The sequence below is a fragment of the Schistosoma haematobium genome, chromosome 3 (genome assembly GCF_000699445.3).
Source record: "Schistosoma haematobium chromosome 3, whole genome shotgun sequence".
NCBI classification, from domain to species: Eukaryota; Metazoa; Platyhelminthes; class Trematoda; order Strigeidida; family Schistosomatidae; genus Schistosoma; species Schistosoma haematobium.
In genome coordinates this window covers 29,220,511-29,292,599 of record NC_067198.1, presented here as the reverse complement: position 1 = coordinate 29,292,599, position 72,089 = coordinate 29,220,511, and the positions used below count along the sequence as shown (strand labels likewise).

The 72,089-nt window shown below is 33.6% G+C and overlaps 2 protein-coding genes across 2 annotated transcripts; one reads left to right on the top strand and one right to left on the bottom strand.

The window, feature by feature from the left end:
• Window positions 1–19,209: 19,209 nt before the first annotated feature.
• FMNL3 (Formin-like protein 3) lies at window positions 19,210–63,153 on the top strand (the record flags this gene model as incomplete). The annotated part of the gene is made up of 19 exons (XM_051219020.1): window positions 19,210–19,258; window positions 22,421–22,500; window positions 22,544–22,624; window positions 22,669–22,701; window positions 24,342–24,615; window positions 25,363–25,439; window positions 26,735–26,918; window positions 30,813–30,923; window positions 32,914–33,165; window positions 35,603–35,975; window positions 37,808–38,099; window positions 42,267–42,570; window positions 44,748–44,897; window positions 47,874–48,003; window positions 50,660–50,934; window positions 51,518–51,655; window positions 54,905–54,928; window positions 60,315–60,411; window positions 63,083–63,153. Exons 3-19 carry the CDS (start codon window positions 22,614–22,616, stop codon window positions 63,151–63,153), a joined length of 2,796 nt encoding a protein of 931 aa, XP_051069522.1. The 5' UTR covers window positions 19,210–19,258; window positions 22,421–22,500; window positions 22,544–22,613.
• Window positions 63,154–69,289: 6,136 nt separating this feature from the next.
• Window positions 69,290–70,998, bottom strand: MS3_00005461 (uncharacterized protein; the record flags this gene model as incomplete). Its single annotated transcript, XM_012942089.3, has 1 exon — window positions 69,290–70,998. One exon carries the CDS (start codon window positions 70,996–70,998, stop codon window positions 69,616–69,618), a length of 1,383 nt encoding a protein of 460 aa, XP_012797543.2. The 3' UTR covers window positions 69,290–69,615.
• Between the last annotated feature and the right edge of the window lie 1,091 nt (window positions 70,999–72,089).

Sequence of the window (72,089 nt, the reverse complement as noted above, 5' to 3'; positions counted from 1 at the left end):
ATTACTCTCTGAAAACAATGTAAAATAGAGCACTCATACATTAATTTAGACATAGTTAGAAATCATTAGAAACACAATTGATAGCAGAATATCCCACTTACTAAATCCACTCCGGACTTATTTTTTTAAAAATTTATCAGTTTTCATATGAGTGACTGAAGTTAGATTTTATCCATTGGTGGTAAGTTGAAACTATAACAACATATGTAAGTATCTATCCATCAATTGAAAATGAAACAGTATACAACGGTCATTCTTTCATTAATTGTCTAGTTGTTATCAGTACAAAAAAAGTCTTTAATGCATAAAACAGAAACAAATTTTCTCAAAAAAGAAGAAAACCTTTTCTTATTTCTTACATTTTAATGAATGAATTTTCTCTGATAATTTTGATAATCACCGTCAATCATTTAGTCAAGTTTATCAGTTTAATACCAATCAGTTAATTTTTAACTATCATGTAGGTCCAATTTATTGTTCAGCCATCAAATAACGTATATTTAAATTAAACTATAGATTAGCATTCGGCTTTTGAGTATCTTTCATTTATTACCATCGTAACTAATTTATATCAGTCAGTGATAATTAATTAAAAATATCGAGCTGTTATTTTTCCCAAGGATTTTTTTATCCATATCAGGTTCAAAAGAATCTACCATTTTATAAACTTGAATTTAAGAAACTAAACTGTTAGACGTTAAAACATTATTACCCAATGTAAAAAGTAGATCAGTTGCATCATGAACAGAGATTAAGACAAATTTAAGAGGATGAAATACTGAAATAACAAGACAATTAATTGAAAAAAACAAACATATTCAACATAGTACGGATAGACTAATGACACTGGAATGGATTTTAGAGTATTGGTAAGGAACTTCGACTTTTGTTCACTTTATAGACCACATTTTCCTTTATTTGTAAAACTTTGTATGTAATCACATTTATATTCAGTATCTATTGTTTCTCTGTATCAGTGGTAAGGAAACGGATATAATTGTTTGGTTGTACACACACACTACCGTGATTATTAAAAAAATAAACGCTAACTCCAACGTCTGTTTTTCTGCTTTATTGGCCACGGCCAGTGATTGAAGATCATAATAGTGTTATAACATCCTTTAAGTCCATTCTGCACTACGTTGGAGTTTTTGCCTGGATTATTATTAAATAGTAGTATCAGTACGCCATTGGTGCCACCACGTGCAGAGGAAACCTTTGTTAATCAAGTGAACTCATTTGTGGTTGTTATCTCAGAAGCAGCTTACAAGTAACATTCATTTCATAAAAACTGTTTTCATTTTGTTATTTACCATACCATTTCTGTTGTAAATGTTATTTATTGACGTTTGCCTTTACCTATAGACAGACACTCTAGTTTGCAGTGTTAATTCCTTTCAGTATATCATTAATAACAGTGTGCATTGTTATATTTTGAATAAGCTATTTTGCTGGGATCCACCACAACTTCAGCTGCCATAAAACCATTAGTAAACCGAAAATTTCAACAACAAATCATATCACTAACACTGATTAATGCCATCATACTTGGTTTTCATTATTTTGAAACAAAACAATTGATATAAGCAAAGATGGATAGTGGCTAGCAGTGGAATCCAGGACGCGCGTTTCGTCCTGTTCGGGACTCGTCAGCTGGATGTACCTGCATCCCAGGGTTGATGTTCACTCTGGGACTCGAACTCAGTACCGTTCGCTTCAAACGCCATCGCGTTATCCATTTAGCTACTGAGTCCTGGTAGCCACTTGCTTGTGCAATGGGGTGATGTTTTACGACTAAAATTGATCAGTCTCTAAACATCAATGGGAAGATTCAAGTAAAACAATACCAAGTGAATTAAAACAATTGATACTTTTTAAATTGAGTCACCATCTCACTTATAACACACCTGAAATGACCATTTGTTTCTTTTATTGAGATGCATTCTGACAAGTTGCATATTTTTCATTCTAAATAGAGAATTCTTTGATTCCTGTTGGTGTATCTCGTTTGTATCTAGTCGCTGTATTTTTGATTCGTATGAAAATTCTTCCTAGGATTTTTTCGAGTTACTAATATGTATTTAGGTCTGTGCTAATTATGGTTAGCATCATTGCTGCTAACATTTACTGGCATTTCTTACATTCATTTACAAACTCAATTTATCGGGCGATTGTCAATACAAAACAAGCACCATCAAGTAATGTCGATGGTATATGAATAATGTAATGACCAATTCTTGACTTAACATAAACTCTATAACTCTTATATTCAGCTGTTTCGTAATATTTGCATATTTAGTAATAAGTGATTGTAACGCGTAATAAGACTCGGTAACACTGAATAACCACATACATGATTTCGATGATAACTCTGATAATTCTCGGTCCTAATTTTCGATGCAAACTGGTGCCTAATGTTATATAAAACATAAGTGGAAATAATTGTCGAGTATTTATTTGAAGTTTAACACTTAATAAATGTGACAAATAAGTGATTTAATTGATACAAACGTTGATTTTGTAGGGCTTCATACTATGTAAAGCCCATATAGGTTATCCTGGACAGACCGATATATTCATTCTTCTCAAGCCACATTTGGACGTTATCATTTATTGGCTTATTAACCCCGACTGTTTTTATATGATCGTATTTGTGTTAATTACTTACTCTTTTCATCATGCGTAAATTATTTTTATCTGACTATAAATATTGAGTCACTCTTGAGAAATACAAATTGGCTTGCATATGTGTGTATTATGGTTAAGCGAAGTTTTCTATGCTTACCAAGTTTTGTTGGTTTGGTATTTACTTTTGTACTTGTAGCACGATTTATAGTAGGAATGTTACAACATAGTTTTGCATAGACATAATAAAACCACATGTACTTTCGAGCTAATGCCTATACAAAACGTCATAGTAACTTAATGGTTCTTGTATAACAATAACTAGTCATTAGGCAACAACTCAACTCAGTTTTCCGTGATAGACGGTATGCTATATCCCTTTTGTTTAAAAATCCCCACTATGTCCTTTATTAGAAAGCCTCTTATTTCGCACTACACAAGCTACTACTGTATCTAGTCAGTACAACCATATATTTCTTATTTTTAACCCAAATCAGATGATTGTTTCCTTCGTTATAATGATTCTGATTCCTCTAACCCGTTCATGAAGCTGTAGGATGATTTCTTGTTTGGTTTGGACTTTCAACGTAATCATGTAAAATATTCAGAAATAGCATAGTCCATAGTTCTCAATCTGGTTCTTTATCTGATATTGACTACGCTTAGACTGCAGCTATCGAAATTCATTTGGAGGGCATTGTGTCATGTACTCCTCCTCAAACCCTGCCTCATTCAATTTTAAACTAAGCTTTCTAAAATTATATTTAAACACTCAAATAGAGTAAATGACCAACAACGTTTTTCTTTATTATAGATATCTGTGAAACTAGTTAAGTAAGGAACGGACTAAAGTACGGTAGTTTCCATAGAACAAGATAAAATAAAAGCAATATCGGTTCGTAAGAAGAAATATTAATTTAATTACTAATCTAGAGTCATTGTTCTTATAACAATCAGGAACCGAATTTATGTATTTGTACCGTGCAAAGTAATTTCGTTTACCTTACTGCAAGTGTCAGCGGGTTTGTAATGTTCGATATTGTTACACATGTTGAGTGCTGACCGTCACTGTAACACCCGAAACAGCACTATTTAGAGAGGAAGGAAGGTATAATTATAAGAACCTTTTTGAGAAATAGGTAAGTGTGGTGTTTGAATGAACTAATGATACCTTTGTGATTGTTGAATGCTTGATTTCGAATTCTAAATACAGTACATTCGTTTGTGGTTATCTAGTACTTCTTGATCCGATTACGTTATTTCTGAGATTCTTAGTTCATACTATAACTCAAATACCTCTAATTATCACAGTAAGATATCAAGAATCATGATGTAGTGCACCTACTGGATCATGTGGTGATTCCTTAAATTAACAACTACATGAATTTATTTTTATTTACTATGGCTTACTGCCTCGACTGTCCAACACCTCCACCTCCAAATCGTATAAAACGTGGATTTTTTACTGCATGTGATCGGAATCCTTTGGTGTTTTAGATTCTGAAAAAGCTATAGACAAGCTCTAGCTAGACACTAATTGGTTTATCGAAATTACAAAGAAACAGATTGCTTATAATTATCCCTTGTACACTTCGTATGCAATAATTTAAGTTGAGTAGGGCGGTACAACATATTCTTACTCATACAAGCTACTCCGGAGGGTTAATAAAAATTGATACGATAGTAAGTATATAGGAACTCGCAAGAGAAGTGTCTGAAAACATTGCAGTAACCTCGTGCTGTACGTTGTAATAAAGAATTAGGTATAATACATTTGCAGTGTTCGTATGCATCATAAATGATTGGTGACATTCTTGCTCATTTATTTCAATTTTTGGTTTGCTTGTGTGTCAAATTCAAACTTATAACCCGTATTTGTGTACTAGATCATATCTTCTAATCACACTCCAAGTTACTTTCGGGTCTTGAGAGTCTATACTCTTGGTGTGTCGCTATTTGATTGAGGAAATATTCGTGACTAAGGAATGTCGTACTAAACTCAAGATTAATTATGCACAGGGCTTCCAACATTATACTAGCTATATGCTAAATTAATACATTCAGTAAAGCTTTTGTTGTGATTGATGCAACTGTGACCTTGTCTGATGTACGTGTTTGGTTTGAAGTTTGAGATGAATGGAAACTAACAACACTATATTGATTATCATATCAATATGATGTTCAGCAAAAAAGATGGAAAGCTAGCAGGGAAGCAGACAACTTTTGATAAATGAAAAAATGAGCTAGTTATAATGGATTAAATTAAGTTACATTAGATCAACTGGTCAGGCTAACGTGAGGTTGGTTGCTGTTGATAAATTTATCACTATTCAAAATCGTATACGAAAAAGAGAATAGATACAAGTAGGGTGTAACAAAACACAAGTTTTGAATAAATGAATAGTAAATTGAAACATGTGAGCAGGATAAATAAGTGTAAAACTTGATAGTTTTATCAAGTCTAATATTAGGAACACTAAATATTTACCTATACCTCTTTGACTTCAAAGATGTTTACATCAGTTGTCAATACTATAATTTATACTAAAAGAGTATAATGTCTTGACAGGAAAGACAAACAAGACTAGGATTGTACATGCGAACGGAAAAAGTATCTTGTGTGTGAAGATTTGTGGTGAGTGACGTATCAGTGAACACCGATTAACTTCTTTATCAAGATGAACGCAACTCTACCTCAAAAGACTGCGTGTTGATCAAGGATGACTAACATAAATTAGCCAATCTAGGGCAGGGAACTGAGGTCTGAAGCAGTTGGCTACCTCTTGTGTGTGTAACACTTTTATTCTCTTTGCAACTAAATAAGCCATTTACATTCTGATGTCCTATCTATTCTCCAAATGTGCTGTAGAAGTAAACTTTCCTTGGAACCAGGTCAGAGTGAGGCAGTCTAGAATGTCACAGCCTAACTTTAATGTTTAAATTATTAAGTTGGCCTTCGATTTTGACTCTAACAGATAGCGAATAATAATAAAACGAAATAATTTAGTTTACTTATTAGCAAACATATTATAACATCTCCAAGGACAACATAGATATCACTAACTACTTGGCTCTGTCTAAACTATAATAGGGATTGTCAATGGAATCCCAGTATCGGAACGTTTGGTTTTGTTTAGATCAACGTTCTATTTCCTGGTGCATATACATCCAGTTTGGTTAAATCTATTCATGTCAAGTCCCGATGACGCGTATCATGGTTGGTCCAAAGATTGTCGATGAAAAAAATAAACAGAAGTGTTATTTCTATTTGTTATTGTCATTGATGATTATTGCTTGAAAGGGCTACTATGGCGTGCTAGAGACTCGGGCTTACAAGTAATATTAGTAAAGTTTTATTCTTTGTTAATTTTTTACTATTCGTCTAAATGTAAGGTTGAAATATTACATAAAATGTTATCTTAGTCTGGAATATTTGAAGTTAGCGTGCTAACTTCGACAAGAAAATTGAAACGCAAATGGTATACGAAAGTTATGGATGATTAATAAAAAGTTATCTCTCGTGTCGTCCTGTTTTCTGATCTGTGATCATGCCCTTGTTTCGAATTCATGTCTTGATGATCTAGATGAATATAATATAAAGCACTATTACCCGTATCAAAAATACGTTATTTTTATAGATGCTCTATTTCAAACAAATAATGTAGAGATCTCTTGGCCGTAGACAAGGCACTTACATAGCGCCTTCCTAAATTTTGAAGTGAACTAGTGAGACAGTTCGTGGGATACCAAACAGGAATTAGTGAGTCATAGTGAAAAGAGTTTCGGACGTAACCCTTATATACCACTAGGTATGGGCGTAGATGAATATGATATCGAAAAATACGATGAGGATCAATAAAAGTAAACTACTACAACAAAAACTGAAACTATTTAGTCGAATAATAAATGTTATATTTAAAACTATTATTTCCGACGTTTTCAATGAATCATGAATTGAGCTGTTAAAATTACTACAATCTTCACAAGCCTCATTCTGATCATAATCATGTGTTCAGTGGTGACCGGCTCCAAGATGATTTACTGGTGTTCTAGTGAAAAACTGTGACTAGTAGAGTTCGATCAGTGTCGGGTAGAGTCAGGTATCTATCGTCAAAAATGGATAAATGGTTGCGCAGCTATTCGTGGATCGATGGAAGTTAGACAATAACACCATCGGATACCTTTTCAGTGGTCTACAGATTAAGCGCTCGCGCGCGAGAACGAGGGACCTGGGTTCGAACCTCGCGAATGGGATCGCGGATGCTCACTTCTGTGGAGTCTCATACTAGGACGAAACGGCCGTCCAGTACTTCCAGGTTTTCACTGGCGGTCTGGCTCACTTCGACCCATGAGTTCAACCATTAAAATTACCAAACTTTCCACAAGCCCCATTAATTATTTTAAAAACCTTGCTCCGGGTAACTAGAAATTGTAGGTTTGTTGTAAAATGGTTGTGATTATTACTAGAACAATACACTTGAGTTGATTATTCGTAATCTAAGAGTAAACTTTATCACCTACGCTGGAATTTTCATTTAGTTATCTGGGTCGTAAGTCACAAGTGTATCAATCAACCGAGCTTCAATAATAACCTTGAGAAAAATTCGAACTTAACATGAAATAATGATAAGGTAATGGACATATACTAATAGGTTATGTGGTGATTTTCCCTGCTGAGATACGTAAGATCATCCTTGGTTAGGCGGCAGATAGTTCATGTTCAACGATGTGTTTAGTTAAATATCTTCTCGGCCAAACTAAAAACCGAAGGGGAAGATGCATCTCCCGAAGACAAAACGCCATATTCGGACACCAATACTGTCCAGACTTAGAACATTTGCCAGAGGAAGTGAAGAGGAGTAGAGAACCAGCCGTGAGAGTGAAATATATGCAACAGACATCCAGGTTTTGCTAACATCTTTGCACATAAAACCTCTAAAATTGAAAGATACCAACCCAGTCAAATCAGAAATCACTGATAAATTAGTTTGAAGAGGTACTTGGGAAGTTGCTGATGTGTTAGGAAGGGTTTGGTTCATGCTGGCTAGTAGTTGCAATGGATGTGTAGCACAACATACTCGTGATCTCATCCTAATGCGTAGTTCATCGCCCTCACCTATGTTGGTTTCAGTTAAATTAATGAGGTCAGCACAAGTATCGAAGACCTACATAATTGTTTGTTGTGAGGAATTACAGCTACAGCTCACTTTGGTCCAAGTTCAGTTATAGTGATCTTAAGACGTGGTCCGCCATGGCGGGCTTTCCCTTAGTAAACACAGTTTCGATAGCTTGCTATGTCCTGTAGGGGTTTATAAGCCCTCATATTTACGCTGAGTTCTATCTATCACTGAGAGAACGTAATTATAAAAATTTCATAAAGACCCTCTTTTAGATTGTCATTTTCAAGCCTGGAAGTGATCACGTGACAGTCTTTATTTATTATCTACATGCCAAAAATTTAACGTCAACCCTCAGGCTGAACTTTATCATCAGATATGCTTTTCAGGCGGTCTTTCAAGCCTGTCAGTCAGTCAGCAACAACGTAGAACTTCGTACGTGCGTACATCAGTTCGAGTCGCCACACCACATTAGCACAGAGATGCAGTTGTCGATTCACATTCCGTATCCTGTATCATCGACGTTCTGTGCTGCTCATTCTATATACATTCAGTAGTGACTTTAACTGAATCATGGTAAAGTTCTCAAATATTTAATGATATCTTATGTTTATTTTAATATACGAAAACGTTCTATGCATTTTATCGGCTACAAAGGTGTTGGTGAAAACGAAATGCGAACTAACTATGTATGTTGTTTGCGTGCAATGATAATAACGTTGTAACTAATAGCAAACTTTACCCATAATTGTGATATGACAAATTTACACATAGTCATTTCCAGACTTCAGACTTCATGATGCATGCAGTCACTGAATGCTTTACGTACTTCTTTGGACAGCATCACGATGACTATATTAGTGTTTAGTATTTTCGTATTCTTGACCAAAGTACAGCGGCATATATATTGAATGTATCTTTTTATATCCAACTTGAGTCCAGTGTGTTTCACTTGTTCAGAGCATCTTCCTTATTCCTGTAGCTAGTTGAGTGTTCCTCCCAGTCTCCCACATTGTCTGAACATTCCATGTATCTATATCAACGGTTGTTCGGGTTGTTAGAGGGGGCATCAGCATCGTAACTTCCGAATAATATCCGCTTTCATCGTGAGGCGTCATATATCTTCTGAAAGAAGATCTTTCGTGCCTTAAAGTAACCCTCGTGCTATCGATAGAAGAAATCAGACAAGTATTGAATAGGTTTTTATTTCGATCTTAGCGCGGTCACAGTGGAGCGTGGGATTATCTGTTCAGACAAACAAAGGCTCTCAACATTCAATATAAGATAATAGGGAATATAACGCTTATACAAAACAAGGAAGTGAATGAATACTTGAACAATACTGTTTTGGCATATGCTTGGTTGTTTGAGGTCAACTCTTAACCAACCAACCTAAGCTGTTACATTAGCTTCCCCCTAGAATCGACTTCCGTAGGAACGTCGGTTCGATTAACCTAACTATCGAAAACACCTTAGTTCTATTTCTCATCCCAAGGAAAAATTATCAACTCGCTCACTGTTTGACTTACAATCAGTGACGACTGACGCTGTCAACAATAGTCCATGGATGTCTCTTCTTTACTAGCTTGTCATCTTATTTTGTAGCATGTGATTTCTTCTACAACCATCGCCGACGGTTTGCTGCGTGCTTTCAAGAGAAAGTGTGAGAATGTGGAATAAGAATATCTGAGGAAGTGCCGCGTTTCTCAGGCCGAATGGCATGCGTACAAACTCGAATAAGCCAAAGGGTGTAGTAATAGCTGTCTTGGGAATATCTTCATCAGCCACCGGGATATTGTGATATGCCCTGACTAAGTCAATTTTAGTGAATATGTTCATACCCTGTAAACCGTTGGTGAAATCTTGGATATGAGGTATTGGGTACCTATCTGGTACGGTTTGACGGTTTAGGGCTCTGTAATCCCCGCACGGTCGCCAGTCACCTTCATTCTTCTTTGGGACCATATGCAAAGGGGATGCCCATTGACTATCAGAGGGACGGATAATACCCAATTGTAGCATATAATCAAACTCGGCCCTAGCGATTTTGAGCTTATCTGGTGCTAGTCTCCTGGGTTTTGCAAACACCGGTGCACCTTCGGTTTTGATAGTGTGACTCACTTTTAGTTTGTCTTTAGAAGGCTGTGGGTTTGGTTTAGTTAAGTTTGGAAATTCCGCGAGTATATCTTGGAATTTCGCTGTTGTTACTGGGGGAGTTTGAATCAAGTTAAGAGAGCTGATGTGACTTTCTTTGCCTTTTGTGTAATACGAAGTTTCTTTTAGTGTTAATCGCCGTTTTTTGGTGTCAACTAGAAATTCGTATCTCTCTAGAAAGTCCATCCCCAGTATTGCCAGATCTAAGTCGGCTACCGTGAAAACCCAAGGGAATTGCCTCCTGAACCCCAAATCTTACTTACTTGCTTACTTACGCCTGTTACTCCCAATGGAGCATAGGCCGCTGACCAGCATTCTCCAACCCACTCTGTCCTGGGCCTTCCCTTCTAGTTCCATCCAATTCTTGTTCATTTTTCTCATGTCTATCTCCATTTCTCGGCGTAATGTGTTCTTTGGTCTTCCTCTTTTCCTTTGACCTTCAGGATTCCATGTGAGGGCTTGTCTTGTGACGCAGTTGGGTGCTTTCCTCAATGTGTGTCCTATCCACTTCCAGCGCTTCTTCCCGATTTCTTCCTCCACTAGGATCTGGTTTGTTCTCTCCCACAGTACGTTGTTGCTAATAGTGTCCGGCCAATGGATCTGAAGTATTTTGCGTAGACAATTGTTAATAAACACCTGTATCGTCTGGATGATGGCTTTTGTAGTTTTCCAGGTTTCTGCCCCATACAGTAGAACTGTCTTGACATTTGTATTGAAAATCCTGACCTTGGTATTGGTTGACAGTTGCTTTGAGTTCCAGATGTTCCTCAGTTGTAAATATGCTGCTCTTGCTTTGCCGATCCGCGCGTTCACATCTGCATCAGATCCACCCTGTTCATCAATGATGCTGCCCAAATACGTAAAGGTTTTTACATCTTCCAAATCTTCTCCGTCAATTTTGATTGGATTGGTGCATTCTGTGTTGTATCGGAGAATCCTGCTTTTCCCTTTGTGTATATTGAGACCTACTGCTGCTGAGACTGCTGCCACACTGTTCGTCTTCTCCTGCATCTGTTGTTGCGTTTGGGATAGAAGGGCCAGATCGTCTGCGAAGTCTAGATCACCCAACTGCATCTTAGATGTCCATTGTATCCCGCGCTTTCCTTCGGACGTTGACGTTTTCATGATCCAGTCGATCACCAGGAGAAAGAGAAAGGGTGAGAGTAAGCAACCTTGCCTAACACCGGTCTTTCCTTCGAACGACTTTGTCAACTCTCCTCCATGCACGATTTTGCAATTTAATCCATCATATGAGTTCTGTATGATATTGACTATCTTCTGAGGCACGCCGTAGTGTCGAAGAAATTTCCATAGTGTTGTTCTGTCCACGCTGTCAAATGCTTTTTCGTAGTCAATGAAGTTGATGTAGAGTGATGAATTCCATTCAATTGATTGTTCCACAATGATCCGTAGAGTTGTGATTTGGTCTGTACACGATCTATCCTTACGGAATCCTGCCTGTTGGTCACGAAGTTGGGCGTCTACGCAGTCCTTCATCCTGTTTAACAATACCCTGTTGAAGACTTTCCCCGGTATTGAGAGAAGAGTGATGCCCCTGTAGTTATCACACTTGCTGAGATCGCCTTTCTTCGGTATTTTGATCAGAAGTCCTTCTTTCCAATCTTTTGGTACTTGTTCCTCATCCCAAATCTTATTGAAGAGAATGTGGAGTATCCTTGCAGTTGCCGCTACGTCTGCTTTTAGTGCCTCTTCTGGAATGTTGTCCGGTCCTGCTGCTTTGCCACTCTTGATTTGTCTGATGGCCATGCTGATTTCTTCAATTGTTGGTGGGCCAACATTGATTGGGAGGTCCGTGCGTGCTGCTTCGATGTTGGGTGGGTTCAGTGGAGCTGGTCGATTCAAGAGTTCTTTGAAGTGTTCTACCCACCTGTTTCGTTGCTCTTCAATGTTGGTGATTACCTTGCCTTCTTTGCTTTTCACTGGTCGTTCTGGTTTGTGGCGATTTCCAGAGAGTTTCTTTGTCGTGTCATACAATTGTCTCATATTTCCTTCTCTTGCAGCCTTTTCCGCCGTCGTTGCTAAATCTTCCACATATTTACGTTTGTCGGTTCTGATGCTCCTCTTCACTTGTTTGTTTATTTCCGTGTATTCAGCTTGTGTCTTGGCTTTCTCTGCTCTTGTTCGGCTGGTATTGATCGCTGCCTTCTTGTTCCTCCTTTCTTAAATCTTATCCAGTGTATCAACAGTGATCCATTCCTTGTGGTGGTGTTTCTTGTGACCCAGGACCTCATGACATGTTGAAATGATTGCCTCTTTGATCCCCTTCCAGTTGCTCTCCACTGTAGTTCCTTCTCCATTGAGTAGATCATGAAAGGCCTGGAACTTATTGCTGAGGACTATCTTGAATTTGTTGAGTTTATCAGTATCCCGACGAAAAGCCGTATTGAACTTTTGTGATACTGTCTGCCCCGTTGTCCAGTGCTTCTTGAGTTTCAATTTCATCTTGGCGACCAGTAAGTGATGATCTGATGCTATATCAGCTCCTCTCTTGGTTCTCACGTCCTCTATAGTCCTCCTGAACGTTTTGTTGATGCAAATATGGTCGATTTGGTTTTGTGTAGAGTGATCCGGTGAAGTCCATGTGGTTTTGTGTATGCGTTTATGTGGGAATATGGTGCCGCCTATGACCAGCTTATTGAAGGCACATAGGTTTGCAAATCTCTCACCATTTTCGTTTCTTTCTCCCAGTCCGTGTCGTCCCATGATGTCTTCATATCCAGTGTTGTCCGTTCCAACCTTGGCGTTGAAATCTCCCATCAGAATGGTCAGGTCCTTTGTTGGGCACTTCTCGACTATTGACTGCAGCCTATTGTAGAATTGATCTTTAGCGTCTTCATTGCAGTCGTTGGTAGGCGCATAGCATTAGATGATGTTCATTGAAATGCCCTCTTTCTTTGTTTTAAACGAGGCTTTGATTATCCTTGGTCCATGAGATTCCCATCCTATAAGTGCATTTTGCGCTTGTTTGGACAGCATCAATGCAACTCCTTGTGTATGTGGTGCATTTTCTTCTTCGTGGCCGGAGTATAACGGGAGCTCTCCTGTAGTTAGTCGTTGTTGTCCAACTTGTGTCCAATGTGTTTCACTGATCCCAAGTACCTCTAGGTTGTATCTTCTCATTTCTGTAGCAATTTGGAAGGCTCTTCCGGTGTCCCAAATTGTACGAACATTCCATGTACCTAAATAAATGGTCGCTCTGATTGTCAGAAGGGGCATCGGCCTCGTAACTTCCGAAGGGATTCGGCTTTCATCATGAGGCGTCGTAATTCTTCTAAATGAAGATCTTCTGACTCCCAGGGCAGAGTTTAAAAGGTTTGAACCCCAAATCTAGGGTTAAATTTTTCTGCCCAAATGTCGCGATTTTAGTTTTATTTGCAGCTTGAAGTGTAATTGATGATGTTTCTCGACTAATCTCAGTTTTATTTTGAGGGATGATGCTAAGAGCAGCGCCAGTATCCACCAAGAAATTCAAGCCAGAGTTTCTGTCTCTAACATAAAATAAGCGACTGTTTAGGCGCCCCTCCTTAGTCGTCGCGACCTGGGGAGGGGTTACTCGTTTCCCGCTGTCTTAGAATTATGCTTAGGCCAGGCGCATGGTTGCATGCATTTGGTTGAGTTGACACCAAACTTCCAGTGGTACCAACAAAACTGCCCAGATTGTCTGGACATTTGTGACCTGTTTTGTGACTTGGATCGTGGTCGTTGTGGTGACCTGCTCCTGTTTCTATGACCCATTTGCATTCTGGTGACAGCCTCAGTGAGACTCTTAACACTCGCAATGAGTCCTTCTATTACGGGGTCTTTTGCTGATTCTACTTTTTATGTGTGATTTATTGTGCCTGATCCAGTTGGAGGACCTCTTTCCATTATTCTGTCGGCTATACGCGCTAAATGAGATAATGAGGTTTCAGGATCCTGTGCATCCAAACAGTGTTGGACGTAGCATGGGAGAGCTTGTATCCATCCTTGTTTTAGGACTGCTTCACCCACTGTGTTATCACCCACTAAGACTTGGAGGTGACGTAAAAACTGTGACGGCGACCGATCACCTAGTGTTTCACCTTGAAAAAGTCTTTGGATTCTTTGACTATCTGATAATGATAAACGGTTCATTATCTCTCGTCTTAAGATGGTGTATGGTTGTGGTGATGGTTGACTTAAAATCAAGTCACGGACTTCTTTGGAGACTGAAGGAGGAAGGATAGAACACAAGTCTCTATAGCGAATCCCTTCAGATTTGATATTGTGTCTCGTGAAATAATGCTCTAGTTGAGCAAACCACAACTCAGGATCACTACGATCAAATTCTGGAAGTCGGGATTTCGTAGTCATAACAGTGTCTATCTCCACTGGTGACAAATCCTCCAGATTATGGGTTTCTATTGAGTCTGACATGAGGTATGTGACAAATATAGCAATAAAGTTAGCACGAAAAATGGTTACTATAACATGAATAACTTAAGATAATACGGAATAAACTAGTTATATACTCAAATTAGTTTACGGATAATCAGGTCTACTTTTACGAATAAGTAAAAAAAATGTTAATGACAGAAATGAGGTTAAATTTGTGTTCAAAAAGGGCTCACCACTTTCGTGCCTTAAAGTAACCCTCGTGCTATCGATAGAAGAAATCAGACAAGTATTGAATAGGTTTTTATTTCGATCTTAGCGCGGTCACAGTGGAGCGTGGGATTATCTGTTCAGACAAACAAAGGCTCTCAACATTCAATATAAGATAATAGGGAATATAACGCTTATACAAAACAAGGAAGTGAATGAATACTTGAACAATACTGTTTTGGCATATGCTTGGTTGTTTGAGGTCAACTCTTAACCAACCAACCTGAGCTGTTACAGATCCTTCAACTCGAAGGACAGAGTTTGAGTGGTTCGAATTGTTTGTTCTGGTTAGCCATTTTGTATCAAGGTTGTTTTCTGTGCGACGGGGTCGCGGACCCTTTTCCCAACAATCCTCGTTTATCCAGGTTCAGGGCCTGTATTAGCCCTAGACTGGGACTTGTACATAAGAACTCGAAACTGCATGTGATACCCACTTAGTTATTCTGTATATTTGTTCCACACAAATCAATAAATTTTTGCACATCAACAACTGTAGGGCTAAGGGTAGAATAAGAGAATCGTTGATTCATCGAACGATAAGTTTCGTGGATTTTTCGAACAAAAAAATTGGAAAATTTACCATTGTGTCATCAAACTATATGGCTACTCAAAAATGTGACACAAAGCTTTAAGTGGGTGACAAAATTTATTCTGTTTCACAAATACCATGTTCAACAAATGTTAGATATGCTTCATATGAATTTAAATCCAGGGTTCTGTTGAATATAGTCCAAGTGATGATCAAAATTATTTATTATGCTCTCCACAGTTCATCCGTAGATATCTTGGAGATAAGCATTCAGGAAGATAAGAGGACATGTAAATAAGCCTCATATATTTCTTCACTGAGCAATAAGAATAGAACTAGGGATGTACAGTAAAAATGGAACCGATCCCCTTGTAATACATTGTTCATATACCTCTTCAACTTCGTACATCATTCCAAAATTTTTGTAAGCAAACAGAGCCCTAAACAGATTGTTCTACATGCCTGCACACCTTATGGCAAATCACTTCCCAAAAAATAAGTAGCTTTGTAAGCAGCTGAAGTACTGCAACAGAGAAGTTTTGTCAGTTTTGGTAAGTAAAACGTAGCACGGTCGACTGAATTTTCCAAGAGAATTCTAAATACATACGTTTAGACGGATAGTACGCAACAGAAGTATTTGAGATAACCACTTTCAACCAACCGTATAAAATGGTCAATATTCATCTCAGATTTCTGAAGAATGTGTAGCGGTAAATAAATCCTCAAAATAAATAGCTCTGTAAGTCTTCAACATTCAATGCTCCCCACAATAAGTGTAATGGACTCATCTAGCTGAAGGCGCTCGGTCATGCATCCGCACCAGATCACGAGTGGTAACGCCGTGCTCAACAACCCAAGCAATCGCTAGCCAGATTAGATCAGATGATCCTCGATGTATTGATAGCAGATTGAATATATCTTCGAACCTCCTTTCTTCTGTCATTTGATTTTACATGGTGAGTGCGCTTCATATTAGGTGTTACTAATTAAAGCGTTGTCAAACTCGAAATACATGTGGCATCTCCATTGATGAGCCTATTCAAATCTTAAACGCAGACATCTGGCCGATCGACAAAAGTTAGACCAACTCCTTAATAGCATCGACCTGCAACGTGGTTCTGCAACAGAGAAAGGTTATAGGCCAAAAACTTTCGATGATGGTCTATTTAAACATCTTTTCTTGTCAAAACAACCTCAACAGGTGCAAGCTGTGCTTGTCTCGTTCCGCAACAACACCTTAGACGAGCAAGCTGCATCTGCCGACCGTATTTTAGAAACCACAAAATCCATCAAAGAAAAGCTTCAAACGACCCAGAATGACATAACAGAGTTATGTCATACACTTACACGTTATCTTAAATTTCATAACGACCGTAAACTGTCACACACATCACGAACGAGCACTTTAGGTAGGCTATCTCTCTCTAGGTCAAGAGAAACTGATAACCCCGACTGGTGCTGGTATCATAACCAGTATGGAAAGTCCTCTAGAAATTGCAGAAGACTCTGCAATTTTCCCAACTCAAAATCGACCGACACGAAAAACAATTCGGGAAACTTTCAAGCCGGCACGCGTTAACGGCAACCGTAGCCGGCGAACATAGCCGTCTGTTATACGTCACAGATGTTATAACGAAAGTTCGCTACCTCGTCGATACTGGCGCAGAAGTTAGCGTTCTTCCAGCAAATCCTAACGACCGGCTTCAGGAATCGGTTTTAAATCTACAGGTGGCAAACGGAAAGCCTATCGCTACATACGGTAAAAGGTACGTTTACCTTAACGTGGGTTTACGCAAACCCATACATTGGATTTTCGTTGTTGCAGATGTTTCTATACCAACCATTGATATAGACCTTCTACAACACCATGGTCTACTCATCGATACGCGCAAACGGAGGCTAGTAGACGGAAACACTAGTTTATTTGTCTGCGTAACTTCTTTTTCTGGTTGCAGATTTTCTCCAGTCACAATTAAGCACACGATGGACCCATTCTATTAACCACTACTCGATAAATATTCTGGGATATACCAAGCACAACCAACATTACCTTGTGTAACCAGCAATGTTAAACATCACATCTCTAAAGCACGACGACTAGCCCCCGGAAAGCTAAGGTTGGCAAAAAACGAGTTCGACCACATGATAAACTTAGGAATCATACGACCGTCAGATAACCTATATGCATCTCCGCTGCACGTGGTCCCTAAAAAGGACAGCAACGATTGGTGTCCAACTGGTGACTATCGACGATTGAATGCAAAAGCCATTTCCAATCGCTACCTGTTGCCTCACATTCACGATTTGACAGCTACCTTGAAAGGTACAACTGTTTTTCCGAAAATCAACTTGGTTAAAGCGTATAACCAAATCCCTATGGCTACTGACGATATTCCGAAAACAGCTATCATAACTCCCTTCGGACTCTATGAATTTTTGCGAAAGCCTTTCGGTCTAAGAAATGCTGCACAAACCTTTCGAAGGTTATGAACAACGTTTATCGAGTTCTCAACTTCGTACATGCGTATGTTGATGACTGTCTAACAGTAGTCCGGACAAAGAACCGCAACTCCAGCACCTGGATCTTGTTTTCGATCGACTACAAAAACATTGCATTACCGTAAACAATCAGAAATGCCAAATCAGAAGTGACTCATTAGACTCCCCAGGACACACTATAGATGCTCAAGACATTCGACTCCTTAGAGCCAAAGTGGCGGCCATTCTGGATTATCCAGAACCGACCACCGTCAAGCAATTACGCACGTTCAACAACCTTGTAAGTTTTTATAGACAGTTCATACTTAAGTGCGCGTTATTTATGAAACTGCTAACCAACCAACTTCGTGGAAATGCGAAATCCATCAATCTAGACGACACAGTGAGAAAAGCATTCTCCACTATTAAGGAACTTGTCGCTAAAGCAACTATGCTTGAACATCAGGACACTGAAGTACCCATTAGTATGGCAGTAGTGGGGGTGTATTGTAGGGTCAGCGAAATGTCACTAAGCCCTAACCACATCATTCGGCGGTTGGGTCACTGAATATCGAACCGATCATCGACCTCTGTCAAGGTCAAGTATAACCAGTCACTTAGTCGTACGCCATGAACTGGCCCATGCAGTGGTGGTCTTACGTTCATTTAAATATCCATATTTGTGTGTACCAGATAATCTTATTCATCGTACTTAGGGATTATGTTATATCGCGTTTAAATAGTCGAAATCAGAACAACCGTATGCTGTTTTAAATCGCGAGTACACTGTAGCGGTAAATAAATCCCCAAAATAAATAGCACTAAGTTTTCGACATTGGATGCTGACCATATGTTTTAGTGGACTCATCTAGCTGAAGGCGCTCGGTCATGCATCCGCACCAGATCACGTGTGGTAACGCCGTGCTCAACATCAACCGCAATCGCTAGCCAGATTAGATCAGAGAATTCCGATATATTGGTCATCGTCAAATATGCTCTTCCGATCTCCTCGACTCTGTCTTTTGGTTTCTCTGGGTGGGAACGAAATATATTAGAAGGTGTCACTGGTAGAAGCGTTGTCAAACACTGAATACCTGTGACATCATCAGCGAGTACACAAAGTCGCATGATGCCAATTTGGAAAATTACGGAAATTTTGTATGCTATTACACAGCTGCGTCATTAGCGTTGTTTGAATTCATTCATGATCTGGTGTACGAAATTCATTTAAATATAAATTACAAGATAGTCCATGACTTTTGTGAAGTAACAAGTATTGCTTCACTGTTTATTTCCTACTCTCTAGATGGCGTAACTAAATGAAATTGTGTCATACGCCTGAACAAGCAGTTTCATCTTAAAAATCTCTACATCTCAGAACTTTTAATCCAACACACTAAAACTCTGTTAGCAAAAGTAAATCATTCCACCAGTGATTTTTCAATACAATATGTTACATTTGTGAAGCTTAACTTCACATAAATATCCGCATTAGCGTACGCCTCATAAATATCATCTGCGAACCAAGCACACAACAATAGATGAAACAATTTTTTTATTTTTGCCAAGGCAGGGTCTTTATTATTTTCTCACTATCAAGACATTAGATGTTTAATTTGTTTAAACACACTAACAATTTTATCCTAATGACAGGTGATTTTTAAAAGGGCGTGGATGACCTAGGTTTTCTCATCTTGTTTATTGTATTTCGGTATGTTGACTTGAGAGGTCGTTATGTATCTCACATCTAGTTAAACTTATATTATTCACTCGTAAATCTTTCTGATGCATTTATAGTTCATTCACTAGAGCCTTTCGGATCCCCATGTAATGTTTATGGTGCTTGAAAAAATGTCGCTTAAGGATATTGGGTCACAGTATGATATACTGACGACCCTGGGCGTATTATCAGCCCATCGAAAAAATTTCCTAGTCGTCAAACAGTTGAGAATTCAAGGCAATAAAGGATTAATAAAAAATCAGCTTTAATCGTAATAAATAACTGTCGTAAGGTAAATTATCCCTTTTAATAAAGTAAGAATGACAAATTTACATGAACAAATACATAATAAGATTTTAATCAAGGTTTGTCACATCTTGAAGTTTTCGTCACCACTTGATATCAGTCATAATGCAGTAAGTTTAAGGTTAGGATGAAGAGTTAAGCTGGAGTTTTGAGTTGAATTTGCTAATTGGGGTGAGTGTTTTCAACACGAATTGACAGCAGCTATAACACAATGTTTTCCCATCTTTCTATTTACAAGCCTGACAAACGTAGGGCTGATAGTTATAGTGATAGTATCTAGATTCACTAAACTCTTGATTACTTAATAATCGGCATAATGTACTTAGACACAATTTTGCTCAAAATTAAGTATGTCATGTAATTTAGCCTAAGCGCCACCTAAACTCTATTTTGCCGTTAACTAGTAGATATTTCCATTGTTTTCAAATTTTAAGAACCGAGTTCGTTGATTTTCATTTGGTTCATAATGACACGTTATCACTCCACTTAGAACTTTGCGCAAAATAATTGGATGCTATCTGAATTCCGATTATTAACTAAAGATCGTCAGCATATTTTGCTTCTGCCGGATATTATTTTCCACCTTTATGTTTTCTTCTGGTGAACCACACATCCATCTTTTCAAACGATGTCACTTCTTGATTTCGGGAGCTGCTGTGCGACTCAATAATTCTATACATTTTCATGAGTGATTGTATCATTTTCACATTGTTTGGAGATGTTTGCCTGAAACCAGTGCGAAAGACTATTTTTATGATAAATAACTGTAATCAAACCAAGAAATTATTTTGGTCTGCGAACTTTTTGGCTGTTTATCTGATCCACATTATGTACAAGAAACTTGAAGGAAATTAAAATTATGTTATAGGTTTCGACGTAGGTAGGATGACGAAGTTTGCTAACAATATGAAGGTAACTCTCGTTTGACTCACTGTGCATGTCCAACAAATCAGGGATATACACGTGAGCAATGTCTATTATGTATTTGCAAGTTACTATCGTTTACTTAAAATACATTACTCAGCTTTAGTGCCTGAAGTTTCTTTCTATACAGTACTTTATGCCAACTCTAAAACAGTTTTCACGAGTTCAACTTCAACATCTATAAAAAGGGTAATGTAGCGAAATCGGATTAGTACAGATCTTAATCATACTTGATAAATTTTCTCTAAACGTTTTCCTGAAACACAAATAAAAGTGTTTTTAACCTAAGAACAAAGTTAAGATTCTTAGTTTATAGTACACTACGAATCAGATCAGCAGCCAATAGGTTCATATAATGAAGTCATGTATTGTTCTGGTCACATTTTCCTATCTAACGTGGCTCTTTGCTTGCCGAAATTGTGTGTTTAGGTACTCAGTGACCGAAGATGACCAGTATATGCCCCGAATACATCTAGCAATCCAAACTGGTCGCCTTGTCTGCCAATTCGCCATATCTTTTGTGCACTGTACTGTTTGACGTTTTACTGCTCACTTACTAGATTGATATGCAATACAACTACGTAGGAGACCCATGGAGTTAAATGCTCTGTAATTAATTGAAATAGTGGGTTAGTGTCGTGAAATTTCACTCTACGTACATAGAAAATTCTATATGAGTGGGGAACGTGCGGAATGTGATTTTGAAGTGGTACCCATAATTAATAGTCAAAAAAGTAATCTTAAGGTCAGGTAACATAACTCTGTGCCTGATGTTGATTGTTTTTTGATGACACGTTGGGCTCAGTAACTTGGATACACACATTTATTATTGTTTACATTTACTGAAGAAGCGTAGGGAACTAAAGGGTTGTATATTCTGTTGTTTCACACTGAGTACAAAGATATACGTGTTACTACCCATAACTTGTCATAATTTCGTAGTTGTCATTCATAAACAGTGCACGACCTTGGACAATTATCTAGAGCATTAATATGTTTTATCCATAAGCTGCTTCTAACTAATCAGTGTCTTTCTTAGTGTTTGATACTGTCGAAATCTTATTAATCAAGTCTATCAGCATCCTGTTTAAAACTGCAGGCTTTTAACCCTAAGATCCGTGAGTTAATAATAGGCAAACTTTCAAGATTAGGTAACAAATACAATTTATTCTTGTTAGGTTCATCTCAGCCAAGCGATCAACCATCATGTAACTATTACCGGCGATCTCTTGCCTTCTTTGTTTCCATTTCAATATCCTTACTTCGTGTTGACTAGATTTTAGTGTGAGATTGCTTGAGACGATGTAACATTGTATATCGTTTTATGTTTCCTCATGTTCAGCGTTTTTTAAGCGATCGTTTCTGCTAGATGTCGACAATGTGAGTCGGAAAGTATCTTTGTTCTAACGTGCAGATGAAGTTTAGATTAATATGGAATACTTTAAGAATATTTAACTTTTCTTGGTATGTATTTCTGGGAAACGTCCTTTGTATAATTTTTTTGTTTGTATAGTGACAACTTTTTAAATTTTATAATCAGTGTTGTAATGCTTATCAGACGTTTCATGTTTGCTAGCTCTTGAAACCTGTTCTTTGCTTTGAACTCGAATGCATCTATATATTGGTTAAATCATGAATTATGAAAATACCCCAAAATATGAAGATCAATGGGCAAACTTTATACAGTCATTAGACGTTGACCCTGATAAAGCCAAGGGTATTGAACAGCTGCCCGATGATCAGAAACGTCAATTATTGGAAAATTATGTAAACGCCTGCGTACTGTTTTATTGAAATCATACTTTAGGCTGTAAAAAATCCAAAGTTTTCCGCTTTTCATTATGTTAGCCTGATTAAAGGCTTGCGTGTCGGGCGGTCAACATTGACAAAGGTTTGATTATTTTCTCTAACAATTTTTTTTAGAATCCACGTAAAGGTGATGCACAGCAAGCAAAAGAAATTCTTTTAGCTACAGAAATATCATTGCGAACAAACAATGTAGCGTAAGTTTCTAGAAGTGGTGGAGTTGTATACATTCACTTTTAGTTGGGTTTATGATTTTCTCGATCAAGAGGGTTTGGAAGCATTAGTGAATTATGTATCTAGAGTAATACACATGGTTATGAGGTAAGCTAGAATTTTAATTCATTTTTAAATCTATAACTAAACAGTTTCAAAAGGTTTAGAAAATGTTCTATTTTGTCGTAAGTTACATAATGCATGGGTTTTTACATGTGCTAGTTATGTCCTAGACTAAGAATTTCCATTTACCTACACCACTTCAAAGTGAATCATTTTAAATGTGCGCTTTTTTGTTGATGAAATGATATATGTTGTTAACTAATAGTCTACTATTATAAATACATGAGTATGGAGTGATTTTTGTCGTTTGATTTGTTTATGCGAAGTTAGAATGCTAATGTTTTTAATTGTCTGTTGGATCATTGAAATTACTTGATGTAATTTAACTGGCCTAGGCCGTCATATGGGATGATTCGAATGTGGTTCGTTCTCACTGATAACGATGAAATTCAGGACACATTCAGTCTCACCTAACTAATATGCCTGCTCACATTTCCGTATATATTACAATCTTTACATAAATTCGAATTTAGCCCCAACAACTTCAAGTCAGTCAGTCAGTCAGCTACAACGTAGGACTAGGCACATATGTGCATCGGTCCAGGTTGCCATACCGCATCAGCACAACAAGATGAACACTGGATTCATAGCAGTGGTTAGGTCAAAGGTAATTTATAAGACAAAGATTGCATATAGAGATATAGTACAAGAAGAAAGAATTGGTTCGTAGAAAGAAAGATATGAAGTGATTTTAATCTCTTAGTTTGATGGAAGACAGGGAGTGTATACACCGACACCATTGTGATCGATTCTGAGCCATGTCACCAAGAGTCTCCAACCATTGGTTACGATAGTCACGCGGACCCCAACCAAGTAGTCTGCATCTACCAACATGGCTCAGACTAGAAGTTAGTGACTTCAAACACTGATGCCACGTTTTGGTTTGGCCGCCCCTAACTTTCTTCCAACCATCTCCAATACCGGATAGCATTGCACGTCGTGGTAATCGGTGTTCAGGCATACGTAACACATAGCCCAACCATCTCAGTCGATGAAGATTCATGACCTCATCAACTGATTTACCATCATTTCCTAATACCTTGCGTCTAACCTCACTATTACTTACCCGGTGATCCCAGCAGACGCCAGCAATATTTCTAAGGCATCTGTGGTCAAATACTAATAGCTTACGAGTGTCTTCTACTCTTAATGGCCATGTTTCGCTGCCGTAAAGTAAAACAGAACGGACTACCGAGCAGTATACTCGTCCTTGTTGTTGTTATCCATAAAACGATTAAAGTATCATGATAAATGTAGGTATTAGCTCTTAATGTCAGTGAAAATACAGGTATTTTATAAAATATAGGTAGATATAACATTATTTCATAATATGACAAGACGCATATTCTATATTTCGTCAATAGTCGCCATACAAAGAGTAGGCTGATAGTTTCTCTTCTTCAGAACATCTTTCGAACGCATGGCTTTTTATCATATAATTAATATACTTTGATTATAAGTTTGATGAACAATAACGTTTCATCGCTTTTCATAGCTTGATTCCTGTTTCTGATTTATTTATAAACAAAAATGGAGTTTTAATCATCCCTTTTTTTTTCTACTCTATCTTTTCGTAAACTGAGTCGACCGATTGTTTGCATGCCATTCTAATGACTCCAATTTAAAAATATGCTTGTTCTAGTTAACTAGCATATATTCACACGTATTTGTGCTAACATCATTTCTATTAATTTAATTTTAGAACTGATTTCCGCCCTACCGTGGATGCCATTCAGCAACAGCGTTCTGCTCTTCTAGGTTCATTTAGCTCGGATCAAGCAGTTTCTATAACTGATCTATGCGATAATCTTAATGAAAGTGATAAAGTTGGATCTGGTTTATGGTGCTCTAGTTTACGGAAAAAAAAACATGATCGCATTTCTTTTTCGCCTGTTCATGTCCGACATATATCTGATTCAATCAGGGATAGTCTTCATCAAGGTGTCAGATGCTTTCGTGCATTACTTAATAATCAGGTTTGTTATTATACAACATAATTTTCTTGATGTGGGATTTTAACTAATAGGCTAAAAAAGGTTTTAGGGTTCGAGTTGTTGTTTACTACAGCAGTATTTTCATTGTTTTTTTTCATTATAATTCATTTATACATTCCCTTATTTCATCAACACTCAACATTACTTGACTAAGTTTTGCATTTAGTCTCTCAAACCAGTCAGATTTCACTGATAATACACTTAGTTAACTTTGAAGAAAGTGACTTCTTGTAGGACCAATGAAATTATGTTAATGACTTTTGACCAGAGTGTTATTGGAAAGCAGTGTTCATAATTTTTGCCCACATAAACAAATGGAACATCCCTATTCACCTTTCTATAATGTTTTTTCAAATATTCATTTACTTTCGTATTTACTCATTTTGATAGCCATCTCTCTTCAGAGACAAGTATTAGTCTTGTCTTTGCGTTAAAATTTAATGTACGCTCCTTTTTTGGAACAATATCAAGAAATTGTAAATCATTGTTAAACTGTGATTCTTAAAGCAGATACTATATTTATACACACTATTTCTCCCCAGATATATCTGTTTGCGTTGTCTTCGCTATTTATATTCTTGGTAGTCAACGAATTCTTTCGACGGATTGAACCAGTTTGTATTCTGGGATGTAAAGCGTACATTTCTAGCCATTATATATATCACCGTAATTACTGCTTACAATAAATTACTCCTACTGTGTAAATGTGTATTTGTCTTATTTTTCTAGCGTGGTTGTTCAATGGTATTTGAGCATCCTCATGCCGTGAATGTTATTGCTCTGTGTCTCCTGCATCCAAGTTACCAGTAAGTTCCTTTTAATGACTTTAAAAATATTAAATGATCATTCGTTAGGTCAAAATCATTTGCAAATTTAATTTGTTGATTTGCATCAAATGTCTGCTTATTTCATGAGGATAAAAGTTTAGTTTATAACTGCTCTTGTAAGTTTAAGAAAAAGTTTTATTACTGTCACTATTGCAGTTGATCTAAACTACATTACTCATATCTCACACTTGACAAGAATTCGACGAGAACAATTAAGCTTTTAGTTATATTTCTTAATGTTATACGATGAAACCTGTGTTCACTCTGGGTAGTAATGTCCATTTGTTCATGCGAACATGTCCGACGATTCTTTCAACAACTGAAACTGGTTTATGATATATTTCAACTATTCTGTTATTGATGACATATGTTTATGCAGATGTCTGTCGCGCATTTCCACACTGATTTAAAAAGAAACATATAATCAGTGCTATCAGAATAGTCCAATGATAATGTCTCTGACTGTGGTACTTTTGCATGCTGATTCGATTCATATAGAAGTGTCCGTTCTCTCAAAATTGTGAATGCTCACCGCCTATGAGTGTTAACTAACACAGGACGTAAGTTTAGAGATTCTCGATGAACATCTCTACTCCCTTAACATCAGAAATAGCTGATTGCCATGCTTTGTCCTTCAGGTTAGTAACTACACTGGGACCTGTTCAACTGGATTTCAATCAAAGATAAGTAATAAACAAGATGGTACTGTTTACTACTGAGTGATCAATTAGTGATAATCGCAAAGCTTCCTATGTTGTAAATGCCAGATGACATTATTACTGGAACTGTAAGTGAAGGTCCTGACTGTACAATAATTTATGAAAGCAATGGTATTCTTTCTAATTCTATAGACTTCTTACAGTATTTGTATATTTATGTTAAATGACAGTTTTGATGGGGCTTATTTGACATTAGCTTTAAAAAGTTTTTATCGTACCAGTCATCACTTTGCTAATAATTAGACAACATAAATTCTCTCCAAAATCGGTTTCACCACTGTTTGCTAGCTCTTGTGCTTTTTGCTGTTTAAATGGCAGAGTATTTTTCTTTTCTTTTCCCTTTTTTTAAAATCATACCGAGCTGTTGGTCCCAAACCTTCAAACAAAATCGCCGATAATGTATGAGAGTTAACTTATAGTTGGTCTTTACCTATACTTCTTGTATTAACGATAATAATGGTAGGCTTCCATAGACAATGATTTTTATTCACGGGTTTTATTTTATTTTTTTCAATCCGATTGTTATTATCGTTTTGTTTTTCTTTTCATTCTAAGAACAAAAACCTTAGTACTTGAACTTTTAACTGTTGTCTGCTTAATCACTGGTGGACATGAACGCGTATTAAATGCATTTGATAATTTTAAAAAGGAAGTTGGGGAGTCTACACGTTTTGAATATTTAATACATTATTTTTTCACACATGAATCTGAATCTCCAGATTATAATATGGATTTTATGGTAAGCGTAATTACTTTTATCTCAATTTATTAAATTTCTATTGAATATTATGATTTATTGAGATTGATCATTGAACTACAAAATAAAAATGTGCTGAAATAGTGTTTTCAAATAGTTTTGAGGATAGTTTTATATATTTTTAATAAACGAGTTATTTAATTTGGATTAGTGTTTAATAATCTTTGTGTGTTATTATTGTTCGGTATCTTTGCATTAGTCTGATATCACGAATTGGAAAGTTCGATTGTAGTCTAAGAACATTGTAAACAATGCATGTACTTTTGTAATTTTCTAAAAATTCTAGGGTCAGTTGTCACTTTTAATGACGCATAATAACAGAATTGTCAGTTATATTTTTACTTCTTTCTATATTGTGCAGCCTTCGTATATTAACTATCAACGCAAACTGACTACATTTAGTTTCATGGAATTATGGAAGGTTCTTACCGATTGGAATGCCGAATATACTTATTACGTTAATCATAGTTCTTACAAATATCGAGTTTATACTTAACTTTACGGTAGTGAATTATCCTTTTTGAAATATTATAAAACATTCTTATTAAGAGTAATCTAACGGTTATTGGAAGGTAATGTTATATTCAGTGTCATATTTCATGGGTTTGTGGGCAATAATATTTTACTAATATCTTTTGAATCTCTAGTTGTTTGTTTTTTACTATTACTTTTGAATCATTTGTTTCTATTTAGTTCACTTCAACCTATCTTGTTTTCTGTTTTCTACTGACATATAAATGATTAACAATCTATGAACAGAAAGAAAAGTATAGTCAATTGAATGGCACACAAATGAGATATCGAAAAGCTTAATGTGTTATTACGTTTCTTAATAGAAAACAGAAAACGAAATATGTTGAAGTGAACTAAATAGAAACAAATGATTCAAAAGTAATAGTAAAAAAACAAACAACTAGAGATTCAAAAGATATTAGTAAAATATTATTGCCCACAAACCCATGAAATATGACACTGAATATAACATTACCTTCCAATAACCGTTAGATTACTCTTAATAAGAATGTTTTATAATATTTCAAAAAGGATAATTCACTACCATAAAGTTAAGCATAAACTCAATATTTGTAAAAACTATGGTTAATGTAATAAGTATATTCGGAATTTCCATCGGTATACTATGATCATAGAACTAATTCTTTACTTTGATTTAGTGAAATTTGTTACTGTGACCTAATTCTCATAATTCCTTTTTAGTTCGTGGTAAACCATCAACTGCTCTAGACTTCATTGATTTTTCAGTAGATTACTGACAATGTACCGCTTTTTAAGTTCTATGAATATCTAATATTTCTTGAAATCTAGTTATGTTATGCATTATGCATTGATATTTATTGTTTTATTTATTATATTATATTATTTACTCATTTATTCATTCATTATTTAGCACAGTTTTATTCATTGTTAGAAATCAATTTATGCTGTAAATATAAGCCATGGGAATCGAACTTAGTACTTTAAAGAGTAGGCGCCTACCGCAAGATTTAGAAGTCCTGGATCTGATTTTCGGTAGAGTCGTAGATACTCACTGCTGAGGAGTCTCATTCTAGGCCTAAGTAATTGTCTAGTGCTTCATGGTTTTCAATCGTTGTTTAACTATGGTCAGTCCGTGATGTAAACTGTAAAGTATAAGTAGTTGGGTTTCACTTCAATAACTCATCATTATGTCGCCTAAAATGATGGTAGGTTTCACCCTTTATGTACAAGTTATACCATTTGTGACAGCTAAAAGTTTCCGACTAAAATAAAATAACTGTTTATTAGCGCTTCCTGTTTCTCAGTTATTTCCTGCTTTATGTTAATCCATAACAAAGAATGTCCTCTTAAAACAGTTTGTATTACCCTTTATAAAGTATAGAAGTGCTTTTATATGAAGTCTTTCAAACTATTACGTTGTTTCTTTAAGTTTATCAATTATCTTTCTCATTATTATTTCGTCTCTCTTGAGAATTGTCAATAATCTCTTGAAGAATTCTCTAAAAGCCAAGAAAAGTCTAGACTACTGATTACGCTTTATCTAATTTGTCTTTACAATTACTAAATTGTGTTACTGATTTTTACACCTTTCCTCGGTGCTTTTAAGGTCTCAAGGTCATCCCACGAATACCTTTTTTTTTGTAAATGATCTGACCCTTAAAACGAAGCTTCTACATTTTGCCATCCTCTGTTTTCTGTTAGAGGTTAAATAGTAGAGGAATTTCGGGGAATAAGAGGCGGCTACAAAATTAATGTCTAAAATATTTAGACCATATGACTTATCAACATCTTAATTTCCTGGAAGCTATTTATTTTCACACTTAAATCATCGGAGTAATCAAACAGTAGCTCATGCCTTATTCAGTCCAAATTACCAATATCACCCCTAATGAAACAAAACAGTTTTAAATTCGAAATGTGTGTAGGCGCGTGTACGTGATTTTGTGTTCTTGTATGTTTCTGAGGTTTATAAATATAAATCAGACCAATTACAGTGAATACTTTTTAGCATATTGAAAAGAAAAAGACTACCTTTTTGAAAAATTGTAATTGCATAAATTTTTATTATGAATTTCCTTTTTTTGTTATTCTTTTTGGGCGGACAATTTATTACTCACCACATATAAGTGTTCAATCATTATTGTCTAATTAATATTCTACTTGTCTAATTTTAGACAAATTATTCATTGGTGCAACTCGGATTGCGTTCTGAACAATTCGCACTTAATCCATACTAAAATGTGAAGTACACATTAATTACATAAAAGTATTTTAGTAGTAAATCTTTCATACTATACTTTACGCAAATATTTCCATTTTTTTCTTTTTTCTTATCTCCCTCGAGTAATTTCTGACCACAGTAATTATATTACATAGGCTTTCTAATTAATTTTGATCATAGCAACTGAAGTTAATCTAGCGACTGAATATTTCCTACGTTTCACAAACTCTTTTTTATCATTATTTTCATTGTAATTATAATCGTATGGTGTAGTGGTTCATTTTCAGGAGGTCATTAACGAACCTTTCATTTAAGAGTCTCACTAAATAGTAAGGCTATGTCAAAAGGTTCATTCACAATGACCAAAGTATTTCCATACTTTTTTTCTTGGAGTTTTAGAGCCCACGAACATGGTTAGTTTTCAATCAGGATATTCCAACTATCAAAATATATCTTTCGTATTCATTAATTTAACTCCTTGACGTCCAATTTCTTTTTGTTTATTGTTTGAAAATATGTTATCCATGTAGAGGGGGGGCGAGAATCCTCAGAAAGATATTAGAAACACATGAACATAGCATAGCATTTTTGGGAAGAAGCGGGACCCAGTTGTACTTTGACATTTATCATTAGCTTGTTGTATCATGAATTTTAAATAAACAAAAATCATAGTTATCTATGTAAATAACAAGACTGAGTTTCCGATAATTTTCACATTATGATTCATTGTGTTAGTATCTTCACTCTCATATTTAAATTGTTTACATTTAGCTAATTCAATATTTGTAGATATGACTTTAATAATGTTTCACTTGTCGCTAACGGTTCTTATAAATTTCAAACATTTTTGAATAATTTAACAGAAAGCCATTCATCTAAATTCTTTTCGTCACACGGACAATATTGTAGTGGTGGTTTTGTGATTAAATCACTTGACATTCGATTAACAAGTTCGAACTCTTTTTTCTTTCTAAATGGAATAGAGCAGCCAGTTAGATTCATTAGTCTTCACATAATCACTTAATAAAAGTTGAGTACGTAAATGTATTTTAAATAAATTAGTTTCTTTACACATAAAATTATATTTCGAAAATATTGTTTCTTATTTCGTCGCAATTATTTTGATTTAATAATTTTTTTCTTTTCTTTTTATTTTTCAGGTATCGTGTATGCAGTTTTTCAATATAGTTGTACATTCAACAGATGATATAATGTTAAGAGTATATTTACAAGAAGAATTTAAACATCTTGGATTAGTTAATTATTTATCGGTATGTGTATATTTTTGTGAGTATTTCAACAAAGTTCTGTGAAAATTATTGTTTTATTTTACGAAGACGATTTTCACTCACAGTTAAGATTGGTTAATGATAATCTCCTTATTCAATGTTATATGTTCAGTACAATATGAAATTCTCCGCCTACAATAATGAATGACCTGTATGTTCAAGAGCATAGGTGTTTGATCATGTCAGTCCTTGTAGCGTGATAATCCTGTAATATATCTATCAAATACGATTTTGTGAAGCTTTCGTACTTTTGTTTGCTTGTGTAGATTCTAATACACTTGTGTTTCTTTCTACCAGAAGACATAAAATGGGAAAAATGTGAATTGATGGGAAGTTCTAGAATGAATGGATGTTTACAACTAAGTAACCAGAACGATAATATAGCTGATTATTCTCTATCTCTCCCTCTTTTGGGTTTTCAGTGTTTCGTCAACTGATATCAGTCTGTGATAGAAACGTTTTCGGAAATACATTCTGTGTGAGTGAAATTTCAAAATCAAAATCATTAGCAGAAGTAATGACAGTAACAGTGTCAATATAAAATGTTAGGCATAGATAACGTGACTGGAGAAAAATGAATCCGTGGAACAAATAATTTTATAATATAATTTTAGAACTCAAGAAGAAATGGAAAACGAAGCGTACATGTATCTATCCGAATCTTGATAATCTTATCTCGCTTTACTGGGCCAACTTGAACTAATGCACATATATACTAGATTCTACGTTGCTTATAACCGACTATTTGCACAAATGTAGTTGATATTTTGTCAATGATAAACAGAAAACGACACTCACAAAATTGCGATTGTTTTTTCTTCGTTTAATTACACTTGTAAGCACATATTTCATCCATTACTTGTATTTATAGTTGTGCGAATTAAACGATCTTATACAACGATACATAAAATCAGGGCAACCGCTTTTTCTTAATTCTTTGGTATTTATCTTGGTCTATCTTTAGTAATTGCGTCTCTCCAAGTCTCTCGAGATTCAATCTTTGTATTTAGTTGCGTGTTGGATAGCATAATTAGCAAAAAGTAGCCAAAATTTCAGTGCTCAAGGCTGATTGTCTAGTGAAGTAGTGAGTGACGTTATTGTCAAAATTAGGAACTTCAGCATTATCGATCTGTAAACATTACATTTCTCTATCCTGGTGTTTTAAGTTTTTTTACAGACTTTATGTATCTTATAACTCTTGACCATATGAACTTTCCGAAGTTATTTTTATTCCAAGGTCACGTCACTAATTTCTGTTATATAACATGAGGTTATTGGATATTTTTGTAATAATATCCGTCATGCAAATATAAGGTCATATGTACAGTGAATAGGTCGGGATATTAATATCTTTTGGATATTAGGTTATATTTATTAGCTATGAATATTATAATATTAATTGGAATATTCATAAAATTAATAGTGAATCTGTCAGTGAGGGAATAATTGTGAAAACAGAAAATTCGTATCCATGTGTAATTTGTATCTTACGATATGTTGCTTATCATTAGGATATGAATTTGTTCATCTTACAAATAATTATTGCTTTCATAAAGAAATAATAATTTTAGCTACCTTTTGACTTTCGACCAGTCCATTAGTAACTGTTACCTTCATGATGGGTTTTAACGCCAAAATTATATATCTCGTAACCTTTAAGGCTCTACACTGTGATTAAATTCGCCGAACTTTGATAGATAACTCATATGACATGTTAACATTAGTCTCTACTGAGTGTTAAGTAAGTTGGTTTAAACAACTTAGAAGTTCAATCACGACCTACATAACTCAGTGATGTGTAGTCTATAACTGTCACACTGCATGATACTAGCTAAAATCCCAAGATAAATCATGGGGTTATTGATTTCTGATATTTTCTTTCAACTGCTTAAAATGCTCTCGTTAGTGTTTTTCTACAATTAACTCGTTTATCATGTGATAAATTTACATTTTATCCATCTTTTTGTTACAGAGAATATACAATCAATCCGGTGATCGTCTTCTACGTCAAATAGAAGCATATAATGATAATGAAGTGGATGTTGCAGTGTTATTAGAAGATTCACAAATGCGTGATGTGTTACAACAAGAGAAAGAACAAGCAGAATCAGATCTGATCATTTTACAGACTCGTACAGCAACAATCCAAGCAGAATATGAAAATAAATTATTGGAGCTTCAACAAAAAATACAAGCTTTGGAAATAAAAAATCAAGATTTAGAGGTAAACATTGTTTCTAAATATTGAGAATATTGAAATAAGTTATTAGTTTTCGTGTTTAAAAGTTACTTAACCTTCATAAACACTGACAAATAAGTCATAATATACGATGCCAAATATATTGTTTCATAAATGTTATTCAGTACTTATCGTATTTCCTACCTTACTGATAGTAACAAGTGATCTTTAGACGTTCTGAAAATGTAAGAATATTTTATCAGGTTCTGAACTTTTCATCTGTCTGTTTCGGTTGAATTATCGGAAAAGTTTATTGACAGTCTTATAAAGTTGTCAGCTTACACATTTTATATCAATGATGTATAATATGTATGAAATTGTATTATGAAACAGTAAAAGTGTATTTTAGAATATTCCATGAATTGAGATCAGTAATAATTGAGTACTTAATATTCTCTTTATCTATGTTCTATCGTTTACTAGTAACGAAGTTGTAAAATCCGTCTGTGCATATTTCTTTGTAACTATGTTTAGTGAAAATTTTATTTCGTAATTTAAATATTGTCAAATGTTTCTCAATTGTTTTTTGATTAAATTCAAATCTCTACATACCTTAGTAACATTTTACTTATTACAGACAAATTTACTCAGTTTATTGTTTAATTATTATTCTGTTCACTTATATTATATCTTGTTCCAAATAAATGAGTTAACCAACTAACTAATACACATAAACGTCTAGAAATAGTATATCAGGGGTTTTTTTCATCATGAATTTCAGTTTTTTTTAATCCATTTCACCGATTTTTGTATGTACAAAACATCAACTAGTTTCTTGCCTTTTTGAAAAATATTCATTGTAGTTTTTAAAATGTACAGTAGCGCGTATATGTACTGTGCATAGATTCAACTTCATTCAATATATTCTCGCCATTTATATATATTAGTGATTAGTTAGTAGTGTTTATTTCCATATCTCTCCCAACTAGATAACGGATTTATTGACTTTAACCTCTTTGTGATCGACTGTCTAATCTAAATTTGTGTCTCTGCTTTCCCTCTCTTCCTTCTTTGCGTTTTATCCTGTTTTCCATTTCATTTATTTGGTTTTTATTTCAAATTGTTGTTTGTTTAATTATAAAAGTCTTATACTGTATGACATGGTGTAATTGTTTCTATTCCATAATGCTGTATAACATTGATTATAACAGCAAATGTAATAATTAGTCAATGAAATTGTTATTGGTGCATATATGTCAATTAGAACGTTAAACACTACTGTTAGAGAAGGAATTGATTGGATGATATATGATTATGATTGTTCAAAACACATATGGATTTGTTTATCTGAAAATACTTGGTGTGAGGCTGTATGTTATGAATCACCAATTATTCTTTGTTTTTGTCTTCTCTTTCCTCTTACTTTCCCTTCATCTTTTCCTTCAGTTTTTGTACTTCATGTGGACAAGTTACTGTCTAGTTATAAAAAAAATTTTAAGCTTTAAAAATAATGGGAAATGGACTAAGTATAACCTGGTTATTCGATTATAAGTCTTAGTAGCTTAGTCGTCTGTCTGTTCTACTGTCTTATGATTATATTAACTACTGTTGTATAACTGTTAACCTCTTCATTTCTCGTAATTTCTATCTACTATGAAGTAATCATATTCCTTAATCTTGACTGTTATTCTGAACCGGTGTTTCTGAGCTCAGAAATTCAACAATCCATCGAGCAACATCGTATTTGTTATATGGAATGATAGGATTATCTCAAAGTCTTTGCATATTCAGTTTATATTACCTTTAAACATACGTTCACGCATTCCAGTGTATTAATTTCATAAAGCAGTTTAAAAGTTTAGACTGGTTTGTCGTCCTAAGATTTTGCTTTTGTTTAATTTAACCAATTCCTAATTCTCACAGATTGAAATCATGAGTCAGTTGAAGCTAGATCACCATTGAAAACCTGGAAGCACTGGACGGCCGTCTCGTCCTAGCATGGGACTCCTCAGCAGTGCGTATCCACGATCCCGCGCCCCGCGGGATTCGAACCCAGGACCTACTGGCTTCGCGCGCGAGCACTTAACCGTTAGACCACTGAGCCGGCACCCAACGGTGTTAATGTCTAACTTCAACCAATCCACGAAGTTGCGCCACCATATACCATTGTCTTGGATGCCGGCTCAGTGGTCTAATGGTTAAGTGCTCGCGCGCGAAGCCAGTAGGTCCTGGGTTCGAATCCGCGGGGCGTGGATCGTGGATACGCACTGCTGAGGAGTCCCATACTAGGACGAAACGGCCGTCCAGTGCTTCCAGGTTTTCAATGGTGATCTAGCTTCAACTGACTCATGATTTCAATCTGTGAAAATTTCTAAAATCTCCACAAACCCCTTCTGATAATTCCTAGTTCATTGATTTCTCGCTTTTGTAATCAATATATATATTTACAGTTACTATTATTACCTATACATTATCACTATAGAATCAGCGCACTAATCAAGATGGTCAACTGTCTACACTACGTGCTCAACTATTGGATAAAGATAAAAGCACAACAGAACGTGAGCGTAATTTGCAACAACGACTACGTGAACTAGAAGATACTTTGAATACAGTTAAAAATTCACATTCGAAATCACAAATACAAGTGAATGGGATAGTTGGTAACTCTACCGAATCGATAAACACAACAAGTGGTGTTATTACTGCTGGTGCTAATGCTTCACCACCACCTCCTCCTCCCCCTCCGCCACCACCACCTCCTCCCCCGCCACCCCCACCACCATCTGCAGGTGGTATACCGCCACCACCTCCTCCCCCACCGGGAATGGGTGCAATGGTGCCTGGTGCAGAAGGCCAGTTTTGTTTTGTTTGTCGTTATATCATTTTAAATTTTTTAAAAATATTGATGTTTCATTGTTCCTTTTACTACACTATTTTTCCCATTAATAAATTTGCATAATTGGTGTGGATGAATTTGTAAAGATTGTAGTATTTTCAAAGTATAAATCGAAAACCGATATTGGTTAGACCACTAAATACCTTGAGGTACTGGACAGCCGTTTCGTCTTAATATGCGACTCCTCACCAGTCCGCAACAACGACCACACACACGGTAATCGAACCCAGGCTCTTCGGTTTCGTGTTCAAATACCTGACCTCCAGACCACTGAACCGGCAACCAACGGTATTACTGTCTAACTTCAACCTATTCACGATATTGTGCAACTTTCATCCATTGTCAGTGATGGATAACTGTCTGACACCCGACAAGGATTGAATCACGCTGGTCACACTAGAACTGCAGGAGTTATATCTTGAAGCTAGTCGCTAGCGGACACAGTAGTCTAGACGTTAGGCGGAGGGTCCTGGGTTCGATTTCCGCCTACAGTGTTGTGGATGCGCACTGCCAAGTACTCTGATACTAGGACGAAACGGCTGTCTAATTCTTCCATGTATTGATTGATGGTCCAGCTAAAACCAGATCGTGATTCAAATTTGTATCAAGCAAAAGCAATGAACTTGGCTTAATAATATGGATTCACTTTTGCGGTTTCACTTCAGCTATTTACATCTGTTAGTCAGCTATAACGTAGGACCAGGCACATATATGCAAGTTTACAACGTTAAAATAATAGTACTCATTTTTTTTGTAAAACAAAACTGTGTACATACTTTTTACCATAATATCAGAAATGTATTCTTAATTATTTATTTAAACGCAAACATTGGTTCAAGGAGGCATCAAATATATATGTGCCACACTTCGTCATTCGATTTGTATGACGGCTGGAATATTACCTGGGCTTCAAAACCGGAGCAGGGTGATTTCTTTGGGGACCACATCACGAGCTTTTGACCTAAAGGTCTAACCTACAAAGGTTATAGTGCAACTTTGGGAGATGCAGTCCCATGGTAGCCAGTGACCAACAATCTGTTCATGCGTCATTTGTTCCACCAGCATTCTGGAACCCATGTGCACCATTGGTTTTGAATCAGGGTTTTCCAACTCTCCTATGTGGATCCTCCGAAACCCACCAGAAAGTATTGTTATCAGTAAACGTTGTTATATTTAGAAAAAATTATAAAATATGCTTTTATGGTCGGATATCTATATGTTGGAAAGTGTGAATATTCGTGAAAAAAACTCAAGGATACATGTTGCTAAAAGCCTAATGATAAAAGGTACGTAACGTCAACTAAATAAAAGGGTTTTTATAGGACTGAAATAGTTGGAGCTCAGACAGAATCTACGAAAGAACAAAGAAATCAAGTTTGTAATTATCATCACAAAATAAGGCTTCACGGAACGAATTTTCAGAAACTGAAGTCGTCAGAACAGTGCAAGAATGATAGCATCATCCTTTTGAATGCATAAATTCAGTTTGAACCTTTTAGTAACAATGGCCTCGGCAAAATTTAACGTTTCTCAAGTTGTTTATACGATCTTAAAATGCCATCGATTATACACTATCAAATAAATGACGAGTGATTGCGCTGCTTATTTGTTGGTATAAGTGGATGATAAAGCATAAAAGTAGGAGTGATCAATCTGTAATCGAGTTACAGTTATTTTTCATTTTAATAACTAATGAGTTATATCCTGTTTAAAATATATGGCACATGTGTTTCTTTTAGTCTTTCATCATTTTCTATTTCTTCATTTATTCTTTCATATTAAATATAGGTGTTTCCATACGACCGCCCATACAAACTCGATACAAATTACCATTAGTTAATTGGGTCCTGTTGAAAAATCAACAACTCCGTGGTACAATATTTGTTGGCATGAATGATGAAGCTGTTTTGGATGCATTGGATACTGAAAGATTTGAAAATCTTTTCAAATTGTCTAATCAATCAGTGAATAATAGTAATAAATCGGGTGTAAATAATCTGGTAAATGGATTAGATCAGAAAGACAGTCGAATAAGTAAAAAAGTTGAGAAAAAATCTTTAATGGATTCAAATAGACATCGGTACGTATTTTTTGTGGTTCCCCTGTTTTCATTGTTCATTAACTAGCCTTATTATTATTACTATTATTATTATTATTATTATTATTATTATTATTATTATTATTATTATTAAATCTATATAGCTGTCAATTATGTCATATGCGTCACACTTATCCACTAATGACATTGGAAGATGGTTCCGTTTTGTCGCGGATTGATGGGAGTCAAACCTGTAACACATTGGTTACCAGCTCAATAGTTTAAAGGTTAAGTGCTTTCTTCAGGACCTGTGGATCCTAGGTTCGATCCCTGGTGTTGTCATGAATACGGATTGCTAAGAAGCCCCATGTTAGGACGAAACAGTTGTTCAACACTTTCTGGTTTTCAATGTCTGTCTGACTAAGAACCAGTCCGTTATGTAAACTATGTAATAATTACTCTGTTAACTATGTTTTGGAATACAATGGAAACATTTTTTATAATCATGGGCTTCTGTTAATATAAATTAATGTCATTCAGCCCTCATACTAATGTTGTTAGGGACTCGTCTTTTTCTTTACTACATTATTGAAAATTATTAGTTGAACAATAAATGTTCTGCTCATTTTGGTAACTTTAGATTGTTTCCAAGAGATATAAAAGTGGTTGTTTCACCTGTGAAAATGTTGTAAAAAGCCATTCATTAACCTTATGTTCGAATTTTTTACGTATAGTGGAACTAAAAATTAAATGTACAATGCCGTGTAGCTTTGTTTATGCGTTTGTTGGGGAAATATCATGCCGGTTATAACCATTTTGTTGAGTGCACATCAATTTGCAAGTCTGTCACCATTCTCGTTCGTTTCTTCCAGTTAGTCCATATTGTCCCATGATATCTTCATACCTGGTGTTATCTATTCCGACATTGGCGTTTAAGTGTCCGATCAGGATGGTCAGATCTTTTCCTGAGCACTTTACTATAATTGATTGCAGTCTCTCGTAGAACTAATATTTATTTTCGTTGTTGCTATCATTGTTCCGAGCATCGTCAAGTCGTATCTCCTCATTCCTGTAGCTATTTCACTGGTCCTCTCAGTCTCCCACATTGTCCGAGCATTCCATATACCTATATTGATGGTTGCTCTGGTTGTTAGAAGGGGCATCGGCCTCGTGATTTCCGAAGAATCTCGGCTCTCACTATAGGACTTTATAGTTCTTCCGAAAGTAGATCTTCCTAGTCCCAGAAGAGAGTTTAAATGGTTTAAATTGTTTATTCAGGTTAGTATTTTTTAACAAGGTTGTTTTCTACGGGACGAGGTTTGTGACCACATACCCAACTCCCGTCTTTTACCCAATTTCGAGTCCGACAATAACCCTAGAAAAGCTACAGGTGGATTCATTTATATATTATTAAATGGTTATTCAGTTCACTTTGATTTCCCATGGCTTATCGGTCTAGATTATTTTGTAATAATCTAAAAACTTGAATGTATAAATTTGCATTCATTCATAGTCTTTTTATTTCTTAAAATCTACACCAAGTAGGAGGGCAACTAACTGGTAAACATGTGAGAGCATTTCATGAAAACATGGCATGGCTCAGAATCGGTCTCATTAAGGCAGATACATACATACACGTTTTATCTTCCGTTACATCTTGAGTTCTAAAATTAAAAAATTATTCGTCTCACGACTTGATTACTCCTCGGGTTATATTAATCTATATCTAAAATTTTATGTTATTACTTCTACTGTCGTTATTTTTACTGATCCAACATTTGTCTTGATAGTTTCATCTCGCTGTACTGATATGGTCTGTCGAGTCAAATCAATGCACTTATGTTCCAGGTTTTGCTTTGCTTAATACTGACTGACTAACTGTTACGAATTTATAAGATATTTACGATATAAACCTTACTACGAAAACCAGATCTCCAAATTTATGGAAGAAAAACGTGTTAAAAGTTTCTAATTTAGATTTTATTAATTTATTCACATTTGATATTAACGCATACTACTTTATGTACGTAAACAATCGATCTAAGTATATACAATATATATAATTAGTAAATATTTGCCTATTTGTTAAAAGGACATTATTCTGGTATAATATTTTAGATAAATAGTACTCCATCGATCTATTATTATTATTATTATTTACTCGTATATTTGTACATCGTGATACTAAAATTTAAGTGTCAAATGCATTAATATTACAAACAGGATATATACATAATAAATTATTAATAATAGTTGTACGATCCATTATTTGACCGTAATAAATATTTTCTATGGTTTAGTGAAATTGTATCAAATAAAGTTACAACTGGTTAATCAAGTCAAAAAAACTTTTGAAAAAAATGTTCCTATTATCTATGTTTATTGAATACCATTGTGCATTACTAGCCTAATGTATCGTAAATAAAATGTATTTCATTTCGATTTTACAATTTGTAAACTAATATATCATAAGTTATCTAATTATTGGATAACTGGTTCTGGAACTATGTGATTTTAACAGTTTCGTACTCAACGTTTCCTACATTAGATTAAAATGTGAATCTGTTATTACTGATGTTTAATCTTAGAATATGATTGAGGATTTGACTGTCAAGATCTTTCAAAATGAAATAGTTGTTCTAAGTTTTCAAATGCTTCTCTGATGATTTCATTCGTTCCCGTAACTGGTCTGAACACTTAATCTCTCGTAATATTTCTTGTACAGGTTGACATTGTCGAAATAATGCTGATTGATGCCGAAATTTTCTCAAAATTACACAAATTTCTATCAATCATTTAGTTGATTAATATTCGATCACCATTTATTGATTCATTTTCCAATGAGTATCTCTCAACTCCAGTGGGAGGACTTATCCGTAAAGTTAACTAAATCGATAGCGAAATAGTTGCCTATTGAAGAAAATAAGTAGTGGTTGTGTTGTTTTATTAATACGTTAAAGTTTTAAAAAAAGAATTATGTAATTCTGACTTGGCAGTTGACTGTTATTATGTTTGTACGCATATTACCAGTATAAAGTTTTATACGAAAACTCGTTCTCTTTATTCTGTAAAACTAAATGATTTTATTGATGATTGGAAATATTTGGCACTTGAGGCTATCTTCTTCATCAACAATAAACATGTTACTTGTTGATAGTGTGTCATTTGTTACTAAATGTTTATATGGAAACAATTGAAAACCAGACAAATTTAACTGGATTCATGAATCTGTTGCCATTGACAACTACTTCCATCCTACTTTCGTCGTAATTGTAAATTCACGTATTCGAGGCTTATATACAGTATACAACCGACAGTCTCAGTGACTTAGGATCGCATATATTGGTATGCATTATACTCTGTTTCATAATGTACACTGAAACTCATATAATTATTTGTGATATATTTCCATTTATCATTGAAATGTTAGGTAATTAATATCGATTTCTTATTTTGTACTAAAATTTTTGTAATTCAAACTGGTGTTTGAAAAGTTCAGCTGTCTAATCGTTCTCGTAACTAAGGTTTTTTATAATAAGCCATGGAGATAATGTTTACTATCTAAGGTTTAGTATAACGTGAATTTCTCTTTATCAACAATCAATAGCTTTTTGATATGAAAGCTCCTATATTTCTATGTAATATAAAGTTATTACACCAAGCGTTTATTTTCTTCTCTTGTTGGCTCAGTCATAGTAAATATGAAAGCTGATATTAGTTTATGTCACTATTCGCATCATTGCATCTTAATTGTCTATTCGACGTTAACATATGTCATAAACTAATGTTTATGAAAAAATATCTGCTGAATTTTGTCTCAATAATATAAATAGTCAACTCAGTGCTTTTTCGTTAGGATGTTGAACATTGATATGTTAGTAAATTATGCTTTATGTTTACACACAATCATCAGTAAAAACCGTGTCATATATTGATCGGTAGTGTTTTTTTTTTCTTAAAATACACCAACACTTAGACTTAATGAAATCTCTTTCATACATTTTTTTCTTATTAAGAAATGTGATATTGCCGTACAGTGGTACATTTTGTGTAACACATTTCACAATATTCAGGTGTGTAAAACGATATGTATGCCAGATCACTAAGTTGAATCGACTACCAAGTTAATTAGTTTTTTTAACCAATTCTCACTTCAATTATGCTAATAACGCTACTCATGTTTATCTCCACTTTTTTGTTCCATTTCAGTTGTATTGGCGTTTTATTACGTTATTTGGAATCTGAAAAATATACACCAGAACGTTTATGGAATGATATTAATCGTTTAGAACTAGGTCAAGATGTAACAGATCGTATATACCATCAATTGCCAACAGCTGATGAAGTGAAAACTTATTTAAATTATGAATTCACTGAACAACGATCTATTGATGATTTAACAGATGAAGATCGTCTTTTACTACACTTATGCAAAGTTGAACGTTTAGGACCTAGATTAGAAATTATTTTATTCATGAATTCATTTGAAGATAATTTGAATGTAGTGAATTCGGTAAGCAATTTATGTCTTTAGATACGATATTGTAATGTCTAGTACTATGTCAAGCCACAAAAATATATCTAATATCTAAAGCAATAATTTTAAAAGTAATGAATTCAACTTGGCCACGGTTTCATCACTGTGTTTATATGAATTGGAGAGTTTATTGATATAACAAGAATTTGTCTGAATCCATTTTTTATTATTTGACCGCTGATATATATATATATATATATATATCATCCAGGGAAATGTGTCTTGACCTTGATAATACTGATTTAATTGTCGTTGCATAAAGTGATGACATAAAGTCTAATCAAATTATATTTATTCTAATCACGAACATGTGTATTGTATCCTACTGAAGTTGAAATTATTTCTACGCAACTGATCAAACCATGTATTTACGCCCACGTCTAGTTGTGTACAGTGAAGAAACAATCATTAGGTTTACATAAAACTAGATTGCTATATGGCTGCTAATAGTCATATGGCTTGTAAGATTTATTTTCATGCTCAGTATGGATCATGTTATAAAGGTAATAATTTTAAATATTGTGACCTTGATTTCGAATAATCAAATGGTAGGATTTAGTTGTGTACGAGTGTTAGTCTTAATAATGAAATGCATGATTATAAATTATTCGTCAAGTCACACTCCTTAAACTAACCCTTACATTGTAGACAATTTTTTTATTACGTTATTGTATTCTGTGCACTTTGTCACATACATCAGTATATGTTTAGTAAAAACGTGTACTTGTTTTGTGTATTTACTTATGATCATTGATTACGATTGCATAATCATTTTCAACTAAACCGTATACTATCTGTTCACGGATCAAATTGATTTTCAGTAATTTATGTTTATTCGTTTGTCATAATTTATTTGGTGTCTAACTTTTCTCATGGAGCTAATGTGATTCAATAAAAATCCCCTTAAACTCTATTGCTAATTTCGTAATATTATGTGATAGTTGTTTAGATGTACTTCATTTTATGTACTTAAATGATTGGCTCGAAAAATATCAACAAATTTGTCGGAGATAGCTCATTTGGTATACATAGCTGTAAGTTACAATTATTTTCAGCGAATATAAACCAACTGTAATGTCAAGAAACTCAACGGTCATTTTATGATGCAAATGGTATATGGTGGAATGTTGCAACATTCCAACTACTGAAACTTTCTGACGTGAATGAAATCGCTCACTTTCCACAATCTGTGTGATTCAGTGTTTAAAAATCTCTATGGCTACTGGTAAATGTAACAGGTTGATTCAGCGTCTGTTGTTTCGAAATTGTAATTTATAATTTATATGTTCACTATCAGGTCCTAGTCTGGATCTAAAATTCTTGCTGATATATGCTGCATGTATCTAGTTTAATCATTAAGGCTCCAATTCTTCCTTATTTTCGCCATATGAGACTAATTGGTGATACTTTTGTTGAACGAAACTTAAAGGGTTTTGTTTAGTTGTAAGAAGAAGAACTGGAGCCTGTCCATTTGTTATATACCATTGTGTATAGAAGGTTATTTTTTATCTAGACTCTAAAAGTAATACTCTACCCATGGATGTAATTCCCTTTTCTTAAAAAATAAGTATAAATAAATGACCGCTTATATTACAAACGGAAACATATAATTATTACTGTTTCTTTGTTTGTAAACCTATTTCGAAAGTATCTTAACTAAGAATCCTTCAAATTATCTCACGCTTTTGTGTAATGTATTTTATCCACGAGAGACAATGAAGTTAGACTAAAATTTTCAGTACCTATTTTCAAAGGATGATTTCTCAATTTCGGTCGCTCCCGTCTTTATTTCATGAATATCATTTTATATCTTGTCGACAAATTTTACCTATAGTCTTGTACTTTTTTGCTCTAAAAAATGTTCACATTGCCTGACTTTATTCCCTTTTAAAAGATTATCATTAAAATATGACTCACCGTATTGGATTTCAATAATCATCTACATAATAAATATAGATGAACAGATTTTAGTTTTGTCTGAAAAATTGAGTCGATTTCATGAGTATACGACCGAATAGTAAAAAGAGTTCAACACACCATATTTTTTTGTTATCTACCTTTTCTACTCTACTTATATCATACTTACCCTCTCTCATACATATATATATATATGCTGAATTATTTGTTCTGTTTCATTTTCATTATTTTATCAGAAAATTATTGCTGTAAGATCCGCTTCGTTAGCATTGAAAAACAGTTGTAAATTTAGAGCTATCTTAGAAATTATATTAGCTTTTGGCAATTATATGAATAGTTCCAGACGTGGTATTGCCTACGGTTTTCGTTTACAGAGTTTAGATGCTGTAAGTTTCCCTTTCTTTTTTTCCACCTTTTTTGTTTAATTATGTTGCTTTTTTGTCTCAATTATTTGGGAAATTGTCGACTGTTGTTTGTCTAAGCTATATTGGAGTTTGGGCAATAGCTAAGATCATTGGTTGGTGATGTTGGTTGATATGATTTATAATCGTTTATAATGGCACAGATACATTCATCCTTTCTATTCTCACCACATCAATGTTTAAATTTTATCATAATCATTGCTACCATATGATTCAATTTCTTTGTTAACTTCATTTATTAAAATATGGTATGACATCTTGACCCACCTCTTATTTGTGTTACAATATGCGTTGATCATAAATAGCTAATTTATTTTACCTAGACCTGTTCAACGTTGGTCGTTTTTCACATAGTGGGATAACTTTGTCTTTCATTTTCTTGGTTATCAGTTCCTATTTGTTTCTTTGAAATGACATGATTCTAGTGAATTCCTTTTTTGTATTACTGGTTACACATCAATAATTAAAGAAAATTTATTGGTCATCACTTATCAATTCGTAGACCGAACTATAAAGGTTTACTTTAGATTCATGTAAACTAAGTTGGGAATCATTACTCTTAAGCTTCTCGTTTAATTAAACACAGAATACGCTAAACATAGTCAATGGTCATCTTTCTACCTACACCATAACTATTGAATACTGACTACTTTCGTAAATTGTTCATATGAATCATCTTGTTTTTTGTATTAACTTAAGCTGCTTATTAATTTGGCAAGTTGTAAATTCTCTGTTTTCATTTTGTAACAATACGAACTATAAATATGGTTATTGTTTCTGTATTATTGATATAAACGTTAGCTTTGAAAGGCATAAAGTAAATGCCTATTAGGGATTTTCTTGATCGGTTCATCAATAATTAGGAACGGTAAGTGTTGTATATCTGTCTAGCCATCGAAGGCACTTTCCTGTTCGAAGAAGATTAAACGAGTAATTGAAATTGTGAAACTTTTAAAGCTATTCTCTTAGTAACCTATATATGTATAAATATACAGATTTTTATTAAGTATTTTTATGAAATAATTGGTGGATAGTATTTTTACATTCTCGTAGTTGTAAGCCTTCAATCGACTGATTAAATGTTGCTACATCTTTTATCGTTCATAAACTACGGTTTTTAAGTTATTAACATGTGACTCGGATTTGTACCACAAATGTCTTAGTAGTGTACATATTAAATACACTGCATGATTGTCTTGCATTATGTATATATATATATATATATATATATATATATATAATCAGGCGTAAGAGATTCAGTAATATTTTATGATCAATATAGCTCGCTCTAGAAGCACATATATGTGATACCTCTCAAGATAAAACAGACTCACTAAACGTCGCAGAGAACGCCAGAAAATTGATAATCCTTCATCTTGCCTTCTATTAGATAAGTTTTGTTTGGTGATGTGTAATACAGAAAATATATTAAAACATTGAGCTCTATTCTCTACCGTCTCATTAAAGACGTTTGTTCATGTATTACATCAAATTTGAAGTTTTACTTTGGCTACATAGGTTCTCAGCGTAATAACAGTCGTTATGCGTACCGTGTAGGTTGACGAAAAACTGACATGGAATTATTTTGACCCATGAAGGAAATGATAAGAAACTAACTCAGTCAATAAAATCTCTCACAATGTATCAGTGTTTATAATTGTTTCGACAAGTAATCTAGACCGATGGTTCAGTTCTATTTGAAAAATTGAAAATCGTTGTACTTGTTTCTCAAGAATATAAAATTACTTTGAGGTTGAATAAACAAATCTGATTTTTCTTCTTATATTAAAATAATGATGTGAAGGACACTTCATCTCTGAAATCATCATAAATCACATCAGAGACGTCAAAAAACTACGTTTTCACAGAGTGGTATATTCATGTATCATATATATTTTCAATATCTTTCTCTTTAAAAGAGAGATGATAGAGCAGTTCAAAGGATATTTCTATGACGCAGTACTTTAATTTGAATTAATCCCCTCTACTGAATTTCAAGTCCTTTTTATACAACGAAATAAATGGGAAGTTGAAGATCACTAAAAAGTGTTTGTATACAAAATATAACTAGTGTTACAATGATGATGTGATTAGTAATTTGGTTAGGAAAACGGCTGTGTTCGTTGTTAATTTTCCAAAAAAGTAAATTTTAAAACGTCCAAACGAAAAGATCAAGAACTCTCAATATTAAGATCACACCAACTATCTAATGGATCAGTATAATTATGGATAAATTATAATAAATCACATCCTAGTCATTTTACGAAAGTTTCCTTCATGATTTCCTGTATTTTTCACTTCACTCTTATAAATACCCACATTTTTGAAGCTATTCGTTGAAAAGTTCACTTCTATTGGTTATTGTACTCCTTTTTAGTTAAATCGATATTCATCATGTTTATTTTACTAAGTATCAAATTTACACTTTACTTTCGTCTTGCTTTTTTACATATGCACTTTGAGTTGTTTTCGTTTTTGGTTGTAAACACTGCAAAAGAATATGAGCTCATTACATTTCGGTCAATTTTCTTCGAACTAAACAGTTGTAGCTTGACAGTAAATCGTTTTGATTAGTGCTTTATACAATAAGTTTGTATAACTATGCCCTTATATGTAATCTTTCTTTTATATATTACCACCATTTTATTAACTACTTCTATGAATTCGGTGTTCATCTTGTTGTGCTAATGAAGTATGGTAACTTGGACCAATGCTCATATGTGCCTGGTCCTACGCTGTAGCTGCTGACTGACTGACGACACTTTCCGTGTGTGACTAGAGAAGAATACTATACGGTTTGTGGTGTAGGGTTTTTTAATATTTAGCTAATATCAAATCGCGGTGAAAATGTATTCGACGATTTGCAACGTCAAACCTAACGTATATGTGTATAGGTATGTAATGTTCATTTTCTTTAGTTTCCAACTTATCTTTTTTCAGTTATCCGACACACGGACTTTGGATAAATCGTGGACTCTGCTTCACTTCATAGTTGAAACAATTGAAACCCAATTTCCTGCCCTAGTTAATTTTGACGATGAATTGACTGGTGTTGTAGAAGCTGCAAAGGGTTAGTTGTATTTTATATAGCATAGTAAACTAGAGATTCTTTCATTTTAACTAAAATCATCACATTGTGGTCTGTCAATCTTTACTTGTACATCATATTAAGTATTCATAATAAATTCCAAATCCATCATTTGTTACTAACGTCACCATGACTGTTTTGTATTTACAAGACTAAAAATTAATAATTTGATGAAATCACTTAAAGGAAGGTTGATTTAAGTGACACTGAATATTTACAGTCTTATCATTATTGACATCATTATTTCCCGCTTTTTAAATTCTTCTTTATAGTCACTCTCTATTATTTATTTTAGACTGTTCTCATTTTTTACATATGCTTACTCTATCACACTCACTACATTTCCCAATTTTAACGTCGTTCTTGTTAAAAGCGGATAGTTTAGGCGAGTAATCAACTAGCAAAAAGACCTAGGTCCATAGTTTCCTTTTCCAACCATCTACCATTTCAACATAGTTCACCCGTAGTCGGGTCACAGATACTACTGGCCAAATTGAAACTTGATCAATATAAGTTAAACAAAATAACATGGGTCACTGTTCAGTCATCAGTCAATATAAAGAGTTTGAGAGAGTTAATTAGCTTGTACAACGTTTACGAAAGCTTTTTAAATACTGTATACTTATACTTTATAATTCTTTATATCAGCATCTTCTTTGTCGAATTAACTGAGCTCGGAAACAGTTGCTTATATCTAGTTTCACCTTAACTTATATAATTCTATAGAATTTATAAGTATTTTTACCATGGTTAAACATAATTTGAGAATTGGATAGAATGTTAATCATGAAATAATGGTATATTTTTTATATTCCTAACTTTCCGAAGTACTCTGCAAAAGTGCCTTACACTAAATCACTAAATATCAAGCCTTTTAATTCCCACTTTTTAGTATATTACAAATATACCATTATTTCATTATTAATAGTAAAGTTTAGTCACCCTGTGGGTATTTATAACATTTTTTTGTTCGTTTTATTTTTTCGTTGTTGTATTTTATAGCTATTGTGTTTTTAGACTCTTGAAAGATTTCCATTACATCATATTATTACTTCTATTTAAAATACTATAATTTACCACCTACTATGCACTACTCTATATCTCATATGTAATATTTGATAAGTGTTCTTCATACTGTAATCAAATCGACAAATATTATAGTACTATGATCATTCAACTATGGATTCATTGAGTTATGCGCAGTCTGCATCCTAATACCATATTTTTGCTTTTATACTTATTAATATCAGTTAATAATGTCACTGAGAGCCACTTATTCTGCGTGTATATAAGGCTGCTGAATTGCGTATTTACTGAATCATGGGGTCGTTCTGTGAAGATTATGTTATCGCATTTATATAAAGATTTGATCGATAACTTTGTACATTATAAACCTTGTTTTCAATTAATTTATTTGCGATGAGTGTTATTCATTTCAATTCTCGCTTAACACTTTATCTCAAAGTATAATTTATTGAATATATTCGCTACTTCTGTGTCAGCTATATTCTATAGTTACTTAATTTATTTGAAATATACTCCTTTGGTTAGTCTTCCAGTTTAATGTAGACAAGTATGTGTTCAGCTCTTACTGTCAACATTCAATAGCTTATCTTAAATCTTTCCTAAACACATAGTTTTTATTTTCAACCTAAAATTTACATTTTCACTTAATTAAAGAAAGTATTATATCTTGTTATTATTCTTAGAATTAGCATTGACTATTTTGATCTATACTTCGACTTTAGTTCCCACTTACCATGTATATATAATATATAAAGATGTACACATGAAACACTTAATGTATTCGAACAGATGTTCATTAAATGTGTCATATATTATATATGCATAATAAAACATATTTTTTCCATTACCATCGATAATCAGATTGCTTTTAGCATTAATGATCTAGAAGTATATTTTTGTATTAATTACTTAGTTTAATGAGTTTTCTGTGTGGTGTTCATTTGTTATTGTGATGCAATGAACCAAAGACAAAAAAACTACTTTCTTCAAATTGTAAAATGGTCAATGTTAAATAATCAAAACTATGTGTTATAAAATTATTGTAAGCCTCGTAACATCATTTTATGATATTTAGTTAAAACTTCCTTCTATCCAAATTGCTTTGAATTCAAAGCTTTCATTTTCTATTTCCCTTCAGCTTGTATTGTAAAACAACCGAAACTGTTTGTAGTCAAATATTTACACAAATTACCTTAAACACTTCCAAGGTATTATCATGTGTCAAAGCATAATTGTCGTACACAAATAGTATAAAGTACTATCAATCAGTTTTTATTAAAGTAAGATTGTGGTTAGCAACGGAATCCAAGATGGTAATTTCATCCTATTCAGAACAAGCCAGTTGGATATACATAGTTCTTAGTGTTATTATTCACATGAGAACTTGATTCCTGTACTCGTCATTTCAAATACTATTATATAACCCATAGCTAATTACTTACTTGTTCAATCAGTATGATATTCATATCTCCCTGTTAGTTATTTAAATATTTGAATATTTCTAGCAGTTTTATATCCATATCAAGGAAGATAATCACATCTGTGTTAATTCGCCCCATTCTTTTTTCCCATTTGAATTTAATTCTTATTTAAAATTCTATTTTATTTACAGTTCCAACAGAAGCTTTAACAAATGATGTAGCAGCATTAGTTTCTGGTATGTCACAAGCTGATAAAGAGACAATTATTTTTGGTTCATTGAAAACACCACAACGTTTATCAGATTTTGTATTGAATAATAAATCTAAAGTGGAATCTATTGAAAAGCAAGCAGAAACTGCACGTAATATGTTTGCTAGAACAATTGAATGGTTTGGTGAAGCGCAAATTAAACCTAGTCCAGAACAATTTTTCAGTTTAATTGTTCGATTTATTAAGAATTTCAAAGTAAACATATTGAATTATTATTATTATTATTATTATTATTATTATTATTATTATTATTAATGTATTTCCTTGTTAGTAGTATTGTTGTATTTATTATATACAATAATGATTCTGATCATTGGTAATATATATTTAAAGATTAGAGCTTTATATAAACTTATTAAACGACTATTGAATCAGCTATGTGTTCATCACTTATCATGACGTAATAATTTTGATTTAATTCGTGTCATTTGTACCTGTGTGTACGCATAATAATCTGTGTATTTTGTCATAAACTTTTAAGGTAAAGTTGTAAACAGATTTTACTGTAATTATCGATTTTTAGTGTTGTGTGTGTGTGAATTAACGGGCATCTATAGTGTTTTATTAGTGCTTCATTTGTTTCATCAAAGACATAATGACCAGGTTGACAACTTTTTTTTAGAGATAACTGTTGACGCTTTGTTACATCGAGTACTTCCTAATAGTTTTTTATCAGTAAAATGTCTAGCCGCTAAATAGACCTCCAGATCTTATACGACATAGCTCTGCCACTTTTTTAAGTAGCTTGCAAAATATTTTGTGTGTCTTTCTTTTTCAGAATGCAATAGTCGACAACGAAGCACGACGTCGTGTTGAAGCCCTTCAAAGTTTAAATTCTGTAACCGGCGATGATAATGGGCCATTATCATCAATCAATCAAATTTCAATCAACCATATTCCAAAAAGACCAAAAGATGTAAGCATTTGGTGTTTAACTTGTTGTTTATCAATTACAGTGTAGTCCTATACTTTATTTAATTATATAACCATCTTCATTACCATATCGTTGACGAGAGTAAAGTATCTAAACGAGTCTATCGAAATAGAGTACGACCTTCAGGCTTTTGCAAAAAAATTCAAATGGCGTGCTTAACGAGTAGGTGAAATACCTGTACATAATCCTCATAGCGAAAAAGGTTATTTCGCCAACACAAAGCGAAAACGATAGTGTTCAACATATGAAATTCTCAATTATTTGTCAACTGTACATAATAGGCAAGTCGACAAGACCTCATCTTAACCATGAAACTTTTATTCTGTTGGCACTATATTTTATGAACAACCTCATCAGGCAACGGCTCCTAGATTTTTTCGCAAAATCCATTCATCCATATGGCTACAGAGCATTATTACGTTATAGCCCTAATCCTTACCCTAACAAGAGACGATGCGGACATTTAAAAATCTATTCTAATCCTCACAGTTGTTCTCGAAAGTCGATTATCTATATCCATAAAGACGAATTTATTCCGTTGTTTTATCGATCCAGTCAGAGTAATCTGTAGAAGACTTTAATAAGTTCATTTATTATCTGAAATCTGTTTGCCTTATTTGATTTTTTTTCCATAAACTGTTCATTTACAAAAGCTGTTTTCTGATCGATTAGATAAAGACTGGCTAAAAGTTCATCACGGTTGTTTTGAGCTCTCACTGAATCTTCCTTCTATTATTATTAATGATAATTATTAAATCTTGTTGTCCATTTCATGCAGTCATTAATGATCTGTAAATAATATCTGCTGATTACTCTTGTACACTGTAGCTTTTTCTGTAAATCCAATACTATTACAGTTTCATTTCTAATCTATCAAGGAATTCACTTTTTAAGTTAGTATTTTCTACAACTATTAATTAAAACACTTAAAGTTGTGCTCTAAAATATAAAGAAGTGAACGAAACTGTAGTAATTGTGTATTATCTATCTACTTTTTTGGTCAACAAATAAACTATTATTATCAGAATGGGTTTTGTGGAGATTTTTAGAAATTTCACAAGTTGAAATCATGAGCCAATTGAAGCTAGACCACCATGGAAAACCTGAAAGCACTGGACGGCCGTCTCGTCCTAGTGTGGGACTCCTTAGCAGTGCGCATCCATGAACCCGCCCCCCGCGGGATTCGAACCCACGACCTACTGGCTTCGCGCGCGAGCACTTAACCATTAGACCACTGAGCCGGCATCCAGCGGTTTCGTAGATGCGCACTGCTGAGGAGTCCCATACTAGGACGAAACGGCCGTCCAGTGCTTCCAGGTTTTCCATGGTGGTCTAGCTTCAATTGGCTCATGATTTCAAATTGTCAAATAAACTATTGTTATTCAACCAACTTGATGAAATACAAAATAGTTAAAACTCAATGAAATATCACTGGATGTGATCATTCAGTATAATATCATATAAAACGGTGGTTTTGTAAAAAAAAAAAATGGTAAATTTATAAAATTTCTCATTAGTATGAACTTACAATTTGACATCATTCTAAATTCTTATATCTGTATGTATGCATCAGTGTTTAGGTTAATTATAATCTCAATGTTATTATGACTTATAGCACTGATATCTGTCAATTCCTCACATTTTTTTTGTTTATTTTTGACTATATCTGACCTTCTACTTTTTTTGTGCCAATAATTGTTTTTCTATGTATTACTAACTATTATTTACCTGTTTACTACGGGATTATTCGATTTTGAATTGTGATTCATGTATAACTGATGACTGGTTATACGACTGTTATACGAAAATTAATAATACAAATTAAATCATTTGTGATAATAATGAATTTGACAAAGTAGAATCTAGTGTGAATTGTTTTACAGTTGTTGCTATAGTTTACATTGATTCATTGTGATAAATTCTTCACTCATATAACTGTACAATACATTTAATTCGAGATTTTAACGATTCGTGATAAGTGATGTACATAAAAGACATTTGTCTGATTTGACAAACGTTGGTTTGTCAGTTGAACAATAGATTCGAGTGCATTAGTTCTTAGGTTGTTATAGGTGAAGGACTTGAAATCTCACAGAAAATCAGTCTCGGCCGTAATAACTTAGTTGGTATCGTCCCAGACCTTATAGCTGAATGACTCAAATTTGGATCTATCTGAGAGCATCATTTTCCTTCAGATTTCATGTACTCCTTGGCAGCTAATACCAACCAGCTAACATCTCAAAATATCACACTTTATGTCTACTCTCAAGATCCCTAAATACAATACAGAAAACACAAACCCAATCACGCTTGATGGAGATGTGAAATCTTTTACGTACCTAGAAAGCATCATCGAGGAACAAGTAGGATCCGATATGGACGTGAAGGCGACGATCGTAAAAGCAAGGACAGTATTCCTACAGTTGAACGACATATCGAACACAAAACAACGGTCTCCAAGCCAAAATCAGAATCTTCAATACGAACGTCAAGACAGTTCTACTGTATGGAGCTGAATTTTGGAGAACTACCACAACCATCATCAAAAGAGTACAAATATTTATAAACAGTTGTCTACACAAGACACTCAATGCTTGCCTTCCGGTCACCATCAGCAACAGTCTACAATAGGAGGGAACCAATCAGCTTTCAGCTCAGGAGGAAATCAGGAAAAGACGTTGAAAGTGGATAGGACACACATTAAGGAAATCATTAAACTGCATCATGAGGCAAGAGCTTATCTGGAATCCTGAAGGGAAAGGGAAAAGAGGAAGGCCGAAGAAAACACCACGTCTGGAATTGGAAGAAGACATGAAAAGGATGACTAGCAACTGGAAGGGATTGTCCAGGATAGCGTTGGGTTGAGAATACTGAGAGGCGGCCTATTCTTCATCATGAGGAGTAATAGGAGTAAGTAAGTAATGTCTACTCACTTAGACATTGTATCTTCACAGATAAAATTTGATCTACACTAAAGGCCTAAATAAAAACGATACTGTTTACTACTCAGTGATCATTAAAAGATAATGTACGCAATTCCGTGATAACCGCACCTTCATTAACTTAAAACTTTCCTCTTTTTCCCTTACTCCCTTACACACAGTTTCGTCTACTTGATGATTTCTTTGGTATTAGTTCTTTCCTACACTGGTTTTCTTACAATTGAACCTATTCACTAAATTGTTTTTCATCAGTATTTCTTATTAATAATATTATTCATTTATTTATCAGGATGTTCCTATTTCGGAGTTACAGGTTTGTTTGAATTCTGCCTATTGAACCTATGCATGTATATTTATTTTAATAATAGTTAATGATGAATATCATTACATAAATGATTACAATTGTAATTTTTAATTCTGTTATCATAATTTGGCCTATTTTTCACATCAGCATCACCACTTCCACTGACTGACTCATTCTTCTATTTAAAACAAACAGAACAAGTCGTAATTTCAAAATAAAATCATTTTGCTCAATTGTAATGTAAACATTATTATTGTATCCAATAGTTTTAGTCTAAATGTTTTTCGGTGCATTTGTGTTATATTTAGTTTTGTTTTATTTTGATGTGTTTAACTGGTGGATTGTTAATATTTAATTCTTTTTTTAATAAAAAAAGACATTTCAAATGCGTATTAGTGTTGGTGTATTTTTCTACAAGGTGTGTACTGATTAGTTAATAGTGACCAGTAATAATGCCTTTATCATGTTTCTATATACAAGATATACTTCTAATCTGTTCAATGATATTCTAGGTAATGTTAATCTTCCGTTTATTGTAAAACAATTTTAAGTAACTCAATCAATTTAAAATGGTTTAAATTATTTTGTTGTGGATATTTTAACTGAAATTTGATTAGTTCTGGTTGGCATATATGTGTATCTTGTGTGGATTGCTTCGATATAGCCATTATGACACAAGTTAACATTGAATAGATAAAATGTGGCTTAGCAAGGCTAATCAAATTTCAGTAAAAATATCGATAGCAGAATAATCTAAACCATTCCTAATTTCACAGATTAATGGTTTTCTAGACTCAGTAGCTAAGTCGAACACTCGACAACATTTGAAGCGAACACTACCAAATTCAAGCTTCGGAGTGGACAATAACTTTGGGATCCAAGTACACCCGGCTGGCAAGACCGAAATACAACGAAATGGGCGTCCTGTATTCCACTACCAGCTACATTCCATCTATTCTACATCATTTAAAATAATGTTTGAGTAATGGTAAATGAGTTCTAGATCATTATTAGTAAGGATTATATTTCTACTGTTGTCGAGTGCTTGAAGTTCACTACACTAGGTTGAAGTTCCAATGTTGGGCATCAGCACTGACATCCACGTGCATCCTTTTGATAGGTCTAAAATAGGCTGATATTTAACCATAATCAATTTTAAATTAGTTTTATTTATGTTAGTCCAACTTACACGAGTATTCTTATCCAAGCTTCCCACGACATTTACGTCAGTAAAGATGATGGACCCTAACATTTAATATAAACTGATGGTGTTTTCCTGTTTGCTTTTATTTTTAAATTCACACATTTTTTAATAGAATCTATTGTTTGTATAAATAAATAGACACGAACCTATATAAAAGTTATAATGGTTTAAATTTCGATGTTGTAACACGTCCCCGAATTTTTTTAATAGGTAAACTGCTACGTTTATTGTGAAATGGGAAATAATGTTAGTGGTAAAGTCTTCCATAAATGTCAAAATCACGTTCCGCTTATTTATCCAGTAATTGAGATTCACATAATCTGAAGCAGTAAACAAAGTGTGGGGGCTGATACTAATAATAGTAATAATATCATAGAAGTTTCCATTGTATCTTCTCTCTACTGATATTGACATTCTAAATATTTTACGGAAAAACCATTGCAATGTTGCCATTTATACTTTGTAATTCTTTAGAGAAAAAAGCTTTTAACTAGTATATTACTGCAACTTTTGTATAATTTCAGAGAAACAAATTTAATCTCTTTTAAAGTTATCTAAATTTACTAATGAGGTAATTTTGTGTACTACTAATTTAGTTCTCCAATTCTTCATTGCATCATCCTTCTTTTGTTATTGTTTTCGGTGAATTAAATACTGTGCGTTGAATAATTTTCCATATAAATGATCAGAAATTTACTGTAATCTAAACTAGTTAGTCGAGCAGTAATTGTCGTATAGTTGAATTGACAAAATATACATATTGATTACTATAAACAGATAACTTTTTAAATTGTTCCATATCACTCTTAATTATGAATTGTAAATATGTGTCTGCCATTTGTTTGTTGGATCGCATCATTTGAATTCGTGTTCTGCTTAACTACTGTTGTCTCTGTGTATTATGTTTACTGTTTTAATTGTGTTATCTCAATTTGATCATACGCAGATGTCTTTTTCTGTTAACGCGTCAGCTGTAGACTCATGTGGTTGTCTCTCAGTCATACTAGAAGTGTGTGAGTTAGTGGTACTACTCCGAGTCACTAAACTGAAGTAGGTGTAGCAAGGTTCAAACGTATGATTTCGTGTCTGAAAGTCAAACATCCTAACCACTAAGTCACTGTTTATTTGAAATATTCTTATTGAGTGCTGTCAGATTACCTGTTTAAAGTCCACGTGATTACCTTAACCAATGGTTACAGACTTTGGATGACATGGCAACGAATTGTTCTCAGTGGCGCAGATCCATTCACACTGTGTTTTCTCTTAAATCCTGAACCCCATATTTCTTCATAACTTTTCCACTACTAACGATACTGTCAATACTTCTGCTTCTTTGGGATTTGCCTTAGTAATGTTGTTGTGGTAATGTCATGTAGCGACCTGGGTCGACGCACATATATGCCACGTTCTACATTATATTTAACTGACTGATACGAAGTGCTTGTGTTGGCGACTTACCCAAAACTGTCTTGGATAAACTCAAAGAATATCCTAGAAAGTACGTGAAATGTTTCTTTATATTATGTTTTACAGTCAGGAAAACTTCGTTGTTCTTCGCTTAGTTGGTTATTGAACATTTTTAACTTTTTGTAATTTTCATGCTTTCTATATCATGGACTGATCAATGTTAGACTACCATTGAAAACCTAGAAGCGTTGGATAATTGTTTCAATCTAGTAGGGTACTCCTCAACAGTGCTCATCCACGACACAACATCCAGGAATCGTACCCAACACCTTGAGTATCACGCGCGAACACAGCCTCTAGAATACTGAGCTGCGATTGAATGATGTATATGTATACCTTTAATCAATTAACGATATTTTTCCACCATCTCTTGACTGTGATGTATAACTATTTCATAACTGACTTGATTGTACTGTACTGATCACTGCTTCCCTTTGTAATCTGTAAACTTTTTTTGCCAATAAAGACAAATCAATAATTGTAAAATAGTTTTCAAGTGCTATTAGGTGTTTCGCAAATATTTTCAGTGTTGTATTTCATATTTTCAATTTTTTAAACGGTCCACTGGGTAGATGAAAATCATCAATAATTTGTCGATTATGTTCTTGTATTTTACCTATAATAATTTCATTAATGCTTTTTAATTCTTCACAATGGAGCGTTTTTCCGTCTTTTTTTACAAAGACTACTTATTACTCAAACTATTTTTCTCTTTTGGTAACAGAATAATCTTTAATTTTCGGGATCATTTAATGGTAGATTACACGGTGATCAGATTATATTGACTAACTTGAAGGTAACTGTTTCTACAACTATTACTATCGATCTGATATCGATAAAACCACTGGTGACAATGTAGCAAAGTGGGGTTTTTTTTATAAACAATATTACTTATTTAATTAGTGAGGTTGATTATTCTAGGCCAAACTTTACTAAGTAACTTGTTTATGTTTCGTTCTGTTCATGCACATAAAATGACTATGAGGCTTATTTCAATTATGGAAGCTTAATTTCTACACTCAGTGTACCTAAATGGTAACGTATTTGAAAGTGACACTAGTCGTAATCATCACTTCTCTCTAATTAATAGGCATGCCTATACTCCGATATGTTAAAACTATTATACGTCAGTATATCAATCGAATACTTCCAGTACTGTGTTATTTGTTCACTGTTTCGGTTTTTATGGTGAACTTTTTTGGATTTCCTTGGATTTCCTTTTGGATTTCTTTATGTTTATCCTTTTCAGTATAATCTGTTCTAGACAGTTCGGTATGATATTTTCGTACTTTTGCAAAAATCTATATATTTGACACCAACTATGTGTAACTGATGTTTTTTTATTACGGTTTGCACAAGACCACACATAACTTTGTATTCAAATGTGTAAGAATATTGATTCAACTGTGTTGTGAAATTTAGTTGAGAGGATTACTATATCCATTTGTTTAAGAGCGAATTTGGTTAATCGTTGTATGCTTTTCACTTCTAGTTCTGTTTACATCACAAAAACATACTTACCCTACCTGTGTCAACGTTTTTTAGAATTTCGTTTCAGCTACTCGTTTTGTAAGTCAGTTATTCTTCCTATCAAAACACCTCTAGGCTTGACTGTATATTTTATTTGAATATAGATTAAATGTACTGCATAATAGTGATCTTTCAAGGACATATATGTATACACTGTTATCAATTAAATATAAGCCACAGTGTTAGATCAATTGCAAGCACAACTCTGTTGATGTATATCATGTTGTACGAGTACTGAAGTTACTGTTAATTTCCCAACACCAAGTCATTCTCAGTTCATTCAACCATAAAACTCCATATTCGAAGGCTAAAAGCTCCTAACTAACTAGTATTTCCTTTCTTTATTGTTTTACATTAAACATTACCAAGTATTTCCTTAAACTAAATTCGGTACATAATAAGTGAGACTACCAGTGATCTTAACCGTAGTAATGTTTCTACTCCACCCAGTTACATTCCTTAATTCTAGTTAATACGGCTTATTATGAAAAGTCTAATACACTTCATACAATCCAGTGTTATATTTTCACCAAATTTACTTATGACAACATAGAATAATCCATATGAATACTTATTTTACACATCTTATCGACCTGTTTTACTGTTTAACGAATTTCAGTATATTGTGCAATGCAATTTCAATTCATCCAGTATGTTAGGTGATTGCTTCAAATATTTAAGAGCTGGATCTTCATTTTACTATCGTTTTTCTTATAAGAACATTTTTTGATTTTAAAACAATAATTTATTGGTGTTAAAGTATGAAAATTCACCTTAATTTTATCGAACTGAACACATTTGCTAATAAACTGAGTTTTTGTAGTCTGTCCAAATGATTTCGATAAATATACAAGTTTGGTTCATTTGGTTATTTTGAAGTTCGCAACTATTCGATCTCGTTTACGTGGTGAATTTAATTAGTGACTTTCAGCCTACTAGTAAGTAGTATGATTTTATCGCTCACATTTGTCTTCGTACTTCAATATGACTTTTTATAGAATTAGATGTAATCACTTCCTTCATTTTTATCTCAGTAAGTTGGTTTCCTGATTCGCGCTCATAATTAATGCTTTTAAATCAAATGATTGTTTTTGCCTTGAAAAGATTGATCTTCACATTTTTTCTGTGTGGAATCAGAAATTTTTTCTCTGCTTTGTAGCACTTGAGTGCGACTGTTTATTCTTCTTATTTTAGAAGCGTTTGGCACAAGAAGCTCGGTTGGCTAAACGACGATTTAAAAATCGTACTAGACAGATTACAGGAGATGGAATGATGGATGAAATTCTAGCAGGTATCTTGTCATTTTATCGTTTTGTCTTATTTTGTACTGTTTTTTGACCGTACTTAAAGTACTATTATGGTGTGCATTGTTCATGTGGAAAAGCATAAGTAGTATATAGTAGGAACTGGGAATGAAGTGCTTACCAAAAGAAGATTGAAACAAAGAGAAAGGTGGGGAAAACTGGGAGCAATAGGAATAACAACTAGAAAGGAAGAATGATATAGTGTGTAAGGAACGAGCGAAGGAAGATGTGCAAATGATGTATGTAATGTCTGATTTCCATACTTTACAAAGGCCATGGTTTTGAATAAAAAAGTAAGTTGGTTTCCCCACAAAACCTTCTTTCACACGCACAACTAAGTTTTTGATATAGTAGATAAATATTGTGTTATTTAAAATATAATTGGAAATCGCACTCATTTTCTCAATATTTCGTAAACGATGAGGTAAAAGTGAAATAAGGTGAAGATAAATTTTGAATTAGAAGTTTGAAATATAATTACCCGCTTAAATAAATATTTAAAGTGTTTTTTTTAAAGTAACAAACAAAGAGTACAAACTCCCAAACGTAGAAGAACGTTCTAGGTTCAAGGTAAAATGAAGTATTCGACGTCTTCTGAATACCGACCACTTTTGTAACAATGGATTGCTAATGCTTCTACTGTTTACAATATTCCTATCCGCGATCCTTTTAAGCTAGTTTTTTAAATCTTGTAAATAATATTGTTGGGTTACCCGATCAGAGTTGACTAGGTATATGTGAATTTAACCACTGAGTGTACTACTTTCTTTTTTCAATAGTCATACAATATAATGGTTGAAGATGCTTTTTGAAAGTATATACTTTGTGTAGGTGATAGTATAACTCACTCCATAATCATCTCATAAATGATTCTTACGTGAACCCTTCATAACTTTAAGCATTATCTTCTAACACCAAATAGTGGCAGTAACTGGAAATTTCTTTCACATCATATTCCCAATTGATTTGTTTTTCTATTATGAATTGACTCGTAAATTGCTTATTTTCTTGTCTATTCTACACTATGAGAGTTTTGCTACTAAAGGTTATCAATCTTTGACCTCAAGCCGAAGTTAAGCATTGTTGTATGTATATATTTATTTCATGCGACAACTAATTAATATCTTTTTGGTATTTTATAGTCTTAAGTTTTTCTATTCTTCGACTGTGCATAATGTTAATATTCATTAAGGTTTACTTGATTAATGGTAATAATGCATTAAAAATTCTTTAACTTCTCTGTAAACAGAAATTTAGAATGTTATCAATAGAAATTGTATCACTGTCTTACTTCCTAGTCCTCATCATCGATGTTCACAATATTGAATATATGTATTTAATAATCACAGTACTAATATACCAAAATTTTGTTGTCACATCCCTACGTGATTTGTTCTAACCCTGGTACAGAAAAATTAGTCTAATCTTTTCTTAATTATCCTATCATCCATATGTATGACCTTGCCAATTACTTGCATGTGACCATGACGATGCTTGTATGCTAGTACATGGTGTCTGTCTCTTTCGTACTTATCAGAAATGAATCACATATTACTCACTAAGTTGAGACATTCTCCTCCGCTTTGTATCTCTCATCTTAACGTCTGTCAGAGTCAATTCGTGTTTGAAATAAATTCGTCTAACTTATTTCGTATTTGCTTTTTTATTAATATCTAAGTAGAATATGCCAAATCAAATGGAGAATTTATGGTCACGGTTCATTCATCGTCCGTTCATAATGTAATCAAATCACGGGCCTAGACTAAACTTGTCATTAAACGTGGATAACTAAAAATAATAATAGACCCTGTGTCACCCAACTTCACAGTCAGAGATATTACCGATGAGCTGTTCGGGTCGCGACTGACCCCTTGTGAGACAGAGATGTATGTAAAATTGGTGGATCATTGAGTAACTCATGAGTTATAAACTAATCGATTCGAAATAATATTACTTACAATCGTAGTTTAGAAGTAAACATGACAATTCAGTTTGAAAGGGATTAATAAAATATAATTTTAAACTTTCCACCTATTAACGTATAAATAGTGGATACATCTGCACCACTGTAATCGATCTTTATCCATATCAGCTTGATTATTTGTATGAGGGAGGGTTGAAGTACACTTATTTTTGTTTAATAACTAACCATCTCGTTCATGATTTATGAAATATTTAATTAGTATTATATCTTCTTTTATTATTGTTAAAATCGTTAAATAATCTTAAGTATCTTTAAACTGAGAACGTACATGTTTTCTTTAAATACTACTATATATTATTCCGCTTAAAACTCAATCTGATGATAATTCATTCGTAATCCTCCTCCGTAGGTTTCTTTTTCATTTTCAACTATTATTGTTGCTTCAGTATGGGATTGTGGAGATTGGTAAGTTTTTGATTGAAATCATGAATCGATCGATGTTAGACCACTATTAAAAATTTGCAAGCACTGGACGGCCACTTTATTCTAGTATGGGACTCTTCAGTAATGTATATTAATCTTATGATTTTATTAATTTCGGTTAATTGAATGATTCAACTAATGATAATCTTTTTTTTCAAAAATAATAAACACTTTATTCGTATTTTTGTACATTTTATAGATTTATTCGTATATATATTTATAAATGACAAATTATTTATTTTATTTCATAGGTCTAATATCGGAACCATTGCAAGCTGAGGTTCATCCACATCGCAATCGTTTATCTGAAAATAATAATTGAAAAGTTTTCTTTTTAATTTCTGTCCATAAATCAAACAATTGTTCACACACACACTACACACCTATTAGCTTGTTGTGTACGCCCAAATCAATCAGTTAACTTGTCTTTTTGCTTGTTCATTACATTTTGATTTGTTCTTTTTTTTCTTCTTTGTAATTCACGTTAGTTTGTTCATTGTGACTTAGTGTTTCTTATTGCTTGTGATGACTAGTCAACTGACAGATCTACATACATATGTGTAGTCTTCTGTTTTGATTGTGCTTCAATTAATTTATATATAAATATTAAGATCTTATCTAAATGATCATTATCATTTTCTTCTCTGTATCCAGTTCATTTAACTCACCATTGATTTGTTGTTTACAAGTTGGAGAGATTGACACATTGAAACATATTGTTTTGTAATATTCATTTGAAGAGTACAGTGTTTATTTTAAAAAAACGTTAGTCATTTCAAACCTGTTTTTTTAAAGAAAAATCTAGCTGGTTTGCATCAATACCTTTGTTTTGCTCTATTATGTTCGAATATATTGTTGTCGGTATTAATAAGTGTTATGTGTTGTTGTTGTTGTTTTAATATCCACACTGTTTTTATTTGATGATATTCGAGTGTTTGTTATGTGTTTGTATTATCACTGTAACACAAGTTCCTCTTCTTTCTAAGTTGCCTTTTTATTAATTTACTTGGTAAAACTCGTTGTTATTGCTTTCTTTTGTTATATTTCTCTACTGATCATTATCTACAGTTTATTCGACTTAGATATTATGACTAATGATGGTTTCTTTATCTATGAAGGAAAAGAAACATTCGTTTCTGTTCAATTTTAAATCTAGTCACATTTTTAAATGGTTATATGATAAACTACATGTCTCTTCATCTCTCTCTTACTCCTTATTTGTTTACTGCCTTACTTGTCTTCTCGACTCCGAAAAGGTTTTTTATACTTAGGAAGAGGAAAAAATAAACGATGATCTCCCGGTTAACCAAATTTCTGGGGTTTTTTTAATTATTAAAACAAAACCTTTTCAAATGAACACATATATAATATCTGTATAATAATTATTATTAGTATTTTTACACTGAGTTCAAGTATACTATTCTTTTTCTTTACTTACCTAATTAATATTCTTTTTATCTAATTTAGTCAGTTGTATTCTATATTGTTGTAGTTGTTGCAATCATATTGCCTGTTGTATGTTTTGTTAAAGTTGACATGTATTTGTACACATATTTATTAATTCATTGAAATAACAATCAAATATTCTTTTATTGTATTATGATTTTCGAATTATAATTTTCCTTTGTATATCTTCCTCTTTACTTACTTTTTGGTAGATTTATTCATAGAATGTGTTAATCAGGGGAGGTTTTATTTCCAAAATGAATTGATACACTTAAATTCTCTTCTTCAGAATTGAATACATTGGTTGTCTACAAAAATTTAACTTTTTTTCTTGTATAAGTTATTCCACATTCATCTTTCATAATTATTTGTCACTTATAACTGCCTATGAATGTTGATGTGCTTCGCTTTGATTTATTGATTGCATAATTGTGACAATAATGGTTATACTGATATTGTTGTAAATTCACTGGACATAGTACTATGTGTTTTGTTGAAATATTTTATTCATTTTTTTTATACCAAGAATATTCCTCATTTTGTAATTGAACTTTGTATTGAAACTATTGCTTACGTTCATCTTGGTTTACTGTTTAATTTTTTTTAAAATTTCCTTACTATCCGTTTATAAATCTGTATAAAATATTTACGTGTTCATTTTGGGTTATAATTTATATATATAATATCGTATCAGGTTTTTGTCTTATCCAGCTGATCGGAGCTATTACATTCTTCAGATAAGGAGTCAATACATATTATTCATTCTATTCTAAGAGATAATTCTGTTAGATATTTTAAACTGTACACAGTTAATGACATGATCATTTTCCTTGTGTACTCAAGGGTAAGTTTGTACTTTTGCTATAATCCTTCAGAATTCAGTGATTTAACTAATGATCTACAACCCATAAAATGACTTTTTTAATATCAAGTATTGAAAAACTAAAAAATTAGTAGTATATCCTAGTAATTAATAAAAATTCTATTTGTCTACTTTTCCCTATTTGTCATTTAATTTATTTGCATGTTTTGATTTTTAACAAACTGGTTGACTTATTCTTCAAAGATTCTTATATGCATCTGTTAAATAGTAACAGAGGATATAGTCTGAAATTGTTTAGTTCATATTAAATGCTAATTGGTCAGTAGTGTTGATAAATAGTGAAGTTACAGCTTGTTCTTTAAACGCTGCTGCATGTTTAAATAAAAATACTTTTCCGCTCAATAGTTTAAGAAGCCTATCATGTAGTTTAATATGTATACTAATTTATTCTATATTCATGTATTTATATATACTGAAAATACAAGGCACAATATAGTTTGTTAAAAGAAAGCAAATTTAGCCGTTTTATGTATTTGAACGAGGCTACATTTCCTGATTGTCTGAGTAAACAAAACTTTAGTTAAGGTGTAATTACAAGTCAAGGTAAGACAAGGTGTGAATATGTGGGGTGAACTTCATTAGGTACGTAATTCCGTTAATCTATCATTTGGCTTGATAAATCCTATCTGAAACTAAATATTTCTTGACCAGTCTTCGTTTTTTCAGAATCTACCTCTTGATGTGTGAAGTCTTCATGTGATCAGTTTTAGTCGCGTTTTTTTGTCAAGTGGATAATTGGAACTGTTAAATTATATTAAATCTCTCAATTACTGTCATAAATAGTTTGGTTGGGATTGTAAACAATCTATGAAATGAATTAAGTTTACATTCTTTTACTCCAGTTGTTGTACTGGTTAACACTTCTAAAGTGAAAAAATTGTATCTGAGAGAAGACAGTTTATACGAATGAATTAGTGGACGTTTTCTGTCACAGAATATTTCCTTGCTTAACGAGAATTATGTCAGTTTTAAAGGAAAGAGTATTCGTTACCAGTCGACAACAGGACTTAAAATCGGACTTACATTTTAACATATAGAAATACAGTTTTCTTAATGTAATTCGATTTACTTACTTACACCTGTTACTCTTAATGGAGCATAGGCCGCCGACCAGCATTCTCCAACCCACTCTGTCCCGGGCCTACTTTTCTAGTTCCATCCAATTCTTGTTCATTTTCCTCATGTCCATTTCTCGGCGTAGTGTGTTCTTCGATCTTCCTCTTTTCCTTCGGCCTTGAGGATTCAATGTGAGGGCTTGTCTTGTGACTCAGTTGGGTGCTTTCCTCAATGTGTGTCCTATCCACTTCCAGCGCTTCTCCCTGATTTCTTCCTCCGCTGGGATCTGGTTTGTTCTTTCCCACAGTAGATTGTTGCTAATAGTGTCCGGCCAACGGATCTGAAGTATTTTGCGTAGACAACTGTTAATAAACACCTGTATTTTCTGGATGATGGCTTTCGTAGTTGTCCAAGTTTCTGCCCCATACAGTAGAACTGTCTTGACATTTGTATTGAAAATCCTGACCTTGGTGTTGGTTGACAGTTGCTTTCAGTTCCAGATGTTCCTCAGTTGTAAATATGCTGTTGAAGACTTTTCCCGGTATTGAGAGAAGAGTGATGCCCCTGTAGTTATCACACTTGCTGAGATCGCCTTTCTTCGGTGTTCTGATCAGAAGTCCTTCTTTCCAGTCTTTTGGTACTTGTTCCTCATCCCAAATCTTACTGAAGAGAATGTGGAGTATCCTTGCAGTTGCCGCTACGTCTGCTTTTAGTGCCTCTTCTGGAATGTTGTCCGGTCCTGCTGCTTTGCCACTCTTGATTTGTCTGATGGCCATGCTGATTTCTTCAATTGTTGGTGGGCCAACATTGATTGGGAGGTCCGTGGGTGCTGCTTCGATGTTGGGTGGGTTCAGTGGAGCTGGTCGATTCAAGAGTTCTTTGAAGTGTTCTACCCACCTGTTTCGTTGCTCTTCAATGTTGGTGATTACCTTGCCTTCCTTGCTTTTCACTGGTCGTTCTGATTTGCGGCGATTTCCAGAGGGTTTTCTTTGTTATGTGATACAGTTGTCTCACGTTTCCTTCTCTTGCAGCCTTTTCCGCTGTCGTTGCTAAATCTTCTACATATTTACATTTGTCGTTTCTGATGCTCCTCTTCACTTGCTTGTTTACTTCTGTGTATTCAGCTTGTGCGTTGGTTTTTTCTGCTCTTTTTCGGCTGGTATTGATTGCTGCTTTCTTGTTCCTCCTTTCTTGGATATTAGCCAGTGTATCAACAGTGATCCATTCCTTGTGATTCTATTTAAACCAACCCATACATTTACTGGGACAAAATAATCGTTATTGTTGGAGTTTCTTTGGGTTTGGTGGTTTAATTGTGAACCTTTAACTAACCTTCTGGACGAAATTTGCAGAAACTCAAATTCCTCACCATCTGAAGTTTGTGTGCTGTTGATCTCATCCAGAAGGATAATGTTGTACGACTGTACAACCCATCTCATACAACGAATCTCCATAAAATCAATCACCTGAACCACAAATCTTCCTTAATTCATTGTAAAAGCTTTACTACTTACAACAAAAACTTTATTCCTATTGTACAATTACAATAGTAGCCTGATCTGAAATGTTATTTGGATATTGCAACATACTTTGAACAATATTATTATTATACTTTGAATATCCTCTATTCAAGACCGCTGTTTGCTCTACCTAAGACGCTATTAATAGTAAATATTATTCATATACCACTTATATCTTAGACAACAATACTACTCTTTTCATCCTCATTTAATTATTTAACCTAACCTGCTTATACAAAATACATCTAATTGAACTGTCATAAAATCATTTTTTATTGAATCTTCTTGTTATAAAAATGCTTTCCTTATAAACCCTGTTGAAGATATGTGACTTCCGAATTCATATGAAGTAAATAGTCCACTGAGAGACTGATTACAGTGAAATGGAAACGTGTGCAGTAGATACTAATATCATCTAAGTCATTTTTATCTGTATTTCGTTATGTTGTCCGATATTGGTTCTCTTAGATCTTTACATTCCATTGATCTCTGTTCATTTAATCACTTGTTTCGTTTCACTGAAATCATGAACCGATCAAAGTTAAACCACCATTGAAAACCTGGAATGACTCGACGGGCGTTCTATCCTAGTGCGGGACCTCTCAGTAATTCACATCCACGACCCTGCACGCAAGAATCAAATCCAAAACTTCCGGTCTAGCACGCGAACGCTTAACCTTCAAACTACTGAGCCGGCATTCAGCTGTATTAATGTCTAACATCAATCAGTCCACGGTATTGTGCGACCATCTTCCATTGTATTTGGTGGGTAACTACCTCACCCCCGATAGGGTTGAGTTTCACTGATACTGGCTTCTCACAGGAACTCTAAGAATTCCCTGTCCAAGCTAGCCACCAGTGAGCACATGGTAATTAACAGCATAGAATCGTGGAGATTGTTGACTCTCACTGAAATCATTAACCGATCAAGTTTCCAATGGTTGTTTAACATTTATTGGTACACGATTTCAGTAAAACTTAAAAACCTACACAACCCTACACTGAAACTTGTTTCGTGTGTTGTGCAAAAAGTGAGTCACTTGGAACTGGTTTTATGCATCATTTTAATTGATGCCTGTAATATAGTCATCATTGAATATATCAGATAAACCTTAACTTTACGGAGAACAAAACTCACTCATGGACGTTGGTTAGTAGTGGAATCCAGGACTCGCGTCTCGTTCTATTATGGGCTCGTCAGATGGATTGATGTTCATTCTGAGAATCAAACGCCATTGCGTTTTTTCACTTAACTTCTGATAGCTATTAACTTGTGCACTTCTAGCCATCATCCATTCCTCCTTATAATGCTTGTGACTTAAGTCAATCATCACAGGATGCACATATCCCAATAAGAGACTGATCGATTACAGTCCTAAACATCAATGCTCAGGATACATATGATGGCAGCAAGGAAAGTCTAATCATTTGCAATTTTTTAACATCATCAATGGAAAAATACATTTTCTGGAAAACAAATAAATAAATATATTAAGCAAGTAAGAGGGTCAAAATTTTTATAAAGTCAATCAAATTAAAAGTAAGAATGCCACTTACCATTGAATTTGACATTTATTGAATACTTCATAGTTTTCAATAATTTTTAATTAAAATTACTTACAACAAGAAATCAACCTTTTCTAATACATACTACTTGAATGTTATAAAAATAAGATAAATACAGGTAATGGTTGTTTATTAAGAAAAAATACAAACATATAAATCTTACAATTTATTTTGAATTAGTAAACAATATATGCTCGTCATCATTTCATTTGTTCATATGATGCATACAGAACTTTCAATGTTCCTAGATATGATTGACAAGTATTAACCATTATATCAATATCTATATTGATTTATATTATTATTATCTAATTTATGGAAGATATGTAACATAATGTTTATTCTTTCTTTTATCACTATCAATAACTGTATGATATTTTTTAGTTCCACCACCGAATTTCGACTTGCCAGAACGTTTCATTCTACCATAGATATCATAATTGAAATAGTTTCTAATTTTACCTTTTGGATCTTGTTTACCACTATGATGATATGAGATTGATTCTTCATAATCTGTTGTTTTTAAAGCATCACCAAATAGAAATATATCATCTTGTAGTTTATTTTCCTCAATATAATCATTATAATCTTGCTTTGATGAATATTTATATGGGTTATTGTTATTAGTAATACTATTATAAAGTGCTTTGGCATGATTATTATTTTTACCATGGTTATAATTTATTGATGAATATATGTCTATTGGTTTATAGTTCACTTTTCTATTGTATGAATGATAATTTGAAGGGATATAATTTGATGGTTCACTTGATTCAGTATAATAATAATAATCATTTTTATTATAATCATTAATTCCCAAATTTTTGTAACCATGAGGATATTCTGTATTTGATTTTGGATGAATTTCTTTAAAACCTCCATTTGGATTTTTTTTCGCTGATTTGCTTGAGAAATATGGACTAAATTGACCATGTTTAAGTCGAATTGTACGAAGAGTATAATACTTTTGTTTTAGATTTTTGGGATAAAATACATATAATTTATCATCAATTGGAAAATAATCTTTTAAATAGACTAAACTATGCGGTACATACTTTTGATGTTTATATGATGTTGTAGGTAGATTAGAATAATCACGAATATATACATTATTCTCAGCATTATATGTATCATAGTTATTGTGGAGGTTATCTTCATAATTGTCTTCATTCCCGTAATAATTTTTTTCATAATGATCATTATATTGACCTTCAGTAGCATGTCTTCCAACCGTTCTTGTTTGATAATTAACTAATACATCTTGTCTTGGATAATATTCATCATATTGAGCATTATAATCATGGCCTGCATAATCATTATACGTACCACTGTATTCAACTGGTCCATAGTATTGACCAATGTCATCATAGTTAACCTGATAATTTGAAGTAGGCAAATAGTTCAAATTAGTTCCAGTGTCTTCATACTCGACACCATTATTACTAATATAATCTTCGTCAACAACATATCTATACGGTATTACTTGATAAGCGTCATATGTTTCACCGGTTCCTTCATAATATGGCTGTTCACCTGAAATAATATCCTCTTCAGTAGTATAGTAAGTTAAAGTATTTGGTAGATATTGCTGATATCTGCTATTGTCTTGTGACATTAACATAATATATCCTAAACATTGTGACCGAATAATTAAAAATATGATTAATATTAATTGTCTTATATTTAACACTTTCATTTAGACAAACTTCTTTTTGTTACTGTTTATAAGAGAAAATATATATGTATATTTACGTGTAAAATCATGAATAACTCTTGTTTTATATTACTTTTAACAAGTTTGCTTAAATTGGTCAATAACTTCTTCGATTAGTATACAAATACGTAATTATATTATTAGGATTTACGCAACTTATTATTACTATTTACTTCATATATTCGTCAACATTTTCTATCCTCCTCCTTATACTTAAAGTACAGTGCATGCTACTTTATTAATTTATCAATTCTAACGTACTTTGTTATTATTACATAATTCATTTATTATAGTCCTTTAATTATATAAATTGAATAGAGTGCATTGAAAGCTTTAGCTTATTTGAAAAAAATAAACAATAAATCCTTTACAGAAACCATTGTCAAAATTACATTCATTTTTACAAATATTTTAACTATTAAACAATCATAGGCTATTGAATTTCCAATTTTTTAATCATAACTAATAAAGTCCAACTATGTTGCAAGTTAGACATTTACTTTACTTATTAATTGTATTGGATAATTGGACTATTTTATGAATTATTCAAATATGGACATGTAGATCGTCGAATTGCAATATACTTCTCGCTATCAATGGTGAACGTTGCCTAGAAGTTCCATACTATCCAATAATTTTCATTTACTTTCAATCTCTTATACTAGACAACACTGCATGGAAGTATTTCAGCTTTAATAGACAATTATTTAATATTATAAAGTATGTAATATTCAACTTGTAAATGAAAGTCGTTTGAGGTCATCACTGTTTCATTAATTGATTATTATTATTATTATTTGATCATCAAGACTGGTTATTTTATGACAAATGACTCATGAAAAGTTTTGGTAAAATATCTAAAAACAGATTTTTTGAGAAAATACACATTAAAATTGTGAAGTACCATTTCACAGCTCTTTTATTATAAGTTTCGATTTCGATTTTTTATAGTAGACCAGGATGTTATAGCACAAAACATAATTTATGTATACCTTTCACACTTCTTACACTTTACTATTTTAAAACATCTCATGTATAGATTGGATAATGTTCTAATTACTTTAAAGCAATTA